The sequence below is a fragment of the Equus asinus genome, chromosome 20 (genome assembly GCF_041296235.1).
Source record: "Equus asinus isolate D_3611 breed Donkey chromosome 20, EquAss-T2T_v2, whole genome shotgun sequence".
Taxonomy (NCBI): Eukaryota; Metazoa; Chordata; class Mammalia; order Perissodactyla; family Equidae; genus Equus; species Equus asinus.
The window spans coordinates 27,624,778-27,685,572 of record NC_091809.1 but is presented as its reverse complement, the minus strand read 5'-3'; the positions used below and the strand labels follow the sequence as shown (position 1 = coordinate 27,685,572).

Here is a 60,795-nt window from a genome sequence, read left to right as displayed (position 1 = left end):
ATTTGAGCTCCAGCAGGCACCATGTTGCTTTTCCTTCCTATTGCACATGCATCATTGCACACAGGACCAGGCCTGTAGAAATACTCAGTATTTAATTGCTGCATGAATGATCAAATTAATGAATAAACAAACTGCAGCTGCAGAAGAGGCAGGAACTGTCTGTTCGTCAATCTCTCTCCAGCGTCTAATATTCCCAAGTGCTCAAAATTGCCTACTGAGCAAATGAATGAACGAATTAACTACCTGACCATGATGGGGGTAAATATTGGAATAAACTATTGAGCAGTTTGTGGTCACTCTTTCTCTTGGGAATTTCAAGATAATCCTCTGCCTTAGTTATTGTTTTGTTATTAACCATCATGTCTACCTGTTAACACCCTAATATTTCCTTATTATCCAAGAGCTTTGTGTAGATCTTAGTTCCCAGACTGAAACAGATCTGGAATAAAATAGCAGCTCTACCAAGTGCTTTCTATGTGAACTTGGTCAAACTGATCAACATTTTAAATCCTCAGTTGCTCCCTTAATCTCTTGTCTACAAATGAGACAATTTTCTGAGTCTCGCCCAATCAGAACTAATTAATTGCTTCCATTTCCAGGCTTTCAAGTGAATCGTGCTTTGGTGGGAGGGGGATGACCATCCCCCCACAGTAAATGTTGATTCATCCAAGGATGCACAATGTAACTGAGCAGGAGCGAATGCAGCATCCCTCAGTACAGCTGATGTTGAACCCGTAAGGGAGGGTCCCACAGATCTGAGAGGCTGAATTCTCATTGTTCCACAGGCCTGTCCCACTCGGGGCTTGCACTCATTCAGGAAGAACATAGCAATAATCCACACCTTTCTGTTTAGGGGGATGCTAGCAGTATCTGTCCCTCATGTTCTTGAGTCAGCTCAGCCTCAGCAAGGCCATATCCTCATTCCTAGGAGCTGGTTCCCAGGAGTCCCTCAACCAAGTCAGAGCTGCCCTCACTCCAGAATCCCAGAAAACTGATTCTTCCACATCTATACTTTGAATGTATTTATTCTCTATTGCTGTTGGACCAAATTACCACAGACTTACTGCTGAACCCAACACAAATTTATCTTACTGCTCTAGAAGTAGAAAGTCCCAAATCGGTCTTAGGAACCAAAATCAAGGTGTCATCAGAGCTGCGTTCCTCCTGGAGATTCTAGGGGAATATCCGTTTCCTTACCTTTTCCAGCTTCTAGAGGCTGCCTGCATTTCTTGGCTAGGGGCCCCTTGATCCACTCCATCATCAAAGCCTGCAGTGTAGCATCTTCAGTCTCTCGGTCTCTCTCTCCTCTGCTTCTGTCACTCGATCCCCTTCCCCCGTTTGACTCTGCTGCCTCCTCCTTCCCCTTATAAAAACCCTAGGCATTACATTGGCTCGCCTGGATAACCTTCCCATCTCTGTTTCTCAACTTGGTCCATTTCCATGTAAAGTAACATATTCATAGGTTTCAGAGATGAGGATGAGGGCATCTTTGGAGGATCATTATTCTGTCTATTTATTGTACATAGGTTTGGTTTTCCTATTGTAGAGCCATCAACATCTGCCTCATGGTATAGATAATTGAACAAATATTTACCCCCCTCTCACCAGACTAATCTTCCTCCTTCCCAGAGATGATATACATAGAGAATCAAAGAAACGTACACTTTCTGTGAGAAAAATGCAGCAATGACATCAGACAGCCAATGACACCTTCTAAAATTCAAGAAATCTCGTTACTTATATCTACTATCTATGGGTAAAGGACCAAGGAAATTTACTGGTTAATGTAATTTTATCTTCTACAGTTTCCTAAAATTTGGTGTCTCCATTGTGTGAAGATGTAAAAGTGTCTCCCTCTCGTTTGTCATCTCTGCCATGGCTTCCTGCAGTTTCATTCAAGGGAAACAAAATATTTTCTCTTGTTCTCAGGTCTGAACAATTTCCTGGAGTACAGTACTGACAAAGTTTTTGAGTAAAGATAAGCAGGTGAAGTTGCCCATCTAAACACCAGAAATTACACTGAGCTTCCTGTATACTGAGGAATAAATAACCCACATTGCAGATGGAAAGAATAAGGGAACAAAAAGAATTTAATGCCTCTTCCTTTCTATCTTAGGTGAATAACTATAGATAATCTTTCCTGCATTTCATTCATTTCTCAGCTGCTGTCTTATATGACTCCATCTATGCAGAGGGATCAGGAAACACATTTAAAACAGATGGATAATTTTTTGGAGCAGATTTAATTGCTGTTATCTTCTGTAACTTGGGGATTAGGAAATGTAGGGAGATGGGACTTCTGAGAAAGACCAGGGTCTAGTAGAATGCAATCTGATACAGCCTTTTGATCTGACCCTGACAAATCCATCTGGCAAGGAAATTCTGTGATTAAGGCCTTCCTAATTTGTTTTTCAAAGGAGACTTTAGATCATCTCTAAAATATTATCTTTCCACGTGAATTGAAAAGATCTTTTGAACTGTTATTCTTTGAGCCATTAGGGGAAGATAAAGAAGACTTTGTAGTGTGTTTCCAGAAACTCATCGTCAGCAATGTGAATGGAGTCATGGTGGACATGCTCACGCTCGATTCCTGTGAAATCTAGAACTTTTCTGTGCCCCACAGTATGCTCAGAAAGCACTCCACACAGAAAAGGTCAGCTGAGGGCCAGTTCTTTGGTATCTTTGGGTTAAGCCCTTTTCTGAAGCCTCTCCTTCCTACAAACACTCTTCCAGATGCTGAAAGTCTATGAGCAGGAAAACCAGCCTGAAGGGATTTTCAAACCAACAACATCCAAAAGATCGGGAATGTTCACACCATAGTCTGGATTTTTAAATTTCTTTGTTCTGTTTTCTATAGGTTTAATTATTCACTCCTTCAAAAGTATTAATTAATCACCATGTCCAAGGCAGAGATCAGGAGAGAATGGGCCCTCCTTCATGGTGCTTTCATGTGAAAGGAGGTGATTTTACAGCCAGAGTTGACACTGAGGCTGAAAGATTCCTATAAACCAAGTCCTACAGCTAGACAATTGAAGTATGAACTATTTCACAGACTCTATCTCCTTTAATCCTTACGCAAAGCTGCAGATATTTTGAAAACTCAGATCATGATGTGTATACTTTAGGCTTTGTGGGCTAATGTAATAGTTAGGGTTCTCCAGAGAAATAGAACCAATAGGATACACAGAGACACACACAGATACATAAATATGAAATATGAAAAGACTTATTATGAGGCATTGACTCACTTGATAATGGAGGCTGAGAAGTCCCACAGTCTGGCACTGGCCATCTGGGAACCCAGGAAAGCCAGTGGTGTAGTTTGAAGGTCTAAGAGCCAGGGAGCCGTAGATTAACATCAGGGCATGAAAGCCTGAGATCCAGCAGCACCGAGGGCAGGAGACTGATGTCTCAGCTCCAGCACTCAGCCTGAGTCAATTCAACTTCCTCCATCTTTTATTCTATGCAGACCCTCAGTAGATCGGGTGATGCCCATCCTCACGGGACAGGGTCATCTGCTTCACACAGTCCACAGACTCAAATCCTAATCTCCTCTGGAAACACCTCACAGATACACCCTGAAATCACGCTTAACCAGCCATCTTGGCATCCTGCGCCCCAGGGAGGAGGACACAAAAATTAACCATCACAACCAGATAGCTACAGCAACAGCTCAGCTCTGCCATTGTAGCATGAAAATGGCTATAGATGCTCAAAATTGAATGCTCATGGATGTGTCTTCATAAAACTTTATCTATGGAGATATTATGGATGTTCTGGGGAGCTCCTCATCCGACAACAATTTATTCATTCACTCTTCAAATATTCAGTGAGCACTTACTCTTTGGAAAGGCATCATGCTAAACTGAAAGAAACTAAAATTAACAAGGCAGACGAGATCCCCAGATCCCGGAGTCGTGAGGACCTGTGGATTGGTCAGCTCAGGCTGCCATAACAAAACCACAGACTGAGCAGCTTAATCAACAGAAATTATTTTCTCACCGGTCTGGAGACTGGGAAGGCCAAGAGCAAGGTTTGTCAGGGTGGGTTCTGGTGAGAGCTCTCTTCCTGGCTTGCAGATGGCCACCTTCTCACTGTGTCCTCGCATGGCCTTTTCTTCCAGCTCAAGCCTGATGAGACAGAGAAACGAAACTCTTTGATGTCTCTACTTACAAGAGCACTATGCTATGATGAGGGTGCCACTCTCATCTAACCCTAATTATCTCCCAAAGGGCCATCTCCAAGTCCCATCAGGAGATTGCGTATTGGGGCATCAGGGGTTAGGGCTTCAACACATGAATTTACAGGGCAGCACAAACATTCAGTCCACAACAGTCTGTAAGGTAGAAAACCAGGAGAAAGAGAAAATTAAGTATAGGAGATACTGTGGTCTAGGGACACACAGCCCTGTGGGGACACAGCAGAGGTGGAACCAGCCGTGGTTGGAGAGAGCTGGTGGGAGAGAGCTCTCGGTCAACTGAGGGCAGCGTTCCGAGATGTTTACAGTTTGGGAGGCAGATCTCAGCATTCGCCCTCATATCTTCGCCTTTACAATCTATCAAATATATTCTCCTTATTTATCAGGGGAATAACAATAATAATTTCCTTGTGGGTCATTTTTGAATGTTAACTGAGAAAATAAAGATTAAGTTCTGGTAGGAAACCCAAAGACAAACAAGAATTAACCAGGACGAGTGAGCTTGGGGGTTCCCAGCTCATTTATCCAGAACTCTGTCAGTGATTTAGAAACAGCCATGAGACAGGCTCTGAAGTGGGGTTCCACTTCTCATGACAGGGCTCCAGTACATGACCACGCCCATCAAAGAGAGCAGGTGGGAAGGTTGAAGAGGTTTCTCCCTTCAGCTCTCCACGTTGGGGGTCTGCTGTGACAGCTCCCCTCACTGGTTGCCCCCTTTCCTGGTTCTGATGGTCACCGTGTGGATGAGGAAACAGGGACTCATTGAGGATTTAACCCCTTGGTGGAGAACATAGAATCCAGACACAAGAAGTATATAACAAGAAGCTGTCGGACGCTAGCAGTTAAGGAGCCCATGTTCACGGAACCGAAAGTGTCTAAGTCAGGGACCATAAAACTACAGACAGCAGGATCTGCAGACTTGGAGTCGTTAAATCTCAGTGATGACTCAGAGATGCCAAGAGGCTGGGCACTTGGGTCCTAAGATTGTGCATGCAAGAGTGACGATCCCGGATGTGGAAGTTCCTCAGGGTAGGAGGGGTGGCCTAAGAAGTGAAATGGAAGGAGGGATATTGGGGAAGGAGTGGACAAAAGGAGTGAGTGGAGGGGCATTGGGGCTGCTCAGGGCTGCACGAACCTTGGAGGGACCCAGCTGGACCACTCAGTCTTCCTCTGGGGCATTCTGGTGTGGGAGTTCGAAAGACTGATAGTGAGATGAGGACAGGGCCCTGGGAAGAAGTGCGTGGGAAATTGTGTGAATGAGGATGGGAAAGTTGGGGAGAAGGTGAGGTGACCTGATTGGAATTGGGTTGTGTTGGAAGAGACTGGTATTGGGGGACCTGGGGAGTCACTGGGGGGATGAGGAGAAAGTGAGGGTTACAGGTAGTTGGAGAGAGACTGCATCAGGGGTAACTGCAGGCACAGAGAGGGGCAGGGTAGGATGGGAGACACCAGGAGGGGCAGAGGATACAGGGAGATGTGCAGGAATGGGGAGCTCAGAGGGCTTGGGGCTGTGGGACTGGGGCTGCGGAGGTCTGAGGCGGTACAGCAACTGGAGGAACAGGAGGGGTGGGGGTGATAAATTGGGGAGGTCTGGGGGCCTGAGGGAAGTGAGGAGAGCTGCCTGGACTGGCAAAACTCAGGATATGCTGAAGATTATGGACACAGCAATCCGGGATGGACAGAGGTCCTATGGTTCTCAGGTGATTGGGACCACTGAGTACAAACAGGGTGGGTGACAGGGACAAGTATGAGAAACTGGAATGTGTGGTTGACAAAGAAGGGAGTGAAGTACGAGAATCCTGAAAGAATGAAAAGGAGTGAGGATTTAGAGAGGAATTAGAGCAACTTTGATATGCGGTGGAGTTTGGGAGGGAGACAGGAAGGCTTGAGGGGCCTGGCTACCTGATAGTGCTCAGGGGGCCAGGTGAGGGGTGGAGAGGCTGCTGCTGCAATGCGGATGAGGGAGAGCATGGAGAGAATGGGCAGGCTGGGCCAGCGAGACCAGGGAGAGAAGCAGCTGATGGGAATTTGAAGGAATCAGAGTGTTCCCACTGCTCTTTGGCAGCTGGGGGCAGGGCAATTCTGGGCTTCACGGAGGTGACTGAACTAGGGAGCTTGGAATGGGAGAGAAAATGGGACAATTAGGGGACAGGCAAAGGGTTTGGATAGGGTGGACGTGGCAGATGTAGTTGGACTAGGGACATAAAGGTAGGAGAACACAGTGATGGTTGCAGGACAGAGAGGGGAAGGAGGTGAAGAAAAGGACTGAGAAGTGGTGAGAAGAGGGGGGAGCCTGGAGGAGCGAGGTGAAGAGACCAGTCTCAGGAGTTTCTCCAAGAAAAGAGGAGGAAGGAGCAGTTGTGCCCACACCTCTCTCTCTGCCCCCTCATCCATGGGTAGATGTGCCGTGTAATGCCTTCGAGCAACTGTTGTTGCGATAATGAATACAGCACTGACTCCTTCTTCGGAGAGAACACAGGATGGTTTTCTGATTTCAAAGCAATGCAGGAAAAACGCAGAACATTGGAAATGTTTGAATAGCACAAAGACAAACTACATGCCAGGAATGTCACAGTGAAAATATCATGGTTGACTTGATGTGCATGTTTCTCTCTGTCTCTCGCTCTCGTCCTTTGACTTCCTGTCACCCACACTGAAGTGGGTAACACCCCCTGGGGCACACTTGGTTCTCATCCCCTCCAGGTTGTTCTGAAGCCAAAGAGCCTGGCGTGGAGCTGGTCCAGGAGGCTTCTGCTCATGTCGACTACCACTCACTCAGAAGCCACCACTGGGAGGGTGGAACCCTATGAGTGAGGTCAGTGTTCGCCAGCTCCAGGCACTCCTCTGATGGCGTCATGATTTCTGCCACACATGATGTCCTCTGTCAGTTACATTTATCTTTACCCTGACTCTCAGGTTTTTTCACTTAGCATTATCCTAAGCAATCACCAATTTTCTTCTTCAATATACTTGAAATTAATCCGACTTTATAAAAATTGAGAAAAGCTACATCTATATAACAACTAACATCTCAAGGATCATATCTTGGGCAGAAGATTTTAAGGGTGCTCATTTCTTTCATAGCACTCACCTCCGTTTGTGCTGAGCTCCGTTCCTTTGTGCAATTGCTAACTCACACATGTCTCTCTCACCACATTTCTGCTCTAAGGAGTTAGAACTGTGTGTGTTTTGCGTCCCCACTGGGTATCGAGTGCCAAGCACATAGCACAGGGCCAGACTCATGGGAAGGGATCTATCACCATTTGCTAAGTGACCAAATAGATTATTTACACATCAAACAACTCTGTAAGCAAAGTAGCTTTTTTTTTTTATTAATGTTATGATAGATTACAACCTTGTGAGATTTCAGTTGTACATTTTTGTTAGTCATGTTGTGGGTACACCACTTCCCCCTCTGTGCCCTCCTCCCACCCCCCCTTTTCCCTGGTAACCACCGATCAGATCTCCATATCAATATACTAAATTCCACCTATGAGTGGAGTCATATAGAGTTCGTCTTTCTCTGACTGGCTTATTTCGCTTAACATAATACCCTCGAGGTCCATCCACGTTGTTGTGAATGGGCCAATTTTGTCTTTTTTTATGGCTGAGTAGTATTCCATTGTGTATATATACCACATCTTCTTTATCCAATCATCAGTTTCTGGGCATGTAGGCTGGTTCCACGTCTTGGCTATTGTAAATAATGCTGCGATGAACATAGGGGTGCAACGGACTCTTGAGATTTCTGATATCAGGTTCTTAGGATAGATACCCAGTAATGGGATGGCTGGGTCATAGGGTATTTCTATTTTTAACTTTTTGAGAAATCTCCATACTGTTTTCCATAGTGGTTGTACCAGTTTGCATTCCCACCAACAGTGTATGAGGGTTCCTTTTTCTCCACAACCTCTCCAACATTTGTCACTCTTGGTTTTGGATGTTTTTGCCAATCTAACGGGTGTAAGGTGATATCTTAGTGTAGTTTTGATTTGCATTTCCCTGATGATTAGCGATGATGAACATCTTTTCATGTGTCTATTGACCATATTCATATCTTCTTTTGAGAAATGTCTGTTCATGTCCTCTGCCCATTTTTTGATCGGGTTGTTTGTTTTTTTGTTGTTAAGCCGTGTGAGTTCTTTGTATATTATGGAGATTAACCCTTTGTCGGATAAGTGGCTTGTGAATATTTTTTCCCAATTAGTGAGCTGTTTTTTTGTTTCAATCCTGTTTTCCCTTGCCTTGAAGAAGCTCTGTAGTCGGATGAAGTCCCATTTGTTTATTCTTTCTATTGTTTCCCTCAACTGAGGAGTTACAGTGTCCGAAAAGATTCTTTTGAAACTGATGTCAAAGAGTGTACTGCCTATATTCTCTTCCAAAAGACTTATTGTCTCAGGCCTAATCTTTAGGTCTTTGATCCATTTTGAGTTTATTTTGGTGTGTGGTGAAAAAGACTGGTCAATTTTCAATCTTTTGCATGTGGCTGTCCAGTTTTCCCAGCACCATTTGTTGAAGAGACTTTCTTTTCTCCATTGTAGGCCCTCTGCTCCTTTGTCGAAGATTAGCTGTCCATAGATGTGTGGTTTTATCTCTGGGCTTTCAATTCTGTTCCATTGATCTGTGGACCTGTTTTTGTACCAGTACCATGCTGTTTTGATCACTGCAGCTTTGTAGTATGTTTTGAAATCGGGGATTGTGATTCCGCTGGCTTTGTTTTTCTTGCTCAGGATTGCTTTAGCAATTCGCGGTCTTTTGTTGCCCCATATGAATTTTAGGATTGTTTGTTCAATATCTGTGAAGAATGTTCTTGGGATTCTGATTGGGATAGCATTGAATCTGTATATTGCTTTAGGTAGTATGGACATTTTAACTATGTTTATTCTTCCAATCCATGTGCAAGGAATGTCTTTCCATCTCTTTATGTCATCGTCAATTTCTTTCAAGAAAGTCTTGTAGTTTTCATTGTATAGATCCTTCACTTCCTTGGTTAAGTTTATCCCAAGGTATTTTATTCTTTTCGTTGTGATTGTGAATGGGATTGAGTTCTTGAGTTCTTTTTCTGTTAGTTCATTGTTAGTGTATAGAAATGCTACTGATTTATGCACGTTAATTTTATACCCTGCTACTTTGCTGTAGTTGTTGATTATTTCTAATAGTTTTTCTGTGGATTCTTTGGGGTTTTCTATATATAAGATCATGTCGTCTGCAAACAACGAGAGTTTTACTTCTTCGTTACCTATTTGGATTCCTTTTATTTCTTTTTCCTGCCGAATTGCTCTGGCCAGCACCTCCAGTACTATGTTGAATAGGAGTGGTGAAAGTGGGCACCGTTGTCTTGTTCCTGTCCTCAGAGGGATGGCTTTCAGTTTTTGTCCATTGAGTATGATGTTGGCTGTGGGTCTATCATATATGGCCTTTATTATGTTGAGGTACTTTCCTTCTATACCCATTTTACTGAGGGTTTTTATCATAAATGGGTGTTGGATCTTGTCGAATGCTTTCTCTGCATCTATTGAGATGATCATGTGGTTTTTCTTTTTCATTTTGTTGATGTAGTGTATCACGTTGATTGACTTGCGGATGTTGAACCATCCCTGTGTCCCTGGTATAAATCCCACTTGATCATGGTGTATAATCTTTTTGATGTATTGCTGTAATCGGTTTGCCAAAATTTTGTTGAGGATTTTTGCATCTATGTTCATCAGTGATATCGGCCTGTAGTTCTCCTTCTTTGTGTTGTCCTTGTCAGGTTTGGGGATCAGGGTGATGTTGGCTTCATAGAATGTGTTAGGGAGTTCTCCATCTTTGTCAATTTTCTGGAACAGTTTGAGGAGAATAGGTATTAAGTCTTCTTTGAATGTTTGGTAGAATTCTCCAGAGAAGCCGTCTGGTCCTGGACTCTTATTTTTGGGGAGGTTTTTGATTACCGTTTCTATTTCCTTACTTGTGATTGGCCTATTCAGATTCTCCATTTCTTCCTGATTCAGTTTGGGGAGATTGTAGGAGTCTAGGAATTTGTCCATTTCTTCCAGGTTGTTCAATTTGTTGGCATATAGTTTTTCATAGTATTCTCTTATGATCTCTTGTATTTCATTGGTATCTGTTGTGATTTCTCCTCTGTCATTCCTAATTTTATTAATTTGCGATTTCTCTCTTCTTTTCTTGGTGAGTCTGGCTAGGGGTTTGTCAATTTTGTTAATTCTTTCGAAGAACCAACTCTTTGTTTCATTGATCCTTTCTATTGTCTTTTTTGTTTCAATATCGTTTATTTCTGCTCTTATTTTTATTATTTCCCTCCTTCTACTGACTCTGGGCTTTGTTTGTTCTTTTTCTAGTTCTGTTAGGTGTCGTTTGAGGTTGCTTATGTGAGCTTTTTCTTGTTTAGTGAGGTGGGCCTGTATTGCGATGAATTTCCCTCTTAGGACTGCTTTTGCTGCATCCCAAATGTTTTGGTATGTCGTGTTCTCATTTTCATTAGTCTCCAGATAAAATTTGATTTCTTCTTTAATTTCTTCAATGATCCATTGTTTGTTGAGAAGCGTGTTGTTTAGTCTCCACATTTTTGCACCTTTCTCTGCTTTTTTCTTGTAGTTGATTTCTAGTTTAATAGCATTATGATCAGAAAAGATGCTTGATATTATTTCAACTCTCTTGTATTTATTGATGTTTGCTTTGTTTCCCAAAATATGGTCAATCCTTGAGAATGTTCCATGTGCACTTGAGAAGAATGTGTAACCTGCTGTTTTTGGATGAAGTGTTCTATATATATCTATTAAGTCCATCTGGTCTAATTTTTCATTTAATTCTATTATTTCCTTGTTGATTTTCTGTCTGGATGTTCTGTCCATTGGTGTTAATGGTGTGTTGAGGTCCCCTACTATTATTGTATTGTTGTTGATGTCTTCTTTTAGTTCTATTAAGAGTTGCTTTACAAATTTTGGTGCTCCTGTGTTGGGTGCGTATATATTTATAAGCGTTATGTCTTCTTGGTGGAGAGTCCCTTTTATCATTATATACTGTCCCTCTTTATCTTTCTTTATCTGTTTTGCTTTGAAATCTACCTTGTCTGATATTAGTATAGTGACATCTGCTTTCTTTTGTTCATTATTAGCTTGGAGTATTGTTCTCCATCCCTTCACAAGCAAAGTAGCTTTTACACCCACTTTAGGGTGAAGAAAATGAGGCTTAAGGATAGGAACTAGTTTGTCCATGTTCACGCAGCCAGCATGTAGCAGAGCCAGGATGTGTCCCCATTGTAGAGAGACTGCAGATAAACACAAATGCTCAAAAATGCTGCTACCCAGAGACAATGCCTGAAAGGAGGGTTGACAGGAAATGAAGTTGGACAGTCTGCGTGGAGTGGTACTGGAAGCAATCTGCATGCTGGGAAAGGAGGAGTTTGGGGTTTATGCCATCTGCCTTACAAAGCGATCTGGAGCTTTCAGACAGGAAAGTGATTTATCCTTCTGAGGATTGTTGTCTTTATGGAGAGAGATGAGTGAAATAAAGAGACTGGAAAATGGCAAAATGTGTTTCTGTTCCCACACCCAGAGATGACGCCATCCTCTAGAGTGAGAATCAGAGAAGTCAGGGTTTGAGCATCACCAGCCACAGACAGAAGTAATTATCCACCTACATGGCTTTGTTGCTTTCTTTTTAATAATTTTTGTGTTTGATGTTTTTATTTTTCACTGTACAAAAAATTCAAAAATTGCTTCTTGGTTAAATCATTTAAACACCACAGAAGTCTATAAATTGAAAGTTTCTCCTCACATCCCATTTCTGACCCATCTCTCCCTGCAGACACACACAGTCATTCTTTCTACAGTTCCGTCCTGTTTACAGTTTATATCTGTCCTTCTAGTCATTGTTTTTATGCATGTACACACATATCCCTCTGAGTCAGGGACTAATGTTCAGGATGTGGTGCTCATAATGAAAGGAGATGATCCTTCACATACTACACCAGAGGTCAGCAAGCCTTCTGTAAGGGCCCAGACAGGACACATTTTCAGCTTTGTGAGCCATCCAGTCTCTGTCACAATGTCAACTCTGTGGTTGTAGCAAAAGCAGCCACGGACAGTAGACAAACAGCTGGATGTGGCTGGGTGCTCCTTAACTGCTGGCGTCTGACAGCTTCTGGTTATATACTTCTTGTGTCTGGATTCTATGTTCTCCACCAAGGGACTACATCCTCAATGAGTCCCTGTTTCCTCATCCACACGGTGACCATCAGAACCAGGAAAGGGGGCAACCAGTGAGGGGAGCTGTCACAGCAGACCCCCAACGTGGAGAGCTGAAGGGAGAAACCTCTTCAACCTTCCCACCTGCTCTCTTTGATGGGCGTGGTCATGTACTGGAGCCCTGTCATGAGAAGTGGAACCCCACTTCAGAGCCTGTCTCATGGCTGTTTCTAAATCACTGACAGAGTTCTGGATAAATGAGCTGGGAACCCCCAAGCTCACTCATCCTGGTTAATTCTTGTTTGTCTTTGGGTTTCCTACCAGAACTTAATCTTTATTTTCTCAGTTAACATTCAAAAATGACCCACAAGGAAATTATTATTGTTATTCCCCTGATAAATAAGGAGAATATATTTGATAGATTGTAAAGGCGAAGATATGAGGGCGAATGCTGAGATCTGCCTCCCAAACCGTAAACATCTCAGAATGCTGCCCTCAGTTGACTGAGAGCTCTCTCCCACCTGCCCACTCCAACCACAGCTTGTTACACTTCTGCCGTGTCCCCACAGGGCTGTGTGTCCCTAGACCACAGTATCTCCTATACTGCATGTTCTTTCTCCTGTTTTCCATCTTGCAGACTGTTGTGGACTGAATGTTTGTGCTGCCCTGTAAATTCATGTGTTGAAGCCCTAACCCCTGATGCCCCAATACGCAATCCCCTGATGGGACTTGGAGATAGCCCTTTGGGAGATAATTAGGGTTAGATGAGAGTGGCACCCTCATCATAGCATAGTGCTCTTGTAAGTAGAGACATTAAAGAGTTTCGTTTCTCTGTCTCATCAGGCTTGAGCTGGAAGAAAAGGCCATGCGAGGACACAGTGAGAAGGTGGCCATCTGCAAGCCAGGAAGAGAGCTCTCACCAGAACCCACCCTGACAAACCTTGCTCTTGGCCTTCCCAGTCTCCAGACCGGTGAGAAAATAATTTCTGTTGGTTAAGCTGCTCAGTCTGTGGTTTTGTTATGGCAGCCTGAGCTGACCAATCCACAGGTCCTCACGACTCCGGGATCTGGGGATCTCGTCTGCCTTGTTAATTTTAGTTTCTTTCAGTTTAGCATGATGCCTTTCCAAAGAGTAAGTGCTCACCAAATATTTGAAGAGTGAATGAATAAATTGGTGTACGAGGAGCTCTGATGAATTTCCTAGGATGGGAGTCTGCAGCGACTCATGGGTTAAATTTGCCTCACTGCCTGTTTCTGTGCAGCCCACAAACTAAGAATAGTCTTTACATTTTTACATTGCTGAGAAAAGTCAAAAGAAGAATGATATATCTTGTCACATGAACAGTGCATAAAATTCAAATTTGCTCTCCATGTGTAGTTTTATTAGAACACAGCCATGAGCATTCAATTTTGAGTGTCTATAGCCGTTTTCATGCTACAGTGGCAGAGTTGAGTTGTTGCTGTAGCTATCTGGCTGTGATGGTTAATTTTTGTGTCCTCCCTGGGGCGCAGGACGCCCAGATGGCTGGTTTAGTGTCATTTCAGGGTGTATCTGTGAGGTGTTTCCAGAGGAGAGTAGCGTTTGAGTCCATGGCCTGTGTGATGCAGATGGCCTTCTCCCGTGAGGATGGGCATCACCCGAACCACTGAGGGTCTGCATAGAATAAAAGATGGAGGAAGTCGAATTGACTCAGGCTGAGTGCTGGAGCTGGGGCATCAGTTTCCTGCCCTTGGTGCTCCTGGCTCTCAGGCTTTCAGGCCAGATGTTAATCTACGGCTCCCTGGTTCTTAGGCCTTCAAACTACACCACCGGCTTTCCTGGGTTCCAAGATGGCCAGTGGCAGACTGTGGGACTTCTCAGCCTGCATTATCAAGTGAGTCAATGCCTCATAATAATTCTTTTCATATTTCATATTTATGTGTTTGTGTGTGTGTGTGTGTGTATCCTATTGGTTCTATTTCTCTGGAGAACCCTGACTAATACACTGGCCCACAAAGCCTAAAATATACACATCATGATCTGAGCTTTCAATATATCTGAAGCTTTGTGTGAGGATGAATGGAGATGGAGTCTGTGAAATAGTTCATACTTCAATTGTCCAGCCGTAGGACTTGGTTTATAGGAATCTTTCAGCCACTGAGTCAAGTCCATGAAGGAGGCCCTGTTCTCTCCTGATCTCTGCCTTGGACATGGCGAATAATCAATATTTTTGAATGAGTGAATAATTAAATTCATAGAAAACAGAACAAAAAAAATTTAAAAATCCAGACTATGGTGTGAACATTCCCGATCTTTTGGATGTTGTTGGTTTGAAAATACCTTCAGGCTGGTGTTCCTGCTCATAGAATTTTGGCATCTGGAAGAGTGTTTGTAGGAAGGAGAGGCTTCAGAAAAGGGCTTAACCCAAAGATACCAAAGAACTGGCCCTCAGCTGGCCTTTTCTGTGTGGAGTGCTTTCTGAGCATACTGTGGGGCACAGAAAAGTTCTAGATTTCACAGGAATCGAGCGTGAGCATGTCCACCATGACTCCATTCACATTGCTGACACGATGGGTTTCTGGAAACACACTACAAAGTCTTCTTTATCTTCTCCTAATGGCTCAAAGAATAACAGTCCTGATTTTCCATGGGAGAAGAGGATATAGTTCAAAAGATCTTTTCAATTCACCTGGAGAGATAATATTTTAGAGATGTATATAAGACTATAGAAAGATAACAAAAGTTTGCTTTGGGAAAAAATAACTAATTTAAGATGTCTTTAATCACAGAATTTCCTTTCCAGGTGCATTTCTCAGGGGAAGATCAAAAGGCCGTATCAGACTGCATTCTGCTAGACCCTGGTCTTTCTCAGAAGTCCCATCTCCCTACGTTTCCTAACCCCCAAGTTACAGAAGATAACAGCAATTAAATCTGCTCCAAAATATAATCTATGTGTTTCCTGATCCTTCTGCTTCAGGATTTGTGAAATATTACTTTGTGCATGCAGTCATATAAGACAGAAGCTGAGAAATGCATGAAATGTGGGAAAGATTACCTATAGTTATTCACCTAAGATAGAAAGGAAAATGTATTAAATTATTTTCAGTCCCTTATTCTTTCCATCTGCAATGTGAGTTATTTAATCCTGGATGCACAGGAACCTCAGTGTAATTTCTGAAAATTAGTTGGGAAACTCTCCTGCTTATCTTTACTCAAAAACTTTGTCAGTACTGTTCACCAGGAAATTACTCAGGCCTCTGCAGAAGAGAAAATATTTTGTTTCCCTTGAATGAAACTGCAGGAAGCCATGGAAGAGATGACAAAGGAGAGGGAGACACCTTTACATCTTTACACAATGGAGACACCAATTTTAGGAGATCGCAGAAGGTAAAATTACATTAACCAATGGAATTTCTTGGTCTTTTGCCCATAGATAGTACATATACATGATGATATTACTTGAATTTTGGAAGGCTTCATTAGCTATCTGATGCCATTGCTGCATTTCTCTCACAGAAAGTGTACATTTCTTTGATTCACTGTGTATATCAGCTCTGGGCAGGAGGGAAATTGGTGGGGTGAGAGGATGGTAAATATTTCTTCTAATATCTCTACTATGAGGGAAATTTTGATCGCTCTACAATAGGCAAGCTAAACCTATGTACAATAAGTATGGTAGAGAGAATAGTGATCCCCCAAAGATGCCCACATCCTCATCTCTGGATTTGTAAGTATGTTACTTTACATGAAAAAACAGATTTTGCCGAAATAATTATACTAAGAATCTTGAGATGGGAAGATTATCCAGGTGAGCCAATGTAATGCCTAGGGTTTTTATAAGGGAAAGGAGGAGGCAGCAGAGTCAAACAGGGGAAGGGGATCGAGTGAAAGAAGCAGAGGAGAGAGAGGCAGAGAGACTGAAGATGCTACACTGCAGGCTTTGATGATGGAGTGGATCAAGGGGCCCCTAGCCAAGAAATGCAGGCAGCCTCTAGAAGCTGGAAAAGGTGAGGAAACAGATATTCCCCCAGAATTTCCAGGAGGAACGCAGCTCTGATGACACCTTGATTTTGATTCCTATGACCAATTTGGGAGTTTCAACTTCTAGAGCAGTAAGATAAATTTGTGTTGGGTTCAGCAGTAAGTCTGTGGTAATTTGGTCCAACAGCAATAGAGAATAAATACATTCAAAGTATAGATGTGGAAGAATCAGTTTTCTGGGATTCTGGAGTGAGGGCAGCTCCGATTTGGTTGAGGGACTCCTGGGAACTAGCTCCCAGGGATGAGGATACGGCCTCGCTGAGGCTGAGCTGACTCAAGAACACGAGGGACAGGTACTGTTAGCATCCCTCTAAACAGAAAGGCGTGGATTACTTGCTATGTTCTTCCTGAATGAGTGCAAACCTCGAGTGAGACAGGCCTGTGGTACAGCGAGAATTGAGCCTCTCAGATCCGTGGGACCCTCCCTTACGTGTTCAACATCAGCTGTACTTAGGGATGCTGCATTCGCTCCTGCTCAGTTACATTGTGCATCCTTGGACAAATCAACATTTACTGTTGGGGGCATGTTCATCCCCCTCCCACCAAAGCACGATTCACTTGAAAGCCTCAAATGGAAGCAATTAATTAGTTCTGATTGGGCGAGAGTCTGAAAACTGTCTCATTTGTACATGAGAGATGCAGGGGGCAACTGAGGACTTAAAATGTTTCTCAGTTTGACCAAGTTCACATGGCAAGTACTTGGTAGAGCTGCTATTTCATTCCAGATCTGTTTCAGTCTGGGAACCAAGATATACACAAAGCTCTTTGATCATAAAGAAATATTAGGGTGTTAACAGGTAGGCATGATGATTAATAACAAAACTATAACTAAGGCAGAGAATTATTTTGAAATTCCCAAGAGAAAGAGGCATCTTAAACTGATCAATAATTTAATCTAATATTCTACCTCCATCATGATCAGGAAGTTCATTCATTCATTCGTTCATTTGTTCAGTAAGTAACTTGGGAAGTGTTAGACGTGGAGAGAGATTGAAAACAAGACAGTTCCTGCCTCTTCTGCAGCTGCAGTTTCTTCGTTCATTAATGTGATCAGTCATGCAGCAATTATGCATTGAGCATTTCTATAGGCCTGACCCTGTGTGAAATGCTGATGATACAATAGGAAGGAAAAGCAGCATGGTGCCTCCTGCAGCTCAGATCTAGAGGGAAGACAGACATTAACCAGATAGTGAAAAACCAGAATGAAATGACTCTGACAGATGCTCTTCAGGAAAGGCACAGTGGCTATCAGAGTGAAAAACCAGAGACTCTGACATATTCTGAGCAGGCAGAGAAGGCTTCTTGGAGGAATTGACACATGAGCTGAGATCTGAAGGCCTATATAGTTTTGAGTCAAGGAAGATGTAAGAGTGTTTCAAGAAGAGGGAATATATGCAATGCCTTTGTTCCAAAGAGGCACAGTGAATATAAAGAATTCAAAGAAATCCCATGTGGCTGGAATCACGGTGAGTATGCGGCAGACGAAGCTGGAGAGGTAATCAGGAGACAATCCAAGCAAATTCTCATTGATTATGGATTTGGGGTTTGATCCTACTAGTAATGAGTTTAACAAAAGAGTGACATGATTTTATTTGTGTTTTGAAAATATCTCTCAGGCGGCTATGTAAAGGATGCATTGGAAGGTGACAAGAGGAGAAAAAGGTGGTCAGTTGGGAGGATAGTGCAGTTGTTCAGGCAAGTAAAGATGGCAGCCTGCCCAAGGAGAGGGTGATGGTGATTGAGCCAGCTGGACATATTGGGGACAGATTGAGAAGATGAGAACAACAGGATTGGGGCCAGCCCAGTGGCATAGTGGTTAAGTTGGTGCAGTGGGCTTCACCAGCCTGGGGATTCACGGGTTCAGATTCTGGGGGCAGACCTACACACTCTCATCAAGCCAAGCTGTGGTGACATCCTACATAGGAGAACTAGAGGGACTTATGACTAGGATATACAACTATGTATTGGGGCTTTGGGGAGAAAAAAAAGGGAAGAATGGCAACAGATGTTAGCTCAGGGTCAATTGTCTTTACCAAAAAACGCATACCTAAAACCCAAAAAGAACAGCATTGTATAGCAGATAGGTTGTGAAGTGAAGTAGGATCATTGTTAAGAGTAACTTTCAGAGCTCAAAGATGTGCCACATGATGGATGCAGTGCCATTTAGAAAGAAAGACACCATGGGAAAGAACTGGATTAGGATAAAGATTGCAAGTCTTATATCGGAAGGCTGAGTTGAAGGTATCCTTGAGATATCAAAAATGTCAAATAAGTAAGTGGAGATATTGCTCTAGACCTCAGAGGAGAGTTCAGATCTAGAGAAACATACAGAACCATCATTTGCATTCAGATGTGACTGAATCTAAGGAATGGGTGCTATCGTCTAGGAGGAAAGAAATTAACGAGAACTGAAGTTCTTCTGGAACCAACACATTGGATAGAGCTATAAAGGAGACAGAGAGAAAACCTACAGAGAATGGAACGAAGACATGGGGGGTGTGTAAGGAGAATCTATAGGGGATAAGGATGGAGAGTTTCGTGAGAAAGTAGTGATAGATGGTGTCAGAAGTTTCTGAGAGGGCTTTTAGGGACACGGAGATCACTGTAGGTCTAAGAGATATATGTCTTGGTGGAATCATGGGGGAAAGAAGCCATATTTGCATGGGCTTAGGAAGTGAGTTTAAGGCAAGGAAATGGAGACTGAGAGATAAGTTAACTCTTGACTGGTAGCTAGAAGGGGGCCAAGTAGCACATGTTTGCAAAATGGAAGACAACTAAACTTGTTTATGTAACTTTGGGAAGAAAACTGTTGAGAAGGTGAGGGAAGAAATGAGGGATGGAGGGAGGAAGAGAAAGAGAGAGAGAGAGAGAATGTGTGAACAATAATGTGAGGATAGTTGATAAGGCAGGAATGATGGGATCCAAAAAACAGGTGGAAGCATTGTCTTCAGAGAAGAGAAGGGAATTGTGTCGATGACACAGGAATGTGGAGGGGATGCACGCTGACATTTGGTGGCTATAGTGGATTGTGTGAAATATACAAAGTATTGTAATGACTTTGATTTTGTCTGTGAAATAGGTGATGAGAACATTTTTGAGAAAGGGGGAGGAGAGAGAAGATTGAACAATGGAACCAGTGCTGGGTGAACAAGGTAACAAGAGAAATGCACAAGGACTTCCTGGCAGAATCCTAGACTCCTTTAAATGGAAAGGATGACTCAAGGGATTTCACAGAAGATGGAAGAGTTGAGAAAACATAGGTGAAAGGACTTGTAAGTTTAAATCACTAAGTGTTGGTTCTTTGTAATCACTCCTGTGAATTATCCCATGCCATTCCTGCTTTTCCCTTGTGGTTTTGCACAGGGTGCTGAAAATATGAGGAAGTCTTTTTAAGAAAGTCTAAAATGCCAGCTAACACTTATGTCTGTTTAATTTATAAATATGTGCATCATTTCCTTCCATTTCCCCCTTCTTGTGAGTACTGATGAGTGACTGTAAGAAAGAAGTGTGTGCAGAGAAGGATAGAATAATGTGGCTCTGAGTAGAACGTGCATCACCACTTTGGATCATTGATTCTTGCTTATCTAGTTAACCAAGCATGGCACATAGTAGGTGTTCAGTAGGAGTGGTGATGCAAAAAAGTCAAGATGAACACAGTTCCCTAAGGAGTAAAAGCAAAATATGTTTTTAAAAATAAACGTTTAACCTGAGACCACTGCTAATGGTGAACGAGTCTGGGAGTAAGCAAAATGTGAGCCAGCCTAGGGCATGACCTGCTGTTCACCCAGGTTGTCCAGTGTGATAGGCATGTGCTGCTGAAGCAGATCAGTTGGTGAAGTATTCTGGGAGCGACGCATGATCATACCATGAAGGGTCTGGATGCATCAGACATAGTCCTGCTGGAAAGCGTGAAAGTCTCAGAATCAGCTTTGGTTTTCCTGACCCTTTTGAGCCATTTCCCATATTGTTCCCGAACCTGCAGAGGAAAAGCATACTCTGGATCAGCTCACTGAGAGGGGTGAGGATGGGAAGAGTCCTGGGCGGCAGTTGGATAGTGGTACCTGCTGGCTAAGGAGGCAGTACACCAGGAAGATGGAGACGCCCTGCAGGCTGTTGATAATGGTGAAGAAGTAGGCCATGACGTGGGCAGCTGGACCCACCTGCAGGATTCCCAGACACCACGTGCATCCCAAGATGAAGAGCTGAGCTGTAGCTTTAAAAGTCAGCATCCTGTGGAGGAGGAGAAAGGAGGCTCCTAAGGCCCCCAGAGCAAGAAATCCAACGCCATTCACATCTCCACCCCACGGATGCTCCTGCCTTCCTCTGCTGGTGATGAGTTCTCAGGCTGCGCTGTGATCATCTTTGATCTTTGATTCCCCACAATGGAAATGGCACTCAGGTACAGGAGGGCAGCTTGATTTAGATGGAGGACGATAGTGATACTTCAAATGTAAGCTTCAAAAATTTTATGACGCTCCACAGGGATCCCTATTTTCACTCAGCCAACACTACTGAGGAGGTACTGTGCATCGGGCTCTGTGCTGGGGCCTGGGCATTAAAAATAACAAAGGCAAGATTCTATTTTCATTTGGAAAGGATGACGATAGGAATATGGAAGAAAGAGCGTTAAATTTGCACAAGGGTTCCTGGAGCAAAGGGCTGCCCAACCTCCTAGGTTTGATGTTGACTAGGATTTTTCCAGAAAAGGAAATGGACAAGGGGTGAGAAGTAACCTGAGCTGATGGTGCTGTATGAAAGTGTAGGCTGGTGTGGGAGCAGGCACAGATTTTTATAAGTGCTTCATGGGAACATAAATCTTCTTTGCACTTTTGTCATGGGACTGCTGATAAAAGTCCAAAGAATGTTTATCAACCAATGTCAATTCTTCCTGCTGCTGAGGGAGGAACAATCTGGGATTAGAGATGGATGGAACGTTTTGGCTAGAGTGTCAGCCACACACCCCTGAATCTGAGCTGGCTGCCACAGAAGCATAGCTGGGTCTGATTACTCTGGGTTCTCAGAAGACCCTGAGAAGGGGCAGCAGGGGCTGCTGAGGCACATGGCTTCACTCTTGGTACCATACGTGGCTGTGGGCTGTCACCTGCTCCTCCGGCTTACCTTGTGTTCTGGAGGGTGGACACATCACTGTTAAGGAGAGAGAGCCTGCTTTTCAAAATCCAGAGGGTCATCAGAAAGAAAGCTAAGTTGACCTTCAGGAAACCACAGAAGGATTATTGATTAAATTTCAATCATTTTCTGTATCCTAGCCCGTCCAACATCAATTCCACATAGTTTTCATATTTCCTAACAGTGTTAGAGTTTGTAGTTTTGGGGGCAGTCTTAGAAAACCAAACCAAAACCATGACAACCCAAGGACATTCCGGCTCACCCACCCCCTTATAATTCTGCCCTTGTAATGACCCTCAGGTGAGCATGAAGGATGCTCTGAAGTCATCACTCACAGAGAAGATGGCACAGACTGGTCCAAGGAAGCCCCATATAAATCCACTTTCTGAGCGGAGCCAGCAGCTGATCAAGAGAGAGAATAGAAAATACATGGGTCCTTAGGGAAATAGAAGAACAAGGTAAAGACATCCCTTCATCCTTCAACAAATACTGAGTTTCTTGTCTGTGATAGGTGTTCTGCTTGGCTCTGAAGATACAGCAGCGAACAAAGTAAACACCGTTTTAAGCCCCTGAAATCTCACATCAGTAGGAGGCACACAGTGAGACACACTGTGACAATAAACAAAATGTGGGGCGATGAGAATGTATCATAACTGTCCCACTTAGTTCTGGTCCTGAGAGATTAGGATGGTTAGTGAAGATTCCCCCCGGGAATTACAGGGTAGTTGAGATATGAACAACAAGTGGATGTCACTGAGATAAACAGTGTTGAAGTAGGGGAGAAGTCTGTAAATTCTTTAGGTTCACAGGACTCTAGTTTTCAAGGGTCCTTCAGAGGGTTTTTCCTGTGGTTTCAATTTGTTTATCTTTCACCTGCTGCAAAACCCATCCACTGAGTCTAAAAACATTTTTGTGGCTTTATTGAGACATATTTCACACCAGTAACATTCGCGGATTTAAACTGTGCATTCAGTGATTGTTAGTATATTCAGAGTTGTGCAACCATCACCACAGTCTAACTTTAGGAAATTTTCAGTTCCTCAGAAAGAAACTTCAGAGTGATGTCAGCATCATGATGGAGTGAGTTATTCCCTTTGTCTTCCCTCTAAGTTACAACCCACTGGAAAATCCATTGATGGACAGAGACTCCGTACACAGCGTTACAGGATGCCTGAGAGATCCACAATCTATACATCTGAAGGTGGGTGGACTGGACCCCAAGGAGGCAGAGGAACTAGGGGAGCAGCCCCTTCTCCCTCCCCTCACAGCAGCAATCCAGGGCAGGGGTCCTCACACCTGTGCATGTGCCAATGAGCACACGCTGTGGGGCAGAAACTAGAGGCACAGGGTGGTCATTGCCCATCCCCCTGTGGATCCACTGTATGTGCCTGCAAACAGAGACTGTGGGAGATGAAGCACCTGACATGGCTTGGTCCCTGCCCCTCTTCTAGTTGAACTGGTATATGTCCCTGTGAGCAGACACTGCAGGGGCAGAAACAACAGGCATGACTTACCCCTCCTCCCACACTGAGCACTGGCAGGCGGTGCACACACGTTGAGAATTCAGGACACGGAGGGGACCCAGTGACCCAGCCCCGTTTTCCCTTCCCTGGCAGTGAGGACAGAATACAAAATTCGGATTTTCCTGCCTGGATCAGGTCACTGTGACCTGAGTTTTCAAAATATACCAGCGGGCACTGGAGACCAAAGGATGCGTGAGTGATCAGCAACAACAAACTTTCTCTGCTTAGCTCCTGCTCTCCACAGCCAATGGAGAGTATAAATTGTGACCAGAGGCTGCAGGAACCACAAGAGAACCAGTGACCCAGCCCCAGTGGTGGCACCCACAACAGTGCATCCACCTGCATCAGGGGTTGCAAGAAAAGTCCCCAGGTCCCCAGGCCACCAGCAGTGACACTGACACTGGTGAACCCAGGACACCTCAGACAAGCCATGCGCAGCAGCACAGGAGGTGCACAGGGCAGCAGCAGCCAAGCCCCTGGAGAACCTGTGGGGGAACATGAGGCCCAGGTGACCCCAGAAGCAGCAGAAGTGCTTGCAGCCTGGTGATCCTGGTGGGAACATCTGAGACCACAGCAGCATCACAAGCAGCAAGGCCCCAGCCACCTCAGAAGCACAAGTGGCACAAGGAAGAGACAGACAATGCCCCTGGCAGGGGCAGTGGAGTGTGGAAAGTGCGGGCTCAAATACCACCAGAACCAGCTCAGAACCAAAGTAATCAAAGCCATACCCAAATAAGAAAGGTGTTTACTCCCACAAATGCGCTGGCAGAGGATCAACTCATTAAGCACTCTGAAGAAGTACAGTAACACTGAAGGACGGAAAGAGGATGACAACCCTCCAAAACCAAACGTGCAGTCAAAGAAGATTGCAGTCTAACTGAGACAGAATTCAAAATAGCTGTCATGAAGAAACTCAGTGGGTTACACAAAAACTCAGAAAGACAGTTCAGGGGCTCAGGAATAAAATTAATGAACAGAAAGAGTAATTCATCAGAGATAGAACCTATTAAGAAAAATGAAACAAATTCTGGAGAAGAAGAACACAATTAATGAGATAAAAAATAAAGTAGAAAGCATTAAAAATAGAGTAGACCATGTGGAAGACAGAATTAGTGAGCTCAAAAATAGAAAACTAGAACTGATTCAGATGGAGGAAGAGAGAGAACTAAATTTGTTTACAAAATGAAGAAATTCTATGAGAAATATCTGATTCGATTAGGAAAAGTAACACAAGGATAATAGGTATCCCAGAAGGAGAAGAGAGGGAGAAAGGAGCAGAAAGTTTATTCAAAGAAGTAATACCTCGGAATTTCCCAAACCTGGAGAAAGAAGTGGACATATAAAACAAATAGAACTGGATGTATGAAGCAATAGGAACTGAGCATATGAAGCAAACAGAACCCCTAATACATCAATGTAAAAAGATCCTCTCAAAGGCATATGTTATGAAAATTGTCCAGAATGAATGACAAAGTAAGAATAGGAAGGGCAGCAAGAGAGAAGATAACAATACACAAGGTCGCCCAACAGGCTTTCAGCAGATTTCTCAGCAGAAACCTCACAGGCGAGGACAGAGTGAAATGATATATTGAAAACACTGAAAGACAACGGAAATGGAAATATAAAACAACTGGAAAATAAGAGATGAAATGAAGGAGCCAAGAACGTACAATGGAGAATGGAAAGTCTCTTCAATAAATGGTGCTTGGAAAACTGGACAGCCACATGCAAAAGAATGAAAGTAGACCATTATCTTTCACCATACACAGAAATAAACTCAAAATGGATTACAAACTTGAAGGTAAACTCTGAAACCATAAAGCTTGTGAAAGAAAATATAGGTAGTACACTCTTTGACACCAGTCTTAGTAGCATCTTTTTGAATACCATTTCTCCTCAGACAAGGGAAACAAAAGAAAAAATAAACAAATGGGACTACATCAGACTAATAGGCTTCTACAAGGCAAAGGAAATCATCAACAAAACGAAAAGACAACCCACCAACTAGGAGAAAATATTTGCAAATCATATACCTGCCAAGGGGTTAATTTCCCAAATACATAAAGTCATGCAACTCAACAACAACAAAAAACAAACAAACCAAACAAAAAAGTGGGCAGAATATATGGAAAGACATTTTCCCAAAGAAGATATACAGATGGTCAAGAGGTACATGAAAAGATGTTCAATATCAGTAATTATTAGGGAATTGCAAATAAAAACTACACTAAGATACCACCTTACACCTGTTAAAATGGCTATAATCACTAAGACTGAAAAGAACAAATGTGGGAGAGGTTGTGGAGAAAAGGGAACCCTCCTACACTGCTGGTGGGAATGCAAACTGGTGCAGCCACTCTGAAAAACAGTATGGAGATTTCTCAAAAAAATTAAAGATAGAAATGCCATACGATCCAGCTATCCAACTACTGGGTGTTTATCCAAAGAACATGAAATCAACGATTCAAAGAGACTTATGCACCCCTTTGTTCAATGCAGCAGTATTCACATTAGCCAAGACATGGAAGCAACCCAAGTGCCCATAAACTGATGAATGGATAAACAAGAGTTGGTGTATATATACAATGGAATACTACTCAGCCATAAAAAAGACAAAACTGTCCCATTTGCAACAGAATACATGACCCTGAGGGTATAATGTTAAGTGAAATAAGCCAGACAGAGAAATACAAACACTGCATGAGTTCACTCATATGTGGAAGATAAATAAACACATGGAAAAAAAGAACAGATTAGTGGTTATCAGAGGGGAAGGGGATGGGGTGAGGATGAAAAGGGTAAAGGGGTGCATATGTATGGTGATGGATAAAAACTAGACTATTGGTGGTGAGCATGATGCAGTCTATACAGAAACTGAAAACTAATAATGTACACCTGAAATTACACAATGTAATAACCAATATGACTTCAATAAAAATAATTTTTAAAAAATTTAAAATGCCACATTAAAATTGCTACCTGTATCTAAAACCAAAGGACTGAAAGCAATCTAAATGTCCATTAATATAGGGCTAGCTATTGAAATTATCAAAAATTTACAAATAAAATATTATGCATGTATAAAAGAGAATGGAGAAGCTCTATATGTATAGCTGAAGAACCTTCAAGATATGATGTTAAATGAAAAAAATCAAAGTGCAGAAAAAGCGTATGGTATGCAACCATTGGTACTAAAAATATATTAAAAAGAAAAATATGTGATTTTATATTAACAAAATGCTTTTGATAGAAAAAAGGAAACTTCATTCTCATTAGCGGTCACACATTCTTACTGTCAGGCACCCCACTCCCACCCTAGCCCCAGAGCACCATTAATCTACTTTCTGTCTCTATGGTTTGCCTATTCTGGACATTTCACATGAATGGAATCTTAAAATATGTCATCTGTTATGACAGGATTCTTTAATTTAGCATATAATTTTCAAAGTTCATTCATGTTGCAGGATGTTTTCATGGGTGAATAATATTTTTTATTCTTTTTTAATGGCTAAATAATGTTCTAGTGTACGGCTATGCCACCCTTTGTTTATTCATTCATCAGCTGGTGGACATTTAGTTTCCAGTTTCTGGCTATTTTGAACGATGCTGCTATGAGCATTCATGTACAAGTTTTGTGTGGACGTATGTTGTCATTTCTTTTGGGAATATAACCAGGAAAGGAATTGCTGGGTCAAGTGGTAGCTATGTGTTCCAATTTTGAGAAACCATCAAACTGTTTTCCAAAGCAGCTGCACTATTTTAAATACCAGCCAGCAATGGGTGAGGGTTCCGCTTTTCCCACAGCCTTGCAAACACTTTCTACCATCTGTCATTTTTTTCATTTTAACCATTAAAACTAATGAGTGTGAAGTGATATGTCATTTTGTGGTTTGTAATTTACCTTTTCCTATTGACTAATGATGTTGAAGAACTTTTCATGCACTTAGTGGTCATTTACATATCTTCAAAGAAATGTCTAAATTTCAAACAGTTCATATTTATATTGAATTATTTGTCTTTTGCTGTTGAGTTATTCAATTTAATTTTAATAATGGTACAATACAGAAGTTCTCTTATGAGGCCGGCCCCATGGCCGAGTGGTTAAGTTCGCACACTCCGCTGCAGGCGGCCCAGTGTTTTGTCGGTTTGAATCCTGGGCGTGGACAGGGCACTGCTCATTGAGCCATGCTGAGGCAGCGTCCCACATGCAACAACTAGAAGGACCCACAACTAAGAATATACAACTATGTACCAGGGGCCTTTGGGGAGAAAAAGGAAAAAAAATATAAAAAAAGAAGTTCTCTTATGATCACAGATTGGTTACTGAGACATAGAGAGCTTATGTCTATTGTTCAAGGTTCTACTAACAGACAGTGAGAGAATCCATTCTTGATCCACCATTAGTGCAAAGTATAGAGTGAGGCAGGACATTTCAGGACAGCAGAGAGTGAGGAAGGACATATCAGGACAATGAATTATATACTGAGAAGAATGTAATCAAGAAAGAACTGAAGTGTCTGAGACAGACACCCAGAAAGAGCTCAGCTGAGCAGGTGAACACAAATTTTAGCAGCATGTTGTCATTAAGAGGGCACGTCCCGGGAGAGTGGCTTCCTGAATGGAGGAGTGAGGACCTTGGTAAACTTGCTCTCCTTCTAAAGCTACAAGAATATAAGCAAAACAGCTAAAAGCAACCATTTCAAAACTCTAGCCACAGAACAAACTGAAAATAGCCTATCCAAGAGAACCTGCTGACCCTCAATAAGACTGGAGAGGAAGGAGTCTGTGAAGTTTCAACTTGGAGCCTTTTCCATTCCTTCTCTCCCCAGCTTGGTGGTGCAGCAGCCAAAAGTTGACAGCATTCCAGACAACAGAGGGAGCTGACTACATCCAGAGATCTGTTAACAGCATCATCATCCTTAGAGCACAGTCAGCATTTTTTTGGACCCTTTGACTCCCTGGGAACATTTTCTTCTCCAAATTTGGTGGCTCTTTGATTTGACCAATAGGTCCTCTCAGTGGGGAACAAAAATGCCTACTCCATGGGCATTTCCAAACCAATAGCAAACTGCTGTCGCACACCAGCTGCCTAAGGCTGTGATTTTAGGCAGGGTCAACAAGGGCTTGTATGAGGAATTTTAAAGGAAATACTGGAGAACTAAACGACCATAGGGAATTTTGACAAAGCTCTGAAAGTTTCCTGAAAATTCAGGATCCGTAAGGATGTGCCCATGGTCAGGAAAGGCCTGGGAATAGAAAGACACAATCCTCTCACCTCCAGCTGACCTTGAGGCTTTGTGCAACCAGGAAGTGAAAGCTCAGTCTGTTATGTAAGCCCCTGAAGGTTGAAGGTGTGCCTTGTCCCACAGATGCCTTTGTAAAGGAGTGCAGAGCACGTAGGCAAGGCATTTAAGGAAATCTTCTGACCAGACATTGAGTGGCCACTAAATTATCCTAAACCAGGTATGACCCCCTGGGCTCCCAGGGTTAAAAAAAGAAACAAGAACTTTAAAAATCTAGCAGAAATCTGAGAGGCCACACATTGCAGAGAATGATCAATATGCAGAATTAGTTTAGGGAATTCACTAAGACACTAGAAATGACAATAAACCTTTGAGGAATCTGATAACAGGAGTGTTACAATATATCATCTAAAACGCATAGTTTCAAACAAAAATTTATGAAATATACAAAGAAGCAAAATAGTATGCATCATAGACAGGAAAAAAAATCTGCCAAAAACAGTATCCCAGGAGAGGCACAGATTTTCGACTTGGTACACAAAGTCTCTAAATGAGTTATTATAAATATATTAAAAGAACTAAAATAAACCACGTCTGGAAAATAAAAGGAAAGTATAACAACAATGTCTTACCAAATAAAGAATACAAATGAAGGAAAAGAAATCATGAATGGAACCAAATGGGAATTCTAGAGTTGAAAAGTACAATAACTGAAATGCAAAATTATTCAGAGGGGCTCATCAACAGAATTGAGCTGGCAAAAGAAAGACTTAGTGGGGTCAGCCCCAGTGGTGTAGTGGTTAAGTTCAGCACACCACTTTGGCTCCCTGGGTTCATTCCCAAGGTGTGGACCCACACCACTCATGGCCTAGCAGGGCAGCAACCCATCTACAAAATAGAGGAACAAGGGCAGAGAAGGTAGCTCAGGGCAAACCTTCCTCTGCAAAAAGAAGAAGATCGTGACAGATGTTAGCTCAGGGTGAATCTCCTCACCAAATAAAATGACAGAGAAGGAATTAAAGAATTTGAATATAGGTCAACAAAGATTATGCAGACTCAGGGAGAGGGAAAAAAAAGAATGAAGAAAAATGAACAGAACCTCAGAGACCTGTGTCACAGAACTGAGTGCATCAACATACACATAATTGACGTCCCAGAAAAAGACAAAGCAAAAGGGCAGAAAAATACTTGGATAATGAATGGCTGAAAACTCCCTAAATTTGAAGAAAAATATTAATCTACACATCCAATGAACTCCAAGTGGAATAAACTCAAAGAGAGCCACGCCTAAAAACAGCATAGACCCTCTGACAACAGTCAAAGATACAATCTAGAGAGTGGCAAGAGGAAACTGATTTTTCATGTATGGGAGATCCTAATAAGACCAACAAATGACTTCTTGTCAGACATCATGGTGATCAGAAGGCACTAGGATAACATCTTCAAAGAGTCAAAAAAGATAGTGAACCAAGACTTCCATATACACCTAAATTCTCCTTGAATAAAACAAGAAATTAAGTCATTTCAAGATAAACAAAAATAAGATAATTCTTGCTAGCAGAACTGTTCTATAGGAAATACTAAAAGAGCCCTTCAGGCTGATAGGAAAGGCCACCAGACAGTAACTGGAATGCACACAAAGGAATCTTTATTCCAGTGCCAGTAAACGTTAACTACATAGGTATCATGAAAGTCAGTATAAACATTTCTCTTTGTAACTCTTTTTTCTCCTGTTTTAAAAGACAACTGTACGAAGCAATACTTACAAAACTGTGTCAATGTGCTTATAAGAAATAAAGATGCAATTTTTATGAGAACAATAGTACAAAAGAGGAAAAAGGGAATAGAGAAACATTGGAAAAAAGTTTTCATATAATACTGAAATTGAGTTAGACACTAATTGCAAACTTCAGGGCAACTCAAAAAATATAGTAAAAAATCCAGCAAAATTAAACAGGTATGCTAGAAAATGTCTACTTAACAGAAAAGAAGACAGAAATGAGGAATGGAAGAATAAAAAAAGACATAACATATATAGGAAATAAATATCAAACGGCATATAAACCAGATCTTATCAGTAATTACATTATATACGAATGTATTAGACACCATAATCAAAAGTCAGAGAATGGTAGTATAGATTAAAACTTGAAGACACACTTTGGATTCAAAGACACAAATAGGTTGAAAGTAAAAGGATAGAAGGAGTAACCAAATGAGAGTTAGGGTGGATATATGGACATTAGACAAAATAGACTTTGACAAAATTGTTAAAGACGAACAGGACATTTTATAACAATAAGAGGGTCAGTCCCTCAAGAAGATATAACAACTGTTAACATATACACACCAAACAACAGAGTCCCTAACACATGAGGGAAAACCTGAGATTGAAGGGAGAAACAGACAATTCAACAACAGTAGCTGAAGACTTCCACAGCTCTCGAGTGGGTTTGTTCGTGTCCCCTCAAAATATGTGTCCAAGTCCTAACCCCTGGCACCTGTGATGGTGACCTCACTAGGAAATAGGATCTTCACAGATGGAATTAAATTAAGGATCTCAATATGAGATCATCCTCGATTTAGAGTCAATCCTAATTCCAATAGCTACTGTCCTTATAAGAGAAAAGAGAGGGATATTCAGAGACTGATGCACAGATGCATTGGAAGACAGAGGCAGAGATCCGAGTTTTTCAGCTCCCAGCTGAGGAATGCCTGGAACTACCAAAGCTGGAAGAGGCAAGGAAGAATTCTCCCCTAGGGCCTTCAGAGGGGTTGCAGCCCTACCAACACCTTGATTTTGGACTTCTGGCCTCCACAACTGTGAGAGCATATGTGTCTCCTATTTTAAACCACTAAGTTTACAGTACTTTGTTACCACAGCCCTAGAAACTAATACCATGTCACTTTCAATAATGGATGAATAATGAGGCATAAGATCAATAAAGAAATGGAATACTAGGACAGCACAGTAACCGAAGATCTCTAACAGACTCTACAGAATATTCCACTCAACAACAGAAAAAGGCACATTCTTCTCAAGTGCATGAAGAACATTCTTTAGGATACGATAGACCTTAAGTTAGGCATTAAACAAGGCCTCAATAAAATTTTAAAAATTGGAATCATATAAACTCTTTTTTCTAACCACAAGTGAATGAAATTAGAAATCCACAACAGAAGACTATTTGAATTTCATAAATGTGGAGAAATTAAACACTCTCCTAAATAACCAATACTATTGTCAATTGATTTTCAACAAGGAGGCTAAGACAATTCAATGGAGAAAGAATATCCTTTTCAACAAATGGTCTTGGGAAATTTGGGTATCCACATGCAAAAGAATAAAATTAGGCCCCCTTCCTCACACCGCACACAAAAATTAACTCAACAGCTATCAGACATAACTCTTACAGCTAAAACTATAAAAGTTCTATAAGAAAAAACTGGAGAATGTCTTTGCATCCTTGGGTTAGGCAATGGTTTCTTAGATATGACATACTGAGCACTACCAACAAAAGAAGAAAATAGGTACATTTGACATCATCAAAATTAAAAACTTTTCTGCTTTAAAGAAAGCATATTATGAAGACAGTGAAAAGACACAAATTGGTAGAAAATACTTGCAAATTGTATATTAATAACGGACTAGTATCCAGAGCATATTGAGAACACTGACAACTCAACAATAAAAAGACAAATAACCCAATTAAAAACTGGGCCAAAGATGTGAATAGGCATTTCTCCAAAGAAGATATGCAAATGGTCAATAAGCACACGAAAAGATGCTCAACATCATTAGTAATCAGGGAAATGCACATCTAAACCTCAATGAAATATCACTTCACACTCATGAGGATGGCTAAAATAAACAATGTAGAAAATAAGTGTTGACAATGTTGTGGAGAAATTGAAACCCTCATATATTGCTGATGGGAATGTAAAATGTGGTACAGACACTTTGGAAAAGCAATTCTATGTGTAGATATATACCCAAGATAAATGAAAACACAAGTCCACACAAAAAGTTGTACATGTACGTTTATAGCAGCATGATTCATAAGAGCAAAAAAAAAGGAAATAATTAAAAGCTCATAAACTGGTGGACAGATAAACAAAATGTGGTATATCCACATAATGGAATAATATTTCCAAAACAACAACAAGAATGAAGTCATGATACTCACTACAACATGGAGGAACCTTAAAAACGTCATGCTAAGTGAAAGGATCCAGTCACAGAAGATCGCATGCATGACTTCTTTTAAGTGAAATATCCACAATAGGCAGGTCCACAGAGACACAAAGTGGATGAGTGACTGTCCGGGGTTGGGGCGGAGGAGTGGGTAGTGGGAATGGGGAGTGAATGTTACTGTACATGAGCTTTCCTTTGGGGGGTTGAAAGTGTTCTAGACAGAAGACGGTGTCAAGATGGCGGCATAGGTGGACTCTGAACTCACCTCCTCCCACGGACACAACAAATTTACAACTACTCTTGGAAAAATTACCCATCAGAGAGAACTGAAAACTTGATAAAAATAACCCCCACAACAAGGGACAGTGCTGATCGAGGTGGGAAGGCAGGAATTCCTGTCTGGAGAGAAAAAAGGCCACCTTTGTTAGCCACCATGCTTCACAGCCAGTCAGGAGCAAACTTAAGGTACGAGGCCTTCCCTAGAGGAGTGGGGGATCTGAGCAAGAGAGTGTTACCACTATAGTCCACAGCTTTTGGACACAGCACAACCAAGACGAGTGTCACAATATCTGGCTTTGCTGGCTACTAACTACAATGGAGAATACCCCCAGAAAAGCTATTGGACACAAGGGAAAAAAAGCTGACTCTTAAAGGGCCCACACACAAATTCACTCATTTAGGAAAGCAACCTAAAATCACCAGAAAGAAAGGTGCACAGTCCTTTGATGAAAAGAAACTCAGCTGATAGGCTCTGGGTGCATCTTGACGAGAGATGAGACCTCCCCAGGGCCTGAGACATTGGTGGCAGTCATTATTGTGATCTAGCACAGGTGTGCTGAAACAGACTCTGGCAGATGCCATTGGAGTTCTTCCTCTGGCCTGTTAGCCCAGGATGTGCCCTAATCACTAGAGTGTAGAATAAATCCACGTCAGCCAGGGCAGGCAGCCTGCCCTAGGGACTGGCCCTAGCGAACAGCAAGCACTCAGGCAACTTGTGGGACCACATAGGTGGGGTGCCTAGAACCTTTGCAACCAGGTGAGTGGGTCTGCCTCTGTGGGGCAGGGTGGGCCTGAGGAGCAGGTGGGGCATGTGAGGCACTGGTGGACTGTGTGGGGGCCTCTGCAGTGGGGATACTGGGTCTACTTCAGTGAGTTCGGGCACACACACAAGACAGGATTGTGTTGATGGGGTATGTGGCCCTGTAGTGGTGGGGCCTGTCGGCTGCAGCAGACTTGTGCTTCTCATCAGCCACATAGGCGATTAGCCTCACCTTCCAAAGCCCGAAACAGTTGGGTGCTCCCATGCCTGGGGCCAGCCCCACTCAGCTGCAATCCTGAGAGAGCTGACACTAGCCTTGCAGGCTGTAGGCCTACAACAACTGTAAGCCCCTGAGCCTAGCAACCAGACATGCTGGGGGCCTACTAAGTTAACAGGAAAAGTGTTACAAGAACGTGCTAATAGACCTTGCAGCCAACTGTGCTGGGTTTCCTCACATCCAACAAAGAATGGAAGGATCCACAGCAGCCACACACAGCTGAGAAACACAACCAGCAGGCCAGGGGAACAGCCAAGCCTCTCTGACCAACCAAGCGAGAACAACCCTGCAACAACAGAAGGACACCTATGGCCCACACAGGGGACACCCCTGGAACATTTGGAATTGGTGATGAGAGGGAAGCACATTGCTGGACCTCATAAGGCATCTTTACATAAAGCCAACTCTCCAAGATCAGGAGATGTAGCTTACTCACCTAATACATAGATATAAGCACAGAGAAAGAGGCAAAATGAGAAGACAAAGGAGTATGTTCCAAGTAAGGGAACAGGACAAAACTCCAGGAAAAGAACTAAACAAAACAGAAGTAAGCAAGCTACCTGACAGAGTTCAAACAAAAAGTCATAGGGCTGCTCACTGATCTTGAAAGAAGAATGGATGAACTCAGCAAGAACTTCAACAAAGAACTGGAAAAATATAAGACAGAATCAATCATAAATGAGGACTACAATACTGGTAATGAAAAATTCACTAGAGGGACTCGATAGCAGAGTAAATGATACAGAAGAATGGATCAGCGAGCTGGATGAAAAACTAGAGGAAGTCACCCAAGCTGAACAGATAAAAGAAAGGAGAATAAAAAAGACAGTCTAAGGGACCTCTGAGACAACATCAAGCACACTAACATGCGTATTATAGATGTCCCAGGAGGAGAAGAGATAGAGACAAAGGGGCAGAGAATCTATTTGAAGAAACAATTACTGAAAACTTTCCTAACCTAAAGAAGGAAACAGACATCCAGGTACGGGAAGTACAGAGAGCACCAAACAAGATAAGCCCAAAGAGGCCCACATCAAGACACATTATAATTAAATGTCAAGAATTAATGATAAAGCGAGAATCCTAAAAGCTGCAAGAGAAAGGCAGCAAGTTACATATAGAGGAAACCCCATAACGCTATCAGCTGACTTCTCAGCAGAAACTTTACAGGCTAGAAGGGAGTGGCAGGATATATTTAAAGTGCAAAAAGGAAAAACCCCACAGCCAACAATACCCAACCTGGCAAGGCTATCATTCAGAAGGGAAGGAGAGATAAAGAGCTCCCCAGACAAGCAAAATCTAAAGGAGTTTACCACAAACAAACCAGCCCTACAAGAAATGCTAAAGGCACTTATTTAAGTGTGAAAGAGAACGCTACAAACAGGAAAAAGAAAATTATTTTTAAAAAAGCAATAAACTCATTGGTAAAGGCAAATATACAGTAAAGGTAGCAGATCAAACGCCTATGAAGATAATATGAAGGTCAAAAGACAAAAGTACTAAAACTATCTATTTCCATGAAAAGAGGGTAATGGATAAACATACACAAGAAAAGAGGTTACATATGATATCAAAAAACATACAATGTTGGAAGAGGGGAGTAAATGAGTAGAGCTTCTAATGAGAGGTCAAACTAAAGAGTCCATGGACTTGATATAGATTGCTATGTGTAGGTTATCATATATGAACCTCATGGTAATCACAAACCAGAAATCTATAACAAATACACAAAAAATAAAGAGAAAAGAACCCAAAGATAACACTAAAGAAAACCATCAATCCACAGGGAAGAGTGAAAGAGAAGAAGAAAGGAACAGAGAAAAATTGCTAAAACATCCCCCCCCCCCCAAATAACATCATGGCAATAAGTACACAATTATCAAGAGCTACTTTAAATGTCAATGGACTAAATGCTCCAATCAAAAGGAATAGGGTGGCTGATTGGATTAAAAAAAAAACAAAAAAACGAGACCCATATGTACGCTGCATACAAGAGACACACTTCAGACCTAAAGACACTCAAAACTGAAAGTGAGGGGATGGAAAAAGCTACTCCATGCAAATTTCAATGAAAGAAAGCTGGGGTAGCGATGCCTACATCAGGCAAAATAGACTTTAAGCAAACATTGTAACAAGAGACAAAGAAGGGCACTAGAGAATGATAAAGGAATCAATCCAACAAGAAAATGTAACACTTATAAATAACTATGCACCCGACATAGGAGCACCTAAATACATAAAGCAATTATTAACAGACATAAAACAAGAAATAGACAGTAACACAATAAAAGTAGGGGACTTTAACACTCCACTTACACCAATGGATAGATCATCCATACAGAATATCAATAAGGAAACACTGGCTTCCAGTGATATATTAGACCAGATGGACTTAGCAGATATATACAGAATGTTCCATCCCAAAACCCCAGAACACACATTCTTTTCAAATGCACATGGAACATTCTCCAGGATAGATCACATATTAGACCACAAAACAAGTCTCAGTAAGTTTAAGAAGATTTGAAATAATACCAAGCATCTTTTCTGACCACAAGAATATGCGAGCAGAAATCAGCTACAGGAAGAAAAACAGAAAAGCCACAAATTTGTGGAGATTAAACAAAATGCAACTGAACAACAATTGGGTCAATGAAGAAATCGAAAGAGAAGTAAAAAAATACCTGGAGACAAATGAAAATGAAAATATGACATGCCAAAATTTATGGGATACAGCCAAAGTCATTCTAAGAGAGAAGTTTATAGCAATATAGGCCTACTTCAACAAACAAGAAAAATCCCAAATAAACAATCTAACATGCACCTAAATGAACCAGAAAAAGAAGGATAAACCAAGCCCCAAATCAGTAGAAGGGAGGAAATGATAAAAATCAGAGCAGAAATAAACGAAATAGAGACTTAAAAAACAACAGAAAAATCAATGAAACCAAGACCAGGTCCTATGAAAAGATAAACAAAATTGACAAGCCTTTAGCTAGACTCGCCAAGAAAAAAGAGAGGCAGCTCAAATAAATAAAATCAGAAATGAAACAGGAGAAATTACAATGGACACCTCAGAAATACAAAAGATTGTAACAGAATATTATGAAGAGCTATACGCCAACAAATTGGAAAATCTAGAGAAATGGATAAATTCTTAGAATCATACAACCTTCCAAAACTGAATCAAGAAGAAGTAGAGAATTGGAATACACCAATCATCAGTAAGGAGATCAAAACAGTAATCAAAACCCTCCCCAAAAATAAAAGTCCAGGACCAGATGGCTTCCCTGGTGAATTCTACCAAACATTCAAAGAAGAATTAATACCTATCCTCCTCAAACTCTTCCAAAAAATTGAAGAGGAGGGGAGGCTTCCTAACTCATTCTATGAAGCCAATGTTACCCTGATACCAAAACCAGACAAGGACAACACACAAAAGAAGAAAATTACAGGCCAATATCACTGATGATATCAGTGCAAAAATGCTCAACAAAATACTACCAAATTGAATACAACAATACATTAAAAAGATCACACACCATGATCAAGTGGGATTTATTCCATGGATGCAAAGATGGTTCAATATCCGCAAATCAATCAACATGATACACCACATTAACAAAATGAAGAATAAAAAAAATCACATGATCATCTCAATAGATGCAGAGAAAGCATTTGACAAGATACAGCATCCATTTATGATAAAAACTCTGAATAAAATGGGTACAGAAGGAAAGTACCTCAACATAATAAAGGCCACATATGAAAAACCCACAGCTAATATCATTCTCAGTGGAGAAAAACTGAAAGCTATCCCTCCAAGAACAGGAGCCAGACAGAGATGCCCAGAGTCACCACTCTTACCTAACATATTATTGGAAGTGCTAGCCAGAGCAATCAGGCAAGAAAAAGTAATAAAAGGGATACAAATTGGAAGGAAAGAAGTGAAACTGTCATTATTTGCAGATTACATGATTTTATATGCAGAAAACCCTGAAGAATCCATGAAAAACTTTCAGAAGTAATAAATTAATATGGTAAAGTTGCAGGATACAAAATCAACATACAAAAGTCAGTTGTGATTCTATACACTAACAATGAAGTAGTGGAAGGGGAAATTAAGAAGACAATCCCATTTTCAACTGCAACACAAAGAATAAAATACCTAGGAATAAACTTAACCAAAGAGGTGAAAGATCTGTACACTTAAAACTATAAAACATTGTTGAAAGAAATAGAAGAAGCCATAAAGAAATGGAAAGATACTCTGTGCTCTTGGGTTAGAACAATTCACATAATTAAAATGTTCATATTTCCTAAAGCAATCTACAGATTCAATGCAATCTCTATCAAAGTTCTAACAGCATTTTTCACAGAAATAGAACAAAGAATCCTAAAATTTATATGGAACAACAAAAGACCCAAAATAATCACAGGAATCTTGAGAAAAAAGAACAGAGCTGGAGGTATCACAATCCCTGATTTCAAAATATTCTATAAGGCTATAGTAACCAAAACAGCATGGTACTGGCACAAAAACAGACATACAGATTGAAAGAACAGAATTCAGAGCCCAGAAACAAACTCACACATCTATAGACAGCTAATTTTCGACAAAGGAGCCAAGAACATACAATGGAGAAAGGAAAGTCTCTTCAATAAATGGTGTTGGGAAAACTGGACAGCCACATGCAAAGGAATGAAAGTAGACCACTATCTTTCATCATATAGAAAAACTAACTAAAAATGGATTAAAGGCTTGAATGTAAGACTTGAAACATAAAAATTCTAGAAGAAAACATAGGCCATACACTCTACAATATCGGTCTTAGCAGCATATTTTCAAGTGCCATGTCTGACTGGGCAAGGGAAACAATAGAAAAAATAAGCAAATAGGACCACATCAAACTAAAAATCTTCTGCACAACAAAGGAAACCATGAACAAAATGACAAGACAATCTAACATTTGGGAGAAGATATTTGTAAACCGTGTATCAGATAAGGGGTTAATATAGAACATATACAAAGAACGCATACATCTCAACAACAACAAAAACAACCACCCAGTTAAAAAATGGGCAAAAGATCTGAACAGACATTTCTTCAAAGAAGATATACAGATGGCCAACAGGCACATGAAAACTGTTCAACCTCACAATTATCAGGGAAATGTGAATCAAAACAACAATGAGAGATCACCTCACTCCCATCAGAATGGCTATAATTAACAAGACAGGAAACAATTAGTGTTGGAGAGGGTGTGGGGAGAAGGGAACCCTTGTACACTGCTGGTGGGAGCGCAGACTGGTGCAGCCACTATGGAAAGCAGTATGGAAATTCCTCAAAAAGTTAAGAATAGATCTACCATATGATCCAGCTGTCCCACTGCTGGGTATTTACCCAAAGAACTTGAAAACACAAAGGCATAAAGATACACGCACCCGTATGTTCATCACAGCATCATTCACAATAGCCAAGACTTGGAAGCAACCTAGGTGCCCATCAAGGGAAGAATGGATAAAGATGTGGTATTTATACACGATGGAATACTACTCAGCAATAAGAAATGATGAAATCTGGCCCTTTGTGACAACATGGATGGACCTTGAGGGTATTACACTGAGTGAAATAAGTCAGAGGGAGAAAGTCAAATACTCTATGACCTCACTCATAAATAGAAGATAAAAACAAGAAGGAACAATCACATCGAGACAGACGGTGGACGGGTGGTTAGCGGGGGCACAGAGGCGGGTGGACGGGGTGATGAGGCACACGTGTGATGACGGATTCCAATTAGTCTCTGGGTGGAGAACAGGATGCAATCCACACAGAAATCGATATAATGATGACATACACCTGACACTTATGTAATATTATAAAACAATGTAACTGCAATTGAGAAAATGTTCTAAAATTAGATTGTAGCGAAGGCTGCACAACTCCATGGTTAGTCAAAAGCCACTGATCTGGACACTTTAAAGGGGTAAATTTTAGGGATGTGAAATATATTTTAATAAAAATGTGAAAACAATAAATCTAGTATGAAAAGCTGACAATAAAAGACTGCAAGCTCTGGAGCGTGGCTGTCTGGATTGGAATCCCAGCTCTGCTACGTGCCAGCCGTGCACCTATGGGCATTCACCTAAACTATGTGTGCCTCAGTTTACTCATCTGCACAATGGGGCAAATGACAGTACACGTCTACTTCATACTATTGGTGTGAGGACTGATTAAGATAACACAGACAAAAAATGGTTAGAAAAGCGCCTGGCCCAAAATAAGCACCTTGTAAATCTTAACTATGATACAATCTATTGTTTTGATTATTTAAATCAGCTCCACTTTTCCAAATGAAAAATTGGAATAGCTTTGGATTTCGATAAAGAAGCAGGTTAGACTTTTTTAAAGTTAATTTTTATTAAGTTTATGATAGCTTACAATCTTGTGAAATTTCAGTTGTGCATTGTTGTTAGTTGTGTTGTAGATGCACCCCTTCACCCTTTTGCCCACTCCTCCAACCCCCCTTTCCCCTGGTAGCCACTAATCTGTTCTCTTTGTCTACATGTTTAAACACCACATGTGAGTGGAGTCATACAGACATTATCCTTCTCTCTCTGGCTTATTTCACTTAACATAATTCCCTCAAGGTCCATCCATGTTGTTGTGAATGGGACGATTTTATCCTTTTTTATGGCTGAGTAGTATTCCATTGTGTGTGTGTGTGTGTGTGTGTGTGTGTGTGTATATATATATATATATATCACATCTTCTTTATCCAATCATCAGTTGATGGGCACTTAGGTTGCTTACATGTCTTGGCTATTGTAAATAATGCTGGGATGAACATAGGGGTGCATGGGGCTTTTGGAATTGCTGACTTCAAGCTCTTTGGATAGATACCCAGTAGTGGGATGGCTGGGTCATATGGTATTTCTATTTTTAATTTTTTGAGGAATCTCCATACTATTTTCCATAGTGGCTGCACCAATTTGCATTAGACTTTTTAAATTTTGATTTCATCTTTGCAATTTCAAGGATAGAGATTGAAAGACATTCTCCTTAACTGTTATTATCTTCCACCAGAAAAATGCTTTAGGGAATTAATACCAAGTCTCTCTCCATATTATGATCTGGGATAATCAAAATACTATGCTGGTTCTATGGTGGTCATGTTTGTGCTGGAGAAGAGAAGGACAAACGGGAAAGTGCATTTACCGGGTGGGTGTTCCATAAAGATCTGGCCTGGATGCTGCAGAAATGGCCACGATCACGGCGGGGACTCCGTAGCCCACAGGGAACATGAGCTTCTTCATGAACCTGCTCACACTGGAGTAGCTGACCACCGTCAGGTTGCGCGCAGTGAGGAAGAGGTGCAGGCCCGCCAGCAGCATCCAGGTGAAGGAGGCCAGGTAGAGATAGTGTAAGGCGCCCGCGATGACGGCGCACAGCACCTGGGGGAGGAGCGAGGCCTCACCAGGAGGGACTGTCGGGGTGCAGTGGGGCCCCAGGACCTCTCCCGTGCCTTGCCATTGGGGAGAAGTCTGATGCGTATGAAGGAGCGGTCAGAGAGGGTTTGTCGTCTAGTTGCATCAGTCAATGTGACATTGGTCACTCACCCCCTAACCTTCCCCGGGACCCAAGATCATTTCATTAAGGCATCCAGTGTAGCATGGCTCCATGGACTCAGCACCCCCTGGGGCAGGCCAGAGGGTCCACTGGGACAGGATCAGTACCGTGATCTCTGTTCGGTCCATGGCCGTGAGGAAGAGGAGGTGGGCCAGGAAGAGGCAGAGCGAGAGCTGCAGGTGGAGCGAGGTGCTGGTGTTCTGGATGGTTCTGCACAGCAGGAAGGTGAGGGCCGCCAGGAGGAGGCACAGCAGAGAGAGGCTCAGCCCCACGTAGGTGATCACATCCAGCATGGGATCCTCCTCCTGGGACCCAGCAAAGAGGAGACCACAGTCACTCCTTCCTGCTCTGGGGTAATGGCCCTTCCACCGTTTTCATTTTTATATTTAGGCATAGAAAAATTAGGAATGGAGGAGCCAGATATATTTGTGATGTTTGTGGCTAAGTACCCACAGGTTCAGAACATGAGGACACTATGGGATTGTGAACTGATAGATTCAGAGCCTGGATGAAGCCCTGCCTCTCACAAGGGCTTTTTTCCCTTTAGAGGTCACCTGAGTGAGTCTCTGGTCTGGTGACCCAGAGGAACTCACCAGCTCACCCGGTCATGGGAGGAGGCCAACACGGCCCCTGACCCACCTGTTCTCAACGGCTCCCCTGGTGCCCTCTGCCCTCTGCCAAGTCGACCTTTCTGCAGCCCCTGAACATTCCTGCACCAGAGACCCGTGAGGTGAGCAGAGGTCTACTTTGGCGACCATATCCCTGCCCCCACATGGACACACCCCTTCTTCCAGGTTTCCAGTCAAAAGCCAGTCCAATGCTGCTGGGAAGGCATATGGCAGATAGAGGTCCCACATCAGGTCCTACATCAACTGACTTGAAGAGAAGGAGTTTATCCTGGGTGGGCCTCGTCTAACCAGGTGAGCCCCTGAAAGATCTGGGCTCTTCCTGGAGAAAAACACTCAAAGTTAGAGTGAATTTTGATGTGAGGGAGCTTCAGCTGCTGGCCTCCAGATAGGAACTCTGACACCTTGTGAGAGAGGCCAGGAGATGACCACATCAGAAGGGATGCAGGCGGCCCCCAGGTGTGAGCATGGTCCCCCACTGTCAGGTAGCAAGAAAGTGGGGCCTCAGTCCTATGACCCCAAGGAATGAATTCTGCCAACAACATGAAGTGCAGAGGAGGAGCCCAGGCCTCAGAGGAGAGTCTGGTAAGACCTGTAAGATGCCGACAGACAGCCCAGCTGCACCACGCAGGACTGCTGACCTGCACAGACTGGGGGTGACACATCTGTGGGTCTTTCAGCTGCTGCATCTGTGGGAATTGGTTACAGTGCGATAGACTTTGAACGCAGCCCCTCTCAGTGCCCTCACCTGCACATCGTAGTGGGCCATCAGGACAGCAAAGCTGCTGAGGTGGCTGCACTGGCAGGTGGTGCTGTTGTTCCAGCTGCCCAGTGTCCAGCACCCTGTGGTGGCCCAGTGCCCGCCCCCATCGTCAGCTCCCTTCCAGAAGGCACAGATCAGCTCCTGCCGTGTCCCGGGCTTCTCTGGCTGTGGGCAGGTGGGGGTGACCAGAGAGGTTAGCCTGGAGCCCCCCTGGGTCCTGAGCGCGGGCTGAGGCTGAGGAGGCTGTTCTTCATTTGCAGCTGCCCGCTGAGCACCTGCTGCGTGGGCCATGCAGGGGCGCAGCAGTGACCAGGGCAGACCCACGTCCCTGCCCTGGGGGGCTGACACGCTCGGGGAGACAGAGGGTAAATAATAGACCTGATAAGTAAGTACACTAGACAGTGTGTTGGAAGGTGTTAGGTGCTATTTAAAAACATAAAAAGAAAGACACAGCGGAGGGGAAGGGGAGCTGTGGCTCCAGGTTGTAATTTTCAATCAGGAGGTCCGGGGAGGCCTAAAAGAGAAGGGGACATTTGAACACACTGGAAACAGGGAAAGGGCTGAGTCACGGGAGGGAAAGGTGTCCCAGGCAGAGGGCACAGCAAGCGCAAAGGCCCTGAGGTTTGAGGAAGGAGCAGAGTGGGCACAGGTGGGCTGCAGAGGGACCACTGTGACCCTGGCTACCGGGTGAGCAGTGGGGCTGACCCCTCCCCGCCCCAGGACTCACAGGGTGGGAGAAGGCAAAGGTGACCTTGGGGTCGAGTTTCGTCGTGTTCGTGTTGCTCAGAAAGACCGAGTTGACGGCCGAGAGGAGCCTCCACTGGACGCCATAGAGGGGGCTTTCGTGGGTCTCCTCCAGCTCAGCTTGCCTCTCGGGGTCCAGCTCCAGGGAGGCGTTGGCCAGCAGTTTCTGCATGTTGGGGTTGGAGAGGATGCCCGCCACGGTGGGGCCTGCGGACAGACACACCGGCCCGTATGCCCTCCCTGCTCCCTGAGATGCCTCATCCAGCTGGCCATTCCTGGGGGCCCGTCTGACCCTCACCCCTGGCCACATCCCAGCCCCCTCCCTCTCCACGGGTGCCCCCGCACCCTGCCTTACCCGACCCCGCAGCCCCGGCCGCCACGGCCCAGTCCAGGAGCATCCGTGCGTGGCTCTGGCCCAGGGTGACGTTCCCGTGCCCCTGCTCCTGGATCACCAGGGACAGCTCTGAGGGGAGAGGGGCAGTGACTGGGGGTCCAGGGCAGGACGCGTGTAGGGCTGGGGTGGGCAGGGCAGGACGAGGCCTCACCTGTGCCTTCAGGAGACTGGTAGGTGAAGGAGCCTCCAGGCACGGCCTTGGCGAGGGTCCTCAGGACTTCTTCCAGGCCCGAGAGCAGGTGGGTGACCGTGTGGTGCCGGTCAGGCAGGGCCAGGGTCTCCAGGTCCCCGGGGGCTTTCAGCAGCTCGTCCACTGACTGGATGAGGTCCTGGGGGTGGTGGGTGACAGCCCCTGGGTCATCACACCACAGGGTCCGCCTGAATGACCCTGCTCTCCCCCACCAGGGACACAGGAGGACCACCCAGGGCCTGCGGAGCACACGCGGGCGTCATCGAGACCCCGCAGGAGCCAGAAGACCAGTGAGGGGGCAGCCTGTGTCCAGTGTGTGTGTCACAGCCACGGCGCTCGACGTCCCTCAGGATGGGCCTACTGCCCCTCCGCCCAGAACAGTTGCCACGAGTCACGTGGCCGTCGGGCACTGGAAATGTGGCTGTTCCAAATGGAGCTGAGCTTGAAGTGTGAAATACGCGGCAAAATTGCAAACACTTAGTTCAAAAGAATGTGCAATATCTCAGTGACATTTTTATGATTCTGTGTTGAAATGGTAATATTTTGGATCTATTGGGTTAAAGGCCATTTTCTCAGTAATTTCCCTTGTTTACTTGTACTTTTTCTTTTAATGTAGCTACCAGGAAATTTAAAATGACATACGGGCTCCCACTTTTCTACCCGCTAAGCGCGCATCAGCTCCACCCTGCGCCCCCGGGCGCCAGCTGCTGTTTCTGGAGCCACTTTCTTAGTTCATTTATGAAGTGAGGAGAGGGGCGGAGTCACTTGCCTGAAGTCACACGGCAGGGAGGGGCAGTGGGTGGGGCAGGGGATTTGAACCCTCGTGGCCCAGCTCCAGAGAGAAAATCCTTAACTGCTCCCTTCTCCCCCTCGAGTGCACGCGCGCGTTTCAGGCTGTGTGGGCACGTCCGCGCTTCAGTAACTGGTGTAGACATGGCGTGTATGTGGCGCACATGGACACGAGTCTCCCTGAGCAGAGGCCCTGCTGGGGCTGTCTCCACTCACACGGAAGCATCCCCCAGACACCGCAGGGGACTGTCCTGGGCCCCTGGGTCCTGCCCCTACCTGGACGGTGTCCTGGGCCGAGGCTGGTGTGAAGCGTCTGCGCAGATCCTGGACTCTTTCAAAGAAGCCTGAGAGACGCTGGGGGGAGGGGAGCAGAAGGGGTCAGGGAGTCAGGGAGCCTCGAGGGTGGGTGGGGAGCTTGGGGGAAAACTGGCTGACGGCGGGGGAGGGGGGGAATTCCTGCCTCCTGGTCCCTGCTGGGGGCACTCACCTGGCTCTGGATTCCAGGGGGCAGAGTCCAGGTGGGGAAGGACATCTCTGCAGGGGACAGACAGGGGTTCATTAGGGCTGAGAGGGTCTGTGCTCGTTGGGGTGGAGTCTGGGGTCGTGTCAGATCAGGTACCTTCACACACAGTGGTGTTTTGGTTGTCCCGGAACCCCGGCAGGGGTGTCCACCCTCGGCGGCAGCGGCACCTGTATGAGCCCACGGTGTTGATACAGGCGGTGGAGTTGTGACATGGATGCTGCCTGGAGCTGCACTCGTCGACATCTGGGGACACGAAGATGGGGTCAGGCCAGGTCACAGCCTGGATGAGGCCCCTCTCCCCTCCACGCCCCGCCCCTTCTCCATATTTGCATCCCCTGGCCCACTTGCTGGAGGTGATGCCACTTGGTGACGGCACACCCCGAGTGGTGACCCCAGGTCATGGGGAGTGCAGAGGTGACTAGCAGGTGAGCCGGACGGATGTGCAGGTTGTGAAATAGTGGGAACCTTCATCGCAGTTAGTAATCAGCTGCTGCCTGGGGTCCCGGGAACCTTCCCCGTGGTACCCCAGCTCCTTCCCCAGGACCCCCAGATCTTTTCCCATTTGGTCTCAAAAGGCTTAGCACCTGGCCCAGCAGGCACCCCCAGCCTTCATGCTGCTGGGGCCGCATGGGAGCCATCGAGTATGTGAGCAGCTGTTCTGGGTGGGGGTCCCCAGGAGTGCAGCCGCCGAGCTCTGGACCTGCACAGACAGTGCCGTCTGGGCCTTCAGGGGACCCAGGAACGGGCTTCCAGCCAGGGTGGCAGCGGCACTTGTAGCCACCCACGATGTTGAGGCAGTGGGTGGAGCTGTGGCAGGGATTGTGCCCCGAGGCACATTCGTTCACATCTCAGGACAAAGCCAGAGGGTCAGGCCCTGCCCTCCACTCACTGCACGCCCCTCACTGCCCGGCACTAGGACCCCAGCATTCTTGCACGCGCCACCACCTGGTGAACTTCACCTTCACCCTCAAAGCACCTTATGGTGGCCTCCCTGCAACGTGGCCTTGCAGGGACCACCAGCCCCAGTTTACAGGCAGGGAAACCAGGAGGGAAACTGAGTCATGGGGGCTGGACTTTTTGACCAAGGACTCTTGCGGGCTCCTTCCTGGGCCCTGGTCCAGGTTCCCTTTCTGGAAAGTGGGAGTGACAGCTTCCTCTGCTCCCATGTGACAGACGAGGAAGGGGCGAGGTCTGGGGGTGCTCTCAGGGGCAGGGGGATCCACAGGGGACCCAGGTCCAGAGGCCTGGCTGCCTCCCTGCTCTGTGGGGACCTTCAGGGTGGCGGGACCTGGGCAGGCTCCACAGGTGTCAGCTTCTCAAGGCCTGAGGATCCTCGGCTCCTCCTTGGGCTGCAGGACCCGCCTCGGCTCCTTCCCAGTGCATCCAGCCTCGATGTCTCCCCGGGGCTCTACCTGTGCACAGATTCGGGTCCTTTGGGTTGAGCTCCAAGCCGGGCGGGCACGTGCAGGTGTAGCTGCCCAGGGTGTTGATGCAGACACTGCGGCCTTTACAGATTCTGGGTTTCTGCTGACATTCGTCCACGTCTGCAAGGGGAAGGAGAGGTGACCCGGCCGGCAGCCATGGGCAGCTCTCAGGGCTGGGAGGCAGCCACGTTTCCTGGCAGAGAAGCATCTGGAAGCCCCCACTGTCTGTTCCCTGGTGAGTGGGCGCCTTTTCTCATTCACATGGAGGCCTGTGGGTGGCTGTGGTGGCCTGGATGCGCTGATGTCCAGAAGTGGCTGGAGGCGGCCTGAGTCCTCCCTGTCCCCAGCTCTGACTCCCTCAGCCTCCGTGGGCAGCTCCCAGCTGGGTTGGGGACAGCAAGGCCACCTGCGTCTGAGGACGTGGTCAATGGCCAGGTGGGCCTCCCTGGGATCAAGAGCAGGGAAATGCTGCGTTCCCCGAGCAGCACCATCCTGGACCTAGTGATGGCCTTGTTCAGGGCAGGTGCTTCTGGTTGAGTTCTCCTTGGAATCCCCGTGAGCCTGGCAGGACAGTGCTCTCCAATCCACGCTCACTCTGAGACTTCAGCTCCGTGGAAATGGACCACGAGCCAACCCTCAGCCAGGCCCCTCCAGAAGGAGGCGTTCAGCAGAAGAAGGGAGAGTAGAGATGGTGCTGGACAGTCCAGGGCGACCCAGACAGCAGGCGCCAGGCTGGGTGGACAGTGGGGCTGACTGACGTCCGGCCAGGCAGCCTGGGGGCTGTGAAGGTGCCTTTTCCTGATTCCCATGAAGACATCCTCTGGACTGACAGAAGTGGGGAGATCCACAGCGGATCAAGGCCAGCGGTGGGTGAGGGCTGGTGGCTGGAAGGGGAGCAGGTGCTGATGGGCGACGGGTGGCGGAGGTTTCTGTCTTCTCAGCCCTCAGCCTCCCCACAGAGCCGCAGAATGGTGGGCCCCGTGGGGTTGTTTCAGCCTCCATCTTCTGGGCCCAAGTGGTGCAGGTCAACGTGGGGTCTGGCTTGACCCCCTTGGGAGAGGGTCAGACTGGGGCGATGGTCCATGATGACACCCTCTCTTGCCATTTGGTCCTCATGGAGCTCTTCTGTCACCCCATTCTCTGAGTTTGTGTGGGGTGGTTTCCAGGTCACGCTGTCAACGCCTGACCCTGCTCCGCCCGGGTCCCGGTCATCCACATTGCCCATGGGCCATGAGCTGAAACTACTGGGGAGGGTCCAGGCAGAGCCTTGTTCAGAGAAGTCGATGTTGGCAGACCCACCAGGTCAGGTGCCAGGAGACGTCTTCACGAGGTGGGGATGTTGGCCAGGGACAGAGCCAGCCAGGGAATGTGGACCTGCCCTTGAAGCTCCCCTCTCTTGTGTTTCTAGATGGGGCTCCTGGGTCCATCATGGCCTGGGGCTCTGCGGGGGCTCCAGGTGTGGCCGAGCCCCTGTGGGCTTCTGGCAGTGACTGAAGAGGATGGATATTATGCTGGTACCAAGACACTGTGAGACCGTGAGGTCTCTCAGTACCAACCCTCTCTTTTGTTTCATGAAAATAAGATGCCTGGAGGGCAAGGACCACATTCCAAAATTGCAGAAGTGTCCCTCTGTGGAGGAGTCTGAGCCTTGAGGTTCAAAGAGGGCGAGTGACTAGGTCGGTGCCAGGACGGCCCTCTGCTACCTGGACAAAGTGGCGCAAATGACCCCAAACCTCATGGACGAGGGGATGGCAGACGCGGGTGGTTCTTACCTTGACATGTGTTCTCACTCTCGTTTCTGAACGTTGTTGCCCCAGAAACGAGCCCATATCCTGGGCTACATGTGCAGTAGTGGCTCCCATCCACATTCTGGCAATCAGCGAATTTCCCACAGGACACTGCCAAGGGTGGTTCACACTCATTGATGTCTGCAACACAACAGGACAAAGGGTTACCTCCCAAAGGTGAGAGTTCCCAGAGATCAGAGACCCTGGCCCCAGGCTGACCCTGCCACAGGGACAGCACAGAACTCAGCTCCCTGGTGGCACCCCTGAGACACAGCTGGGCTGGAGCCATCTGCTCCAGAAATTCTGCTAATTGTCCGCTCATCTCCGCTCTCTGGCTGGGCCTGAGGGCACCTAGATTCAGAAACTCTGCTGTCCCATTATGGGGGCTGGAAGGAGGTGTGCACCCCTCTCCACAGCTGGAGGGGTAGACGGAGGCACTGACTCAGCTCTGGACCCTCTCCTGGGTGCTCTCGGCACTATTGGGGACCCGGGAGTACACTCCAGTCAGGGTGACAGTGGCATTGAAGGCCACTCTGGACGCCAAGGAAGGGGATGGAGCCATAGTGGGGGCTGTCCAGGGCCACGCTCATCATTCACACCTGGGGATAAAGCCAGGTGGTCAGGAGCCTGCCCAGCGCTGGCTTCCATCGCCCTTTACTCACAGTGGCCCAAGTGCACCCACACTCCCCATCAGGCACTCCCCCAGCTCCCCAGATCAGGCCTTTCCCAGATGCCCCAGGATGTCTCCAGGGGAGTCTTGCCATCTCCACCCCTGAGGGAAGTCTCCCCTTATCAGAGCCTGTGGTGGGTGTGAAATGAGGAAGCAGCACAAGCTGCTCACAGCTGAGTCATCGGGGTGTCTTCTGGCATCTTCTCTCTCCTTGCTCTCCAATCACGAGAGGAAAGATGCCCATGAACCACATCCCCTTTGAGCAGCTCAGGACCCACAGAGCAGGGGCTGCACAGCGTAACTGAAAACAGCATCAGCTTAGTAAGAACCGCAGATGCAAAACAAATCAACATGCAGGGCAGGATTGCAGCCCGTGTGCATCCAAGGAGGGGACCAGAGACTTCAGCGCCTGAAAGGACTCACAGCGTCATGGTGAGTCAGGCAGGTGACTGGTCTCCCCCAGATGGGAGCTGTCTTCTCTGCACCTGCAGACTTCCCTTCTAAGGCCCCGACCCAGGCTGCAGGTGTCAGCACCAGGACAGGACAGGACGCAGGAGGGACGCACACCTGAGGGATTCGTGTTCAGCCCCCACCTGGCAACGGGGCTTCCCTCCTCTGTTCTATGATGGCGGCAATGGCTGGACATCTGTTCCCAATGTTGATGTGAAGGTGTGAAGCCAAGTGTGGGACCACTGAGAATGAGGTGCAAGGGATGAGGGGAGAGACAAGAGGATGGGACATCTCCACCTGACAGGTGCCCTCCCAGAGAGGAGCTAGGATCCAGGGGCATTAGCAGCAGGGTCTCCTCTCCATGGTCACCCGTCTACAAATCTCCGTGAGACACACACGCACACACAGAGGAGGCTTTAGGAACACCGCCAGGGTTGTGGATGGCTGGGCCGTTGTCACAACGTCGGCTTTTTCCACCTGACAAAATTGACTTTCCCCCAAATATTAAATAACACATGCATACTAGGAAACAAAGAAAATTATACATAATCCCCTCCACAGACTACTGAAACTTTTAAGGGTATTTTCTCTCATTTTTTCAAACATATAGGAAATCTTTTTACCATCATTATCAATAAATGCGCATCCAAGACCCTTTTGAGTCAAAGAGGAGTATTTCCTAGTGTAAAACAGTATAATTTTCTTCTTTTCCCATTTATAAAAATCGTGGTAAAATACACAACATAAAATTTACCATCGGAACTATGTTTAAATGGTATAATATCCTTTTATGACCGTGTATTGTTGAAGAAGGAAAACTGCTTCGTTTTACAGCTGGATTTAATTTCAACCACATGGTTAGTTATAGGATTTGGAAAAGTCACTCGATCTCTTTCCATCAAGTCTGATCATTTAAACCACAAGCCTAGCCCTGTCTGCCTCACAGGGCTGCTGTGAGCAGGAGGTGGGAGACCGTGGTTGTGAGTTGGGTTCCTGGAGAGCTCTGGCTGGTAAGAGGGCCTGAGCTCCCAGGCCCGGGCTGTGTCTTTCCTCCTGCTGCTTCCATTGTCTCTCCCGTTTCTTTGTATTATTAGAATAATGACAATAATAACATCAGCAACAATGATGATAGCTGTCATTTGTTGACAATTCGCTGTGTACTAGTCTTTCCCTGTTCTTCCCACAGAGAAATGTTAAATCTCACACCATCCACCTGGGGCAGGTGCAGTGATTATCCCCAACTCACAGACAAGCAAACTGAGAGGAGAGCTAATTTCCCAAATGTCGGAGAGCCAGTCAGGGGCAGAGCAGCACTCGGAGCCCTCGGAGCCCAGCTGCCCTGTGTGAGCTCGCGACACTCTCCCTACTGACTGTGAAAGCAGGTGCCCACGTCCCTCACACTTCCCCTGCCTGTCTCCTCTCTCATCCCTGACAAAGTGCTTCTGTGCTGCTCTCCGGGCTCAGGGTTCTGGATGCCCCACGGTCTCCCCCACCGTCCCCATGTGCCCCCATCACCCCAAGCTCCTACTGTACCATCACAACTGTCCGCGGGGCTGGTGATGATCTCCCCAGACCAGGAGCTGAATCCCGGATGGCAGCGACAGGCGATGGCATTGATACATACGGAGTTCCGAGGGCACCAGGGAGCACAGCCTGGAGGGGCTGTGGGACAAGGACCATGGTCAGAAAGTCCATGGAATGGAGGAAGTCAGCTGTCAGCAGGGGGTCCAAGAGTAGAGGAGGGGAGAGCAGAGAGGGATGACCCCCATCAAGGAGGAAGAGCTCAGAAAACTCTGGACATTTAGGGGGAAGAAACAGCTTGTCTTGTCCCCAGAGGGCCATCTCTGAGCCCCCTTTCCTCACCTTGTTGGTGACAGAACCCAGGCGCCAGCATGGACACCCTAGCTTATGTCACTAATGGGGCCGGCTGAGCAGACTCACCTCTAGGTTTCTTGGCTGCAATTCCCAATGGCCACAGCAGCAGCACCAAGAATCCTGGGGCAGATAGATACAGAGATGACAGAGAGGAGAGTCAAACCCCAATTTCAGCCCCTGTCCACATTGCCATTGCCTCCCGTGGAGGGGGCTCTGGCCCTGCAGCACACAGCTTTCCGGCAGCATCCCCAAGGCTCCTGTCCTTCACTGGAATCGAGGACTCAGCCTCTCCCTCCATCCCCCAGGCCTCCCCGAGGACCCGGCCACTGACAGCCACAGCCACAGACATACCAGCAGAGCACGGAGCCCTGGAATCAGGAGGGGGGGTGATGACAGGTGAGGAGTGGGAACTAAGGAAGCTGCAGGTAGAGCGACTCTCTCCTGGTGAGTGGACTCTCCAGGGACAGCAGCCATGGCTTCCTGGTTCCTCCAATGAGCTCCTGGCGTCCTCTAGTGCACTGAGGGCACCGCCTTCCCCCTTAGCCCCCAGGCCAGTCCTGAGAAATGAGTCACTGAGCAGGCGTTGTGGGTGAAAGCCGCTATGGGCGCTAAGGAATGAAAGCTGCTGAACAGGCAACAACCAGTCTGCCTCACAGGGTCTGTCATCACATCCAGGTGAGCTGAAAATCTTTTCAGATCTGTGTGCCTTTATGGGATTTTTCTTTTTGACTAAAGCAAAGATGAATTTCTCTTAACGCTGCACTGCCAGTTCTCACTGTGCAAGGTGGTGGAGGACCCTGGTGGAGGATGGGTTTGGGGATGGACACGCCCATGTCTGCAGCCCAGACGTCCCCCTGGTGGCTGCAAGCCTTCAGGAACGCTGCCCATCCTTTGCCCACACTTGCCCCAGCGCAAAGTGGGTGCAACGGTAACTGTGATAGGGTGAGCTTTATTCTGACCATAGATTAGTGAAGACTAACAACGGGTTAGCGCAGTGCCTGACACAGAGCAGACGGACAACACACGTCAGCTAAAGGGAAGGAAAGAGCAAAAGAAGGAAAGGAAGAGCAGCTCCCTCCTGCTCCTCTACTACCTCCCTGTTCCCTGAGACACAGCTGCGTGGGCCAGACTCCAGGGTCAGGCGGAATCACATGCTCAGCTTGGTTCTCTCAGGGCTCAGAGTCCTAGACTTCTACTCTGCCCTCCTTGCGCACGAAATGTCCTTTTCTCTTGTGGCTCCGCCCAGTGCTGAGGAGAGCCAGGCTCCAGGGCCAGACTGCCCGAGTCCACACCCAGCCCGGAGCTGCCCCTCGGGAAAGCTGTGCAGGCGACCCATGCCTCAGATGCCCGTCAACCGTGCTCCTGTTCCTAGAGTGTGGCACCCAGAGCAGGCGCAAATGATCCTAATGTCCCATGCGTGTGAATAAGGTCATTAGTCTACTGAGATGTTATACACGCACACCTAAAAATGTGCACATCTGGGAGAAGCTAACTTTGTTAAATTTAAACTTTGTTTAAATGCCCACAGCGTCTTGTACATTGGACCCTCCAGAATATGCACAGATTTTTAAAAAAATCATATTCCAGAAAGCAGGTGGTAAGAAATATGGCTATTTTCATAAAAACCAGGAAACTAATTACAACCAACGAAGACAACATATAGGTAACATCTAACCTACAAGGTGACAGGTCTAATCCTAAACATTGAGGGAAATAGAACTAATCAGAAGTAAGCTGACCTCACCGATATCAGTTTTCACTAATTCACTTTTATTGTCCTTCTGATCATTCCATGACTCGCACAAAGCTGATAGACTTAAGGACTTTGTTTTTCTTAGAATATTAGACTTTTCTGAGAGTTTGGTTGTCTACTCTTCTGAAAAACAGTGGCATAAGTGGTATGATGTTTAATCTTATGCATCCCTTTGCCTGGGCCGCAGCACCCAGATATTTGATCAAACACGAGTCTAGATGGTGCTGTGAAGGTATTTTTAGATCATAGTAACATTTAGACCAGTAGACGGTGGGCAGGCAGATCACCCTCCACAATCTGAGTGGGCCTCACCCAATCAGTTGAAGAAATTAAGAGAAAAAAGATTGACCCCCTCTGAGGGAATTCTGCTGAGGAAGAGGGAATTCTCCTTCCAGACTGGCTTCAGACTTGAGATGCAACATCGAGTCTTCCCTGGGTTTCCAGCCTGCCAGCAGGTTTTGGACTTTCCAACCTCCACAATCTCACGACGCAAGTCCTTAAAGTAAATCTAGATAGGTAGGTAGACATACAGATGGACAGAAACAGAGAGAGACACAGAGACAGAGAGAGAGATACATCCTGTTGGTTCTGTTTCTCGGGAGAACCTGAACTAATATGGGTGGTAAATCCCTTAGTCCCCACTTTTGCCCTCGCAATAAGTTTCACTGACTTTCTCCTTTGAGGACTGAACAGAACTGAGCTAATATCCTTCTTAGAATTTCTTCCCTGCTCTTTCTTACAGAGATGGGGTGAAACGAGCCAGAAATGGGACAAAGAACAGAGAACATTCTCAAACTGTAAAGACAGTTCCCAGGTAGCTTATACTTCTCTCATCGTTGTTATAATTCTTCCTACCTGGCAGCAACCTTCGAAATCTCTTTCTCATGGTGCAGAGTCCAGCAAGCCCAGCCACGGGGGATGTTGGATCTCGGTCTGTGTGTGACAAAGACTTCCTGCTTTTAGTATGACTTCCGTCTTTATGAGCTTACTTAGGAAATCTCTTATGTCAATGCTTTCTTCCCCTGATCTGCCCCATGATTACCTTCTCTGAAGCTCATAGTTCTGCTTTTAAGTATTTGCAGGGCATCATTAGTATTTTCACTAAAACCCTGCCTGAGGCTGATTTTCATGTCTTTTTGATAGAAGATGTGATACTGTGTTTAAAAGGCCTCCCAAATGTGAGGAATCATTCTACTGATCTCTTTGCCCCACAAGGATCTCAATTCAGAATGAAAAGACCTGTCAATTTATTATCTATTAAGAGATTTCTCAAAGTTCTTATTTTGAAATAAATATAGGTTCACAGGAAGTTGCAAAAATGATACCAAGCTGTCCTGTGTGCCCTTCACCCAGTTTCCTGCAAAGTTTACATTTTTATGGGATGATCGTCCCATAAGTGACATTTTCATCGTACCCTGGATATGTAAGGTATTGTGTTTTCAAACTCATAGACTCATAAACTTAAGGTATTATGTTACTAAAGTCTTCAGTTTTGGCTGACTCCTCTGACATCACTACAGTGCGGAAAGGGCTGCCATCTTGTTTCTGGCCCATGAAGGTATGATCCAGCTTTCCCGCTTGGGCTCCAGTGATGCTCCCGTGGGGGAGGGATACCTTGTTATCGCTGGGTGGGGTTGGAGGGTCTCTCTCACAACCAGGCCTCTGCTGACACCACCTGTCTGGGCTGTGGAGAAACCTCCCCACATGCCTCCACTGACTCCACAGACAGGGGCTCTTTCCAATGGGCATGATGAGCGTCCCAGCTCCTTCTCTGCTGCAGCCCGTGGGGTGGGAGGAGCGCTTCCTTACAGACGGCAGGAGTGGAGGGCTGGGCTTCCCACCTCATCTTTGCTGTTGAGGGGAAGACACAGTGTTTTCTGTGGTGTTTGGTTGGAGTGGGCAGTTACTGTTGACCTACTCTTTGTTGTGTTGCCTGCCCCTTCTCGCTCTTTTGGCTAAGGGGGAGCAGGCTTCTCTCAGTGGCACTTCTTTTATCTGCACCCATTGGTATTTCTGGGTTGCAACCTCTTCATTCCAAGTCTGGGATGTATGAGGCAGGAAGAAAACCCACAGAATCAACACTGCATATTGCCTTGGGTCTCAGAGTCCCTGTGCTGTCTGCCTTCTCTGCACCTTTCAGAGTCTTCTTATGGTTGTTTCATGTGTAAAATGTTTATATTTACTATAGTTGTAGTTGTGTTTTAACATAAACTTTTTCATACTATCAATTGTTCTCAACTTGTCCTTCAGGCAACAGTACTTTTTGGAGAGTTTTCGCATGACGTACATACAGATCCACATCTCTCTTTGTGGCTGCCGTTGCATATATTTAGATTACACAATATGAATAAATTATACCTTCCATTCCTTGTTTGATGCACATTTAGATGGGCTCTTGTTTCTCATTGTTACAATAATTCTGCAGTGAACATATCAGAAATATCACAAGGGGATCATTTGTAAATTTCCTTAGGAGATTCATCAAGTGTTTCAGGTACTTGGTTGAAGAGCATGTATGTTTTACGTTGTAATAAGTTCTGCCAAACTTCTGTCTAGTAGGATCTATCAAATTACCCAGGTGCTAGAGAAGAGGATGAGTCTCCCACATTCACACTGTTTTAAATTTCATTTTTAACATGAAAAATTTTGTAAACCTGCGACTTAAGTGACTTCTATGGTAGGTCAATCATCTATCTCATTTAGAAGGAAATTAATGAAAGAAGAGAGATGCAGGGACTTTAAAATGTCTAGAAGGTGTGTGCCTTATATATTTGTGGATGGAGAAAGTCAAAGACTTCAAGAATATAAGCCAACCTCTCTGAGCATCACAGGTGCCTCCATCCTTAGGATGACGAGGCCAGACCAGGTGAACTGCACGGTACCTCTCAACTCTACAATTCTAAGATTCCATTAGGACGCTTAGGGATCACAGATGTCTTGGAATCTTGAAATTATACATTATCAAAGGTTTTCATTTTCCCCAATTTGAAGGGTAAAGAATTTATCTTATCCTTTCAGTCTGTACTTCTCTCATTTACCAGTGTAAATTTCAACAAATTTTCATGTATTTTTGCATTTTGACGCTTCTCTCTGTGAGTTACGTGCTCATATCTTTGACACGCTTTCTGTCATTTTCCTTCATTCTTATTATTTAAGGAGTTAACAATACGTGCATGTATGTATTTATGTGTCGCTTGTATCTGTATCTATATATCTTTTGCTAAATAAAGCAAAACTTTTTATTGTATCACGTCTCCAAACTCTTATGGTGGTGTCTTTTGTCACATAAAGTATTCTTCCTGAAAACACTGTCACCTGCTTTATTTCTGGGGAAGGATAAGGGGAGAAGAGAAAATATTCAACTGAATTTGAGCAGCAGCTAAATTGGAAGCAATGGAGTCAACAACTTTAGGTCTCTAAGCTTCCTCTGATCCATCAGAGAATGCTGGAACTTCCTTGTTTGGAGATTCAAATTTTTCCTTGGAGGATGGTCATCCATTTTCAGTGGGTTAAAGGAATAAAGAACCACAACCTCAAATCACCAATTGGGGCTTGAACACAGAAAATAAAGCCAGGTTACTCCTTTCAAAAGCAGATGTTTACATTAAACTGTAGTTACAAACCCTAGATGTTTTCTCTGGTTTCCACCCTTCCCCCGCCCCTAACAGGAGCCCCAGGAACCTGCAGAGCATATGCATCACCAACCAGACGGACAATCCAGCTGTCCCTCCACACTGGAATCCGACTGCTCATGGACTGTGCTAGCTCAGCTGCCTCCAGGGCCTGGAAGCAGTAACTGTGCTGTCAGGGAGGGCAGGTGCTAAGGATGCCACCAGTCAGAGAGTCGAACGCTGGGCACTGGGTCCAGGATGACACGCACACCCTGTTCACTGCACAGTGTCCGACCACCATGGACAGGAGTGTCTTGGAACAACAGTCTCACTAATGATACCGCTTGTCCGTTCTCACACTGATATAAACGGGGTAAATCTCATTCCTACGACAATTGGAATAAAGATGAAATTGAGGGTGGTGTCACCATAAACCCATAAACTTTTCGTCTTATTTTGATGCAGTTTTTCCATTATTTACTGTATAGATTTTTGCTTTAGTTCTTGTCTAGGATATTGTCCTTCATTTTCTAATAATTTAATAGTTTTGGTAAATTTTTATGTACCTGGAATCTGTTTAGTAAAGATGTTTTCACAAATGAATAGCTTGTTGCTCTGACACTATTTATCAGAGAGAATATTGTTTCTACACTGATTTCACATGCCCCTTTTCACACATTGCCCTGAAATTCTGCTTGTATTGAATATTAAATTGCTACATATAATGTATTCTCTATTCTGTTTCGTTGACCATTTTTCTGTACCTGGAACTGCACCGCATTTTTAAAGGTGCTGTAGTTTTGATGGTTTTATAGGTCCCAGGAGGCAAATCTCTGTATTTATTTCCAGTAAAACCAAACTGGACTTTGAGAATGAGAGACTTTCGTTAGAAGGACTACCATATTCGAGAGAACACTCCAATCTCAGGAATCTGAAATCACAATGAAAAATGTTTTTCCTTACGGGGTACCGAAGGAGGCAGGCAGAGGTCAGCAGAAACCTTTGGAGGGAAGTTGGACAAATAAGGGACTGACCGGTGTGTTCTGATGGGGAGAGAGTCTCACTGCGGTCAGCCAGTTCCCAGGAGAAAGTCACAAGGGCGGCAGCTCTCCTTTTTTGTACCTGTTCAGGCCTGAGGGTGAGCAGAGTTCCGGGGTCTGTGGGAAAGAAAGGAGTTATTAAAGTTTGGTGACGACAAAGCAGAGGGTGAGAAACGGGAGCATGTGAACACCTGGTCACTGACTATTCTTCACACCTGTGCTGCCTCTCCTTTCCTATTTTTTCTTCTACATAAACATTATAGCTAGTTTACTAAGTTCCATGAAAAATACCCTGGAGCTTTGTGATCGCATTGACTGTACAGATTAATTTGGAGGTGATGGCTCCCTCAAAATGTTAAGATTTCCCCATCTCGCCAGCATGACTCTCTCTTTATGGAAGCTATGATGTTTCACAGTTAAACTTCGTATTTTCCTCCTTGAAGGCTTCATGCGTTTTCTGTAGGATTGTTCCCAGGTATTTTTGAAGCATTATTTCTTTTATTTTAAACAGTTTTTGCTATTGTATTTTAAAATTTGTTTTTCCCTTGATGGAAAATGCCGTTGTACTTTGTATTTTGATCTTGCTATGGACATCTTTGGGAATTCAGTATGTGTCAGTGAACTCTCTGAACTTTTCCTGGTAGACAATTATGTTATCTGCAAATAGTGACTGTGTTGTGTTTTCTTTCAAGCACTGTACCTGTATTTTCCTTTCCTCATTGCATTGGTTGGACTTGGAGGCAAAGAATTGTGAGCCAATTCAGGTATCAGTTTTCAAAGAATTTTGCTTTGTGGCAACTTGGAATTTATTTTTCTTTTTCACGTCATAAGAAATATATCAGTATTCCCTTTTCAAATGACGTAAGCAAGGTATGTGCTCAGCAAAATAGGAGAAATTTCCCTTATATCGCATAGCTGAGCCCTGCAACACACAGGCACATGTGAACATGCGTGTTCTCTCTCCTTTACAAAGGGACTCATGACTCACACTTTGTAATGTACCCAAGCATTTTTCTAAATATTAATCTACTTATTTTTATGTATCTATCTATATTTTAAAAACCTGTATTAAATATGTGTAAGGTTCTGCAACTAGCATTTTCACATGAAAATATTCCTTTTTATGTACATATTCCTTCAATTTTTTTCACAGTTCCATAGGTTTTCCTACTATGGTTGAACTCTGATTTGTTAAACTGCTCCCTATTAGTAAATTCTGTAGTTCTGAAGGAGGACTTGGAAACTTGAAGTGGGTACATGGTTGATTACTTGACAGACATACAGACGTGATATTGAGTGTGGAGGACGGCAAAGACCCCAGACCTGTCTGTGAAATCCTTGACCTGTTACCCTGATAAGAAGAATTCAGGCCCATGGTCTAACACAGATCTCAGGGCTGCAGTGTCTGGAAGCTGGAGAACTGAACTGTCGTAAGGGGCAGGGAGAGGGTGAGTCCGTGTACACCCATAACTTACTGCTCCCCCTCCACCCAGAGCATCACGGCCCCCACACTGAGCTGAGATCTGTGGCTCCCTGCAGTCTCACCGTAAGGCCTGGGGAGGCTGGGACCACAGAGCTTCCTGTGTTCCCAAAATACTGCTCTTCATGAGAAATTTTAGCATTGTCTTTTTTCTGTATTTCTATTTGATCTTCATGTCAAAACAAAAATGGGTAATAACTGAGAAAATTTGACTATTCTTCCAAACACCCAGAAGACACCTCTTCTTTTTACACTCTATTTATTAAGTACACAGACACTGTGTGCTTATGTTGTAATTTTAAATAACCATCCACAAATTGGAGATTCTGCCAGATTTCTTCTTGAACCCTGTCCCAGTCCTACTCCCCATGGCAGAAATCCTTTATGGATAGGATGTGTGTTCTTCCTTAAAAACTCAAGGCAGAACTTATAACCTTTTAATCACATTAGTAATAACATATTCTTGTTGCAACAGCTCAGACACTACAGAAGTTATCATACCCTTTAATCGGTGTCCCCAAACCTAGGCTCCTCACTTTGCACCTACGAAAAATACCATATTTTACTATTCATAAGAATTAACTCAACAGTACTATGCAGACTGTATTTCAAGTTGCTTTTTTATGCTCAACTATGTATATTGTAGCTCATTTCATGTCGGTGTAGAAGCTGTGCTATAGACAGATGTATTTTATTCTTTCTTATTCTGACAGATATACCCCCATTTACTTTGTCATTCCTGATTCATAGATGCCTGTGTATTTAAGAAAAATTAACAGTCCTTTTTAATTAGAGGACAAGAATAACAGTGATTGAAAAGCACAACGAAGTCAAAACAGTTCTGATGTTTTCCATCTGGCAAAGCGTCCTTTCCCCCAAACACAGGCCCTTCAGTTCTCTGCAGGCACACTTGCACCGCAAGAGTTTCCCAACTTTGCCAAGCACTGAGGCCAGACTTCAGGGTAGAATACTGAATTTAGTCCTCTGAAAAATAAAAAAAAAAAACCTTACTTTTAATTTGGAAATGCACATTTTTACTCCCTAATAGATATTTGTAATTACTAACATTTAAGTAACATGAATGGCTATTGCTGTGCACTCTTAAATGCCATAAAAAGGCTTTTGTCTTTGTACTGGGTTACGGTCCTTTGGGAAGATTCTCCCAGCTCACTGGTGAGCTCAGAAGCAAAGTGTGAGAGTGACCGCGTTGGTGTAGTAGTTTCCGGGGCACCTGAGA

At 44.8% G+C, this 60,795-nt stretch overlaps 1 protein-coding gene across 3 annotated transcripts; it reads right to left on the bottom strand.

Moving 5' to 3' along the window:
* Positions 1-13,742: 13,742 nt before the first annotated feature.
* LOC106827561 (adhesion G protein-coupled receptor E2-like) lies at positions 13,743-54,384 on the bottom strand. Of its 3 annotated transcripts, XM_044752534.2 has the most exons (19): positions 54,283-54,384; positions 51,741-51,794; positions 51,333-51,461; positions 48,665-48,820; positions 46,881-47,012; positions 45,565-45,711; positions 45,433-45,479; positions 45,222-45,299; positions 44,118-44,295; positions 43,928-44,035; positions 43,556-43,779; positions 42,814-42,993; positions 41,547-41,744; positions 41,029-41,264; positions 21,868-21,934; positions 21,524-21,615; positions 20,467-20,635; positions 20,271-20,381; positions 13,748-15,053 (listed from the first exon to the last, which is right to left on the bottom strand). In XM_044752534.2, exons 1-19 carry the CDS (start codon positions 54,311-54,313, stop codon positions 15,045-15,047), a joined length of 2,346 nt encoding a protein of 781 aa, XP_044608469.2. In that variant the 5' UTR covers positions 54,314-54,384; the 3' UTR covers positions 13,748-15,044. The 3 variants fall into 3 exon arrangements, 2 of the variants coding, with proteins under 2 accessions (XP_044608470.2, XP_044608469.2); XM_044752535.2 differs by lacking the exon at positions 46,881-47,012 and having other exon boundaries at positions 13,743-15,053; XR_011496227.1 differs by lacking the exon at positions 46,881-47,012 and having other exon boundaries at positions 14,302-15,053; positions 20,467-20,953; positions 54,283-54,383.
* Positions 54,385-60,795: the final 6,411 nt, after the last annotated feature.

Bases quoted from the DNA above. Each gene is read 5' to 3' on its own strand.
- LOC106827561 (XM_044752534.2), bottom strand. From the start codon at position 54,313: ATGAGAAAGAGATTTCGAAGGTTGCTGCCAG. The intron at 42,994-43,555 runs GTGAGTCCTGGG...ACCTGCCCACAG, and splicing joins CCTTTGCCTTCTCCCACCCT to CCAGAGAAGCCCGGGACACG. The intron at 41,745-42,813 runs GTGAGGGCACTG...GCTGGGTCCCAG, and splicing joins TGGCCCACTACGATGTGCAG to GAGGAGGATCCCATGCTGGA.